The sequence below is a fragment of the Coturnix japonica genome, chromosome 1 (genome assembly GCF_001577835.2).
Source record: "Coturnix japonica isolate 7356 chromosome 1, Coturnix japonica 2.1, whole genome shotgun sequence".
In the NCBI taxonomy this organism is placed as follows: Eukaryota; Metazoa; Chordata; class Aves; order Galliformes; family Phasianidae; genus Coturnix; species Coturnix japonica.
The window spans coordinates 57,215,447-57,287,535 of NC_029516.1; the positions used below are offsets into that span (position 1 = coordinate 57,215,447).

Sequence of the window (72,089 nt, forward strand, 5' to 3'; positions counted from 1 at the left end):
CTAAACAAATTGTAGGTCAGCATGGATTAGGCTGCTTTGTTACCAATGATTAATACATTTACTTTCGCTTTAACATCTTCAGCAACAGCTGAATGTCAAAAAGATCCAGCAAGAGTTTGTTTAATCTCAACAAAAACTATACCCACATCTTCTCACAACTGCATTGTCAGCCTCAGCATAAAGAACTGGAACACAATAGGAGACAGTGACCATGGACCTGCATTGTTAACATGTATTTTCAGAGACACTATTCTAGTAATTCAATATTAGCACAATCAGATTCACAGTAACCTTCATTAGATCAGGACAAAAAGTTAAGCTTCAGATATTTTCCTAAGAGTCTGTATTCTGCTCCCATTTGCTCAGCAGTTCCACTGTATTTAGAAATAGTGTATGCAGTTTGACAGTTGTGGGAATATTTTCAGTATAACAATTACATTAAAAATTGACAATGATGTAAATATATGAATCAGAAAAAAATAAGGAAGTTATTGGACACGTCGGACTATTTCAAAAGTAAGGATCAGATAGCTCTCTTTAAAGCATCTTAGATGTTTCTAGACTCAGGGAAGCTTTCATAGAATCACAGAATGTCTTGGATTGAATGGGAATTCAAGGATCAACAAGTTCCAGTTCCCTTACCACAGGCTAGATCTACCACAGTACTAGATCAGGCAGCCGAGGGCCCCATCCAGCCTGGCCTTAGACACCACCAGAGATGGTGCATCCACAACCTCTTTAGGCAATGTTAGTTTCTTAAATTAGTATTGCAACTGCCCTGTCTTTGTAAGTCTATTGCTGTGATTTATACATATGGGGCTGTTGTTCCATCTTATCTTTTCACATAAAGTTCAAAATTTGTGCCATCAATTTCAAAGTAATTTGACTTTTTTTTTTTCTCTCACCTGCCATTGCTTGATGTCTCCCAGGCACCACCAGCACCTGGCCTCTATTCATCCACATCTCTGACTATGAGCACCATGGTTCTACCAAAAAGAATCAGTGTAGGAAGTGACATCCAAGCCTGAACCATCAGATCACAACCTTTCCTTCATCAAAACACTCCTGACCACCATCACCTTGTAGAGCTGCTTCTCACATCAAGTTCTACGGGGAAATTGCTCCCACAAAAACTGCTAGCACAATAAGTTTTTGAAAGTAGTTGACATGCCTGACAGGTGAGTAATATTTCCAGTTGCTATTTATACCAAATCTTTAAGAGTTGTCACCAATTGTAATTGCATGGTAACCTGAATGTTTGTGTCAGTAGGGTCTTCATCAGTTTTCCTTCCAATGACAGAAAAATAAATTCCTACCCAGTGAAATTTTAGAAATTTTTTGATTGATTTGGAAATTGCAAGAATATGCACACATATGTCTTTATGCAGTATCTCATAGGTTTCACCCAAATTTCCCCAATGTAGCATGTCTATAAACACACTATCTTATCTGTATAAGTATATTGCCATAGTTAAATTCAGCAAAAGTGTGTACATAAATTCACTCAATAATGGGGGGAAAAAAAACAGTAATTGCATTATTAATTAGCCAAGAGCATATAGGCCCTAAAATCAAGCAATAAAACCTTCAAAAACAGGTGAAAAACACAGGCAGTGTTCATTCAGCAAGCCGTGAGTTGTGCAATTAAGACAAACTGAGAGATCAGAGGTGGAAAAAAAAAACAAACAATATACGCCTGAGCTAAGATCAGATAGGAAAAAGAACTAGAAAATTGGGACAAACCAGAAGTTTATTAAGGGAACTGGTAGCACTTACTGTCCTATATACAAGCTGATCCATTTTAATGAGAATGTAAACATAGTATACAAAAGTTAAGAAGGCTTTAAGGAAACAGTCTTCAGCTTACTTGTACCATCCCAAGTCTTAGAGGCAATTGCCCAGTAAAACAAAGGTCCCAGCTCTCTGGCTTGGATTCAGTTTTACTCAAATCTGTCAGAAGGCATTGCTACAAATAAGTCTAAAGAAAGGCAAAGAGGTTTTTATCAGATTCCAATTATTAGTATGTTTATAAGCATAAGTCATCAATCCCTTATTTTACCACAATTGTCTTGATTTTCCATGTTATTCTAAGAAAAGTTATATGAAAAAATATTCTAATAATTAAAAGGTCCTTTAAGAGACTTTTTGCTGGTGATGTGTTTTTTTTTAAAAAAAAAAAAAAACTGGTAAAGAAAATTGTATCACAATAATAATAATAATTTTAACAATAATAATAATTTTAAAATAACTATCACCTAGATATTTTCTCTGCCAATTTTTTGCATGCTAGCAAGAATTACTCTAACAAAGGTGATGGCCACTGTGCATATTTAGCCCAGGCTGCCTCATGCCCCAGCAAATTTCCTACCTTCCACCCAGTGCCTACCCCAAAGGAAAGTCCAGCTGTGTGTTGCCTTCATGGTTCCATGAGCACTTATCTCCCCAGCCAGTGCAAAAGCAAACAGGGCTGTACAAGCCACTTCCAGGCAATCTGCCTCAGTCTGCAGTGAGGGGCATTTCCTCAGCTCTTTGGAAAGCTGATTACAGAAGGTATCCCTGCTGGCTTCCATTGCTTGGCATGAATTTCAGCCTTCACTCTTGCCTTCTCCAAAGAGATGGATGCTGAGGTGCCTGCAAATATTGGCGCTGGTCTCTGTCTTGCAGAAATGCACAATCCAGTGTTTGGGACACAGTAACCCAATAACTAGGCTACAGGTAGATGTTGGATGGATAAACTCTAAGTTGTAGCCCAAATTCAGATGTAAATCTAAGACAAAATGTGACAGTCACATTTTCCAAATGAAAACAAGCTGCTCCTATGCAGTATTATTTTACCTTTAAAGAAACTGTTAGTGACAAAAAGCATATTTACCTCTCCACAACACAATTCATTGAGAACAGATACCTAAATTAAATTGACAACTCTGAAAAAAAAATTCTTAAAAAAATTAAATATATATGTATATTTAAATATATATATATATATATGCTATGTGCAGAAACAGCAACAAATGCCATCATCTGCAAAATAAACTGTACATTTCAGAGGAATAAAGTGGTAATCTGCATTGTGGTCCTCTGCTGGGACACCTTAGAAAAGCTGGTGTTCAGATAATAGTTGACTGATTGATCTTAATTCAAAGAAAACTTCCCAAAGAATAAAAAGGGTATAAAGACCTGTAAAGTTTGAGATAATATGAGCAGTGTGTTTGCTGAACTGCACACACATACCTCCTTGCTCCACAGCAAATCAAGGAAGAACAGGTTAATTTAAATCACCTTTAGCAGAGCCTATTCATTCTGCTTCCCAGATTTTGATGGGCTAAAATCTAGCACCTGTTCACCTTCTGTATCTACTCTGAGTAGCATCATCTGCTCTGCATGTGATCCTTCCACGTCCTGTGGAAGAAGTAGGAGGAATATAAAAAATTTGTGATGGAAGTACCTTTGAATGCTGCAGTGATGGAAGTTACACTGTTGTAGCTGTGAGACTTCTATGGTTTAGGATTTCCTTTGTCACTGCTTAATGTAATTAACTCCTTGAGAATATTATTTGTCAACTGCAGCCCATAAATAATTGTGGTTGGGTTGGCCCAATTACAGAACATGAGCAGACCTTTCATAAATAAAATACCCCTGATGTCTTCACACTAATTGTTTTGTAACTCTAGCATCGCTTGTCCAGGAGTAGCTGTGCTAAAACACTGTAAATCAGTTTAGCACTTCCATTCACACACTGACAGACTCTGTGACAAACGGGATCACATTTCTTATCCAGACAGCCCCTGCTAAGCAATCAGCTGGAATAGAGTAATTTGAACAGGTTCACATTAAAAAATATATGATGTTACCCAGAGGAAGCGCTCATGCTCCTGCTTCTGTCCCCATTCCTACAGCAGTGAATTCATCTGTTAAGCAGCCAAATGTTCCTCCTGCAGCCAAATTCATTACAAAACTTCAGCAAAGCAAAAGAAAAACTATACAACTGACAAAAACAATGGCTTTTTCTACCCTTGAAGAGGACAGTTTAACAGCTGACAAGCCTTGGTGCAGCCTCCAGGTCTTCAAACACAACCACCAACCAAAAGCAGAGTGTCTCCAGGTGCATATGGGGTATCAGAGTTCTTTATCCACAACTCTCTTTCCTGCTTTCATCTAAGGGAAAAGCAGGTGGTTGATATTTGGAACAACAAATGAAGAAACTGCAATCTGTTTTGGAAAAACAGAGGTGGGCAAAACTTGTCTCAAACACAGAGTTATTCTGCTTTTAATGCCAGGGAGCAATAAGGTAAGGTGTACGTATAGAAAGAATATCAGTACTTTATTAGGATAAAACACACCAATCTGCTGCCTGCATTAGGAAAGGAAGCTGTGTTGGATGGACAGTGATATTACAAAGTGATGTAATAACTATAACATCAAATTCTCTTTGTTTAATAACCTTATAGAGTTAACTTTTATTTACTGTTATAGCAAAAAGAACATCCCCCTGCTTGAAAGATGAGAAGTTGAATTTCCTCAGTAAGGTAATCTTCTTAGTACAAAAATAGGATATTGGTTGAAAGGAAAATACATCTTTTCATGAGGGGCTTTAAGAGAGTCACCTTATTACCTAGAGGAATTCCCAAATCTGGCAAAGCCATTTATGTCTCTTCTCTCTTCTCCAAGGGAAAGAAAAGCAGGCAGCAAGGAGCACTTTGAAGACTAAACCTTACCTGCTTCTCCTTCCTACTTACCTGGTAACTAGTAAAGCAAACAGCAGTCATTAACTAAAGAAGATTCAGATAATTTTATTCCCAAATGCTTTTTGCAGTATGTTTCAAGAATAGATAAAGCATTCCTGTGAGTATGAGGAAATTTTATTCCAGTAGGCTGCAAACAAAAGAGCAATGAAAAGTAATTTACCTTCTGTGTCACACTGAATCTTTTAGTTATCTCCTGCTAAAGAAGGGATGCTCAAAGCTATGTTAGACCCAGTATCATCTTACTGTAAAGAACAAAATCTGTGATGCTGATATTAGTATGGTGAAGTGAGACACATAGTGCACAAATACTGCTTCCTTCCTGGTGTTTACAAGACTGGGCTATGCAGTTACACTGCACTACATGTGAGGACACTCAGTCTGAAGATTCAGCTACGCAGGTTGCTCTGGCCAGCAACTAGTTGACAAGCAGCTGCACTGGAAACGATCTGTAAAGTCTTATTCAGCTAAATTGCTGAGCACTAAAGGGAGCATGAGTTAGCTGGAGAATATTTTGACCACCAGAGGGCTCCTACATTTTTTTCCTTAATTAAATAAAAGCAGTAAGCAATGGGTGGCCTCGTTTACAGTCATTAAAAGAATAATGTGTAGCTAGCAATGTATTTGATCAATTTCATCCTTATTTTTATGTGAATAACTGTGGACAGACTGTGAATGTATTCAATCTATAAATTACTCAAAGCTAGTCATAAATGCTTTCATCAAATATTTCTAGATTTGCAAATACTTAAAATATAGTCATTCCAGTTGAATATCTTTCTCACAATCTGCATTGTCATTTCAACTATTAGTGCATCAAAGCCAACCTACATTTTTAAATGTGTATTCATTTGTATGAACCATTTCCTTTGCATATCATTTGCTAAATAGTATGAATGGTTAGATAAAAGGTCACTGAAGACAAAGTATAAACTTGTGGTGATTTCTGTCTCTTCTGGATGAGGTTAAGCCTGCAGTTGCTCGCTCATTTTGGAGGTGTATCACTGAGAAACATCACAAAGCTTCACCTCACCCAAAAAAGTAGCTAAGACTTGCCATTTCTGTATCCCAACATACAACTGAAATGACGTTTTCAGGGTTCACTTGAGCTTTCAAAACTGATTTGCAGGTCTGTTTGGGACAGGAAGTCAACACCCTCTCAGATCTTTGCAGAAGACAAGCAAGTAGCTGTTTTCAGAGTCCAAATCAAACATGTGGTCCTCACATCAGTGATTCTCACCTTATCTGTCCATGATGGTCAGACCAAGTCATAAACTCTTCTCAGCCTGTTTAACAATAACAGGTTACTTGTCACATTCGATAGAGTTCTGATGAATTAGAGGATCCCAGCCTATTTACAGTTTAACGAGGTCTCTTCTTGTTTCAGTTCTTCAGTGCCTGAAACTTCTTACAGATTTTTTTTTACTCAACGTTCACACCTTTGAGTGGAAGTTACCGTAGCTCTAGAAACCCATCATTTTCCTGACCCAGCAGATAAACACTTTTAGGCCCTCTGGGATCTACTCAGACATATATATTCCTCCTGTCTTATCTGGGTTCATGCTACTGTAGTAACAGCAGAGATGTTTTGCTGATATCTCAAAAGTGGACTATCAATCATTTTTTCCTAATTCCCTTTCAAATATAATTTCCTTTGTAAGATCATTCTGGTTTTACCTGTACTTGCAAGCTCCACTCATGACAAAGAATTTTGGCAAGCATTTTCCTGTTGAACATGGTATGACTAGCATAATTTGTATGACAGAGCCAAACTAAACATCAGGTTGACAAAAAATCTCTTACTACAGTTTAACAACTACTTTATGTGCTTTTGATGCGAGATAAATGTTTCACGCCATTCTCAGGAAGCCAAAGGAATTAAACCTCTTGAGTTCTCCAGCTTCCAGCAAAACAGTAGAACAGTAAATATTTTCCTAAATTATAGGTCCATGATAAAATACCATATCCAGAAAAGAATTCATCCATTTCCACTCAAAATCCATGATATTTATCAGAACTTTCAAATTACATCTACTCAAGAAAAGGCCATTACCTTAATCCTCTTTCCCACTTGTTAGTTGACTCATCTGCAATATTAGCAACAGAACACTGTCTGCTCCAAAGCTGAGCCCCATTGCTCTTCAGTGTGTAGAAAACTGAAATCTGTATGAAAAAAACAGATTAACAGTAGTAAGGAGCCGGTGGCCCTTTTCCCTTTTGAAGCACAGAAAATTATTCTTACCATATATTCAGATTTAAGCACAAGGAAAAAGTGTGGATGTTATTACAGTGAGAAGTCTTGAAGTAGAAACAGTCAGCCTTTATTTCACAGAATCACAGAATGACCCAGGTTGGAAGGGACCTCAAGGATCATGTAGTTCCAACCCCCCTGCCTGGCAGGGCCACCAAACATACACCTTTACTAGATCAGGTTGCCCAGAGCCCTGTCCAACCTGGACAGGGATGGTTTGACTTTCTAGTACTCATCTAGGCTTATCTTTTCTCCTCTAGCAAATTACCCCTAGGTTGCTTCCCCTCACCTAGTTTTCCCTGATTTTTTCAACTCCCAGATGTTGTAATCTCCTTTGTGGGGTTTTTAATGACATTTGAAACACAATTTGAAAAGAACTGGCTTAAAACAGGGTGAGCTTTCCTCACAGAAAGCTGAGTGTTGATTGATGCATTTCATGTTAAAAGGGTGCATTCTGCTAGAATGATCATGCCTGGCTCATTTTTAGGGTTTGTTTTTTTTTTCCTCCTTAGGAAGAAACAGTAATCCTTATCCCAAAATGAAGGTCACCTGAGAGGAGATGAGCAAATATCATACAAAACAATTCTGCACTCTTTAACTGCCACCAGACTGCCTTGATTTGGTTCCCTCATTCATCCCAACTCTATTAGAATGTTGAAATCCATTTCCTTCCAGTCTGAATCCAGTTTCAGGTGAGATGTAGCCAATCTCATTCCTTCACCTCATCTGGGCACTGAGGGCAAGGCCTCATGGGACAGACTACCGATGGTTGAAGTGTTGCATGGGAAGGCTCTGCCAGCACACTTGGGGTACTCCTGGCATCTCATGGAAGCCTAAAGTTCCTCTTCTGAAGGAAAAGCTGTACAGTAGCATGATTTCTTCTACAGCTCCTATCTCTTGAGGCTGATTTCTCAAGTCTTGGTGTTTGCCACCTAGATAACCTAGCTAAACCCAACCTCCACATTCATTCCTGTAAGAAAAATATAATTCCAAAATAAGAAGAATAAGCATCCAGTTCAGGTATGTTACCAGCTTTGAAGCTCATTCGTCAAGTCTGATACAGATCTGGTGGTCTTTGGATAAATTATGATTCCTCACAGAAATCACAAAAACAGTAGTTCTCATCTGTGTGTCACTGATGCCTAAATTAAGAAGTCTGATAATAGAGACCACTCATTATTGTTCTCCACTGGATATTATGGCCAGGACTTGCCAGTATCTAAAGCAAGTGCAATAGAAATACTCAATTATAACGTTTCCCATTCTAGCCAAAATTTGGCAAAAAAACAATTACTTTCCCAAGTAATACTTGCTGGGTTCTGTTTCAGCCTCTTATATCTGGTACGCTGCACAGACTGTATCTGCTTATACACCTTGCAGAGCCACAACTCCTCTGTAACTTCTCTGTATAACAGGTATGCCCCAACCAATGTAAGACTGCTTTTAGCACCACTGAGCTTTACTCAAAGATCCTCACACCAATGGTGCTCAGCACATGAGCTGACACCACACAAACATCTGTAGTGACAGCAGGCCCAGGATGCTGTTTCTTAGATTCAAAAAGTGCACACAGCTGTGGCTCACATGTCAAGATAATTGCTGGAAGAACTGAGCCTATAACCCCTCCTCAGCCATTTCTCATCCTGTCTCACCCCATCTTCTCAGTTTATCCCTTGTATGTAAAACACGCTCTTATTTCACTCTTTTAATTGCGCTAGCAGAGGTTTAGCCCTGAATTACATGCAGTTAAGAAAGCTTCCCACCATCGTGAAAAAGAAGCCCTTCATGTTTTGTATCTTTAATGCAGCCAATTTGCAGGGTCCTTTAAGAGCAGCTGCTAGTTTTATGTGTCAAATGACCACAAAACAAAAGAGAGCGTGGCAGTGCCTTGTGGGTTCTGCTGACACAGCACACCATTTCAATTGAAAACAAGAACTAGAAGGAGCAGTTTGAGAAACCTGACACTAGCTGTTACCTTTAGAAATCACATCCCCAAAATGAAGACTAGCCTACATATTACATATATATTTTTAAATGCATGTTAGATGTTGTTGGAGACAAAGGTGATTGGCATGTCCTTCTGAAGAAATGTCTGTTACAAAAGAAAAGCGAGCAGAGAAGGTGCCATTTCTCTATCACCATAGTAAACCCCTAATGCACTGTAAACAGAGCAGGTCATGCAGTAAAACGTGAAGAAGCTCTTCTTTAATCATCTGAATAGAAATTTAATATCTTTGCATCTGCTAAGTAAGGCAACTTGCCCAAGCAACCAGATACACAGAGCCTTATGTGTTTATTCTGCCTTTGTTGCTATTGAATGAAGCTCCTATGTCACAAGCATTAAGGCTGGTATTTACTAAGCAGTTGCACATGAGGGCATATTAAAAAAAATTAGGACACCCAAACATGTAAGGAAACCTAGGAAATCAAAGAAAATATTCATATATACAGCATGACTATGGAAGAAACAAAACAAAACAAAAAGGAGCATTTCTGGTAGTTTTGCTGTTTTAAATGTTGAGGTCCAACAGCTATGAACCCAGGTCAATCCAATTGTACACTGTGCAGAGGAGCTGAGCATCAGTAGCTCAGATCTTAGTCATGCTGTGAGGACTGGAGAATATTGGAGATGACATGTTGCTACCACACATTGCCCATCATAACTGAGCTGCAGCAGTGCTAGAGCAAGAGGAGAAAAATAAACTCTTACCATCCAGGAGACCTATGAACTTTGGTAGGACAGTTTAAACATTATATCAATATTACCTGTCAGCTTCCAGGAGCCCTGGCTCTTTTTAAGGGGCAATTGCAAGGTAAGAGCAATGCCACAAGACTAGTGTGTTTCAGTTTTCACCCTCTTTTCTGCACACCTGACAGGAAGGGTGGCTGCTGTCAAACAGTAAGGTCACATGAACGTAGCAAAATTCACCTTCTCAGTCTGGGAGCATGAAAATCAATTGACTATTCAAAACTGAGTAGCAACAAAAAAACCCATATTCAATATCTCTGCAGCAAAGACCACCATTCTACTACAGCAGGAAAATCTTCCAGCAGCCTTTCAACACAGCTGTTTACACCATAGAAAGCACTACTATGTGTGAAAGTCTTTCAAGAATCCTGCCAAATATTGCATTACCCTCTCCTAATCCTGGGGATAAATGCAGAGTCACACCTGCAGGTCACAGAATCATAGAATCTCAGAATATCCCAAACTGGAAGAAACCCACAAGGTCCATCAAGTCCAAATCCTGGCTCCAGACAAGACCACTCAAAATTCAAACCATGTTCCTGAAAGTGTTTTGAGAGCTTCTTGAACTCCAGGAGCAGAGTGATCATGGATCACTGCCCTGGAGATCCTGTCCCAGTACTCAACCACCCTCTTAGAGAAGAACCTTTTTCTACTACCCAACCTGAGCCTCTCCTGCCATTCCCTGAGATTCTTTAGGAGGTAGCAAATATTTCTAATGATCAATAGCCTGTGACAAATAAGAAATCACTTTGTGTGATACCTGCAGAATTAGTTTTGCAGAGAACTAGCAAATCTTACCTTTGAATAGGCAGAAAACAAACAAGGACTGAAGCTGAAGACTGGGTTATGAACAAATGTAAATTCATAACTAGAATATTAGTATAACAACTATTTCAGAGGAGACCGACACCAGATTATGCCTCTGGATCTAACAGTTCTTTCAGATGGTATTTCAGTAGGCATACGTGAAGTTCTGAGCTAAAATCTTCCATAATGTGAGCTTTAAATAAACAGCTCACCTAAAAATACTTTGTTGTCCTGATGATAATCCCTCTGTGCCTTCAAAAGTTTTACACATAACTTGAGTTCTGATGAGATAAAGAGAGGGGTCTTTCTCTAACCTTATGGCATTTGCCTGTAGTGCAGATTTCCTAGTTCAAACTCCTTATTTGAGGTGGGCATCTGAAAGAAACACTTCGTCTATTAATGATTTGAGCAGATCTACACAGGATCTCCTCCCTGAGCAATGTTCCTGCACTGTCCCATGTAGCTATGGCTTCTACCCTGTTCCACACATCTCTCTTCTTCTGCCAAATGTTTCCTTCTTTGCATCTGTTTATAGTGAGATATTTAAAAGACTCATAAACGTCTATTTTTGTACCACTTGTCTATGTATACACATATTTTTGTCACTCTTTGCTTAATTGCTCCATTCTCACTGAACATTTGTACCTTTTCCGCATTTCTTTTTTCCTATTAAACTGGCAGTTCTCAAGCAGGAAATGCCCTTTTTCTTTCTCTTAATCTGTTTTTAATACAACTCGTAACATGGTGGCTTGTTGGTATAGGTTATTACAATAATCACAGATAACACAGTATTCCTTGGTGCAACAGAACTTGGCTTTATTGATCACCTTGCCACCATAAGCAGCTGAACTGTTCTAACACTATAAAAAATACTTTAAATCCAACACAAAAAGCTGACTGGTGCCCTTGTGTTTCCATACCACTGGCTAATGCTTCAACTTACAGACTCACCTCCCATTGCAGCAAGCATCCAGCATCCTACTTCCTAGCAGTTAAGCACTTTGCCTCCAGCGAGGCTTGTAAAATGCAAATTCCATGGTAAAACACATGAACTTCCTTCTCATATTTGTGAATAAGATTTTATATATTCTTTTCATGAGCATTTCCAACTATTGTGCTAATCCTCTCACTTACAGATAAAGCCTTTATTTAGTTTCTTCTGTATTTCTGCGTTAAGGCTATTAGCTGTTCCTCAGAAAGCCTTTAAATATACACATGCATACACAAAATAGGTGGGTGTGAATGCAATACCCAGCCACATGTGTATGTAACAGATGTATATTCATTATATAGAGCAAATGCAAACAAATATATAGTTTTGATCACTTCTTTCACTTTGCTTGCCAGTAAGGAATTACTGAGACATAGTAGCCTCATGACTTAAAAGATGAGACCATGGTGTTGCTATTTTTACACTTCTGAGGAGAGTGCAGGTGTTTCAAAGCATTTATGAAATTGCTTGATTGACTCTTATATAGAAGTCTATTGACAACACTTTGAACCTCTGCAGCTAGGCTGTAAAAGATTTGATTATAGTAACAATACTAACCGTCATGAATGTCATAAATCTTAAGAGAAAGGACACATATGTCACATATAATGCATGAAAAAGTTGTCCTTTTATCATGGATAACTTACCATTGTGTAGATACTCTGCTGATCAGCTACTGCATTATTTGAATAAGTATCTGATGTCTTGTTTTCTTTCAAGGAGGCAGGTGCAGGACGAAGTAGGAAGCCTGCCAAGAAAGATGATAAATTGCCACTCGGTGCTGGGGACCAGTGCTTAACATCAGTGCAATACTGCCAGGAATTAAAGCAGTAAAGTAATAAGAAACTAGGAAGAAAATAACTTCTCATTCTCAGTAAAAAGACTGAGTCCATTTTCTCTATCCATTATAATTTTAGTTCATCTAAGACAAAGCATTCTCATTGTATCATTGCACACAGTTTTAAATAGCCTTAGAAAACAGCCTATGACTTACAAGCCATGAATCTTTAAACTAATGATATCAGTTGCTTTTCTGATAGGGAAGTAATCCTGAAGCTAACAAATCACACAGAAAAATAATTGCAAAGATTAGTCTTCAGCCTTCAAAATCCATATAAATATTTGGCAAGGGTTACTTCCCGATTTCTGATCTATTCAGTAACAGTGCAGTTGAAAGTGACAGGGAGCTCAAAATCTCCCAAGTTCCCTTATTTCCTCATTTAGCCCCTTCTGCACTGAGTTTGATCAGATATATATTAGTTTGGAAAAAAATAAAAAATAAAATAAATAAATCATGTGATTTACATTAATTTGTATGAGAAATAGAACAAACCTTGTAGCAACTTTACATTTGGGTGCCTACACATAAGCAATGTAGGTTGCTCTGAAAGAAATGTCTCCTATTTATTTCCGCAGAAATTATGATGGATAAAAGAGCACAATAACACTATTTGAAGAAAATTTTCTCAGCTACAAAATGCTATTTTTCCATATAGTCATCATCATTATCTAGACACTTTCATCAGCAGTGAACAAGAGTCTGCATACCATACTTGTAGTAATCTGCACCAGTGGAAGTGACGCACTGCTTCAGAGTTGCTATGACAGCATAATTACTAGGAAAATGTTGCCCACACAGTCCATCTTTCATTGGCCCAAACAGATGGAAGTCAGAAGACACCAAATACAGACTATGCAGTGGGTGTGGTAGGACAGTTCAGCCAAAGTTGGCATATGCTCCACAATCTTCAAACTGGTATAGGACTTGGCATGATAGTGTTGAAAAAGAAAGGCTGTCTTCTTTTTGGGCCTGACTCTGCAACTTTAAGACTTCAGCTTATTCAGTGTTGCAATGTAGCAGTCAGAGTTTGTCTGGATTGCAGGAAATCCAGAAGGATCATCCCTTTTCTGTCCCAAAGACAGTGCACATCACTTACTGAGGGCTGCATCTGGAACTTTTTTCTTCACTGGGGAATTCCCAAGTTGCCACTCCATGGACTGCTGTTTTGACTGTCTCATAGTGGTGACACCACATCTCATCACTGGTAATGATATGATCCAGGAAACCATCACCTTCAGCCTTGTACTGGTTCAGTAGGTCCTGACAAACTTGCATATGGTGTTATTTCTGTTTATTATTTCTGGGACCAACTCAAATCATACTTCGTAATAGTCCAGCACTGCCACCCTCATTTCCAATGCACTGAAGCCAAAATTCAGCTCCTTACACAGTTCATTGGTCACAATTCACCAATTCTCACAGATGAGCTGATCAAGACACTCTTCATTTCATGATGTGACTTCTGTGCATGACTTTCCAGAACATGTATTGTCTTTCACATCACTGACATCACTGCTGAAACACACCAACCACTGCTTCAGTTTGGTCTCCAGTAACATTGAGCAAATGTTGATGAATGTTAATAGCTGCCATTTTTTTTTCCACACAGAGCAATTCGGGGACGCACCTTTGCTTCTTATGCACTTCCAAGTTAGATACTAATCTGCCAGACTGCCTCTCTGCTGCCATCTGTCACACAGCAACAAAATGTGGCAGAATATCTGTGGGAAGGTTCAGCGTCTACTGCCATACTATCAACATCTACCTCTGACTTCATAGGTCAAGACCATAAAATAGAAGGCAATATTATTGGAGTCAAGACTTTAAATGCAGGACAAAACACAGATTCATCAAGAATTTTGTCATTCATATTGACCAAAAGTCAAGAAAATACTTCAGGAAAGCTGAATTCCTAGTTTGACATTAGAAATATGTTCATGCAGTCATCAAATCATCATCATTCTAAGGCCAAGTTACACACATACACATTCCCTGTTTTCCTATGACATCAAATAAACACAAAACAAATATATATCTCGCTTCTTAGTGCACACAATGCATATGGGGGGAAAACATACGTAAGCTTCCCAATTTTGAGGACCTTGAAATCTTTGTCTTCAGAGGCAGTCAAGACCATGCTCTAGCCAAAACTTCAGGCAGGGATGTTGTGCTGGCATTGTGCTCTGCTAGGAACAGGGATGCTTCTTGCAGTCTGAAGTATCCCATCTGCTTTGGTCTGTTTTTTTTCTGAGTGGCCAGATTATAGGTATTCTAAAAGATCAGTCTCTTTACAACACAGTTTCTGAGTTGACAACTTTGTGCTCTTTGCTGACTGCATTTTGGGGAGCCTTTCTGCACAGCCTTTGGAATAATCCCTTTTGTATTTGATTTGGGCAGTGGTGCAGGATCAGATCTATGCATATAACCAGAGATCTGCCTCTGGCAGTGAAAAAGGCCTCAGCATTCTGCACGCCATGCAACACTTTTCCATGTCATTCAAGAACAAAACTAGTCCTGCTCAAGTGTAGATTTGTGCCAAAGGACTTCTTAGAGAATGATCTGTTCCTAGACTAGTTTCCACTTTATGAGTCCTGTAATTATCATTCTACTTGTTTGGCAACCAGCAAAATCTGCTCATGACATATGAGGACCAATTCTAGCCCCAGACCACCATCACTGTTTGATCTTCTTTCTCTCTCCACCTCTTTCCGCTCCTCATTCTTTTCTTAAGTTGAAGAACACAGCAGATCTTGCTAGAGCCTGTCCTCTTCCTTCTTACAGCCCCCTTTAGATACTAAAAGGCCACTCTCAGGCCTCCCTGGTGCCTTCCCTTCTCCAGGATGAACAGCCCCAGCTCTACTAGCCTGTCCTTGCATGGGATGTGTTCCATCCCTGGGACCATTTGTGGCCCCACTCTGGATGCACTCCAAGTCCATGCCTCTCCTATACTAAGGACTCCACACCTGGACACAGTACACCAGGTGAGCACTCACCAACACAGAGGAGCAAAATCACCTCACTTGCTCTGCTGGCCACATTTCTTTCAATGCAGCCCAGGACACGGTTGGCTTTCTGGGCTGTGAGGACATGCTGCTGGCTTATGTGCAGCTTGCCACCCACTAGTCTTTTTCACAGAGCTGTGTTCAATGAACATCTCATATCAGTTATTCACAGTTGTGTACATAACCAAAGCACAGATTTTAGTTTGGCCCAGGAAAAAAAATGGCGTTAGTTACAATGTAAATTTCTGGAAGGAGAAAAAGGTATTAGCAATGATTCACAGATTTTGCTGTGAATAAATTTTGAAGCTGTATCACAGATATTCTGGTTTCTTAAGACAGAAAGAAAGGAAATATGCCGCAAAATTATTTTACAGCAAAACAGGAGTTAAAGAGTGTGTGTGGGGTCCAGATTCTCCAGCACCTTTCTGCATTTATAGTCATGTAGTTTATGCAAAGTGCATTTATTGTGCTTGCCTTCCAGCACTGCATCGTGTTGACTCAAAGCAGATAACAGTAAAGTAAGAGAGTCCTATAATTGTTTAAGTTTCACTGTTTATTTCATGGATAGCTTTTTTATATAAGGAAAACAATTGATGCATTCCTCTTTCAACATAGTACTGAGATTACCCTGTGATCCTTTTTTTCTAGGGTCAACACCAGCAAATGTATTCTAGCCAAAGTTATGTTCCAGGATCAGTTGATCTGGGCTACCAGTCACTAAAGTGAATAATATTATCAATATAAATTGCTGTTAAAGAGAAGTAACTTAATGTCTCTCATTTACCTATAATTTACCCTACTAGTCACCCTTTAGACTACAAGCAGGAAGATGAAACCCTTGCCAAGTGACTGACTTCATTTCTCAGTCAAGGAAGAAGAAAAAAGAAATCCTGACTCAGCAACATATGCATGAATTAATCTTGGTGAGATAAAGTACCTACTGCTTATTCATTGATTTTCTATACCATATTCAAGTCTAAGAAACTTGAAAAGAAAGCAACAGGCAGCATGCAGTGTTCTTCTGACTTACAATAAGTTATGCTGATATTTCCCAAGGAATCAGCATCACAAAATTTGTTGTCCAGCATCATGATGATGCTGATGCTGTTTCCTGTTCCTTAACTGAGGCCTCCAGAGTTGGTTCAAAGCACTGCTCTTACTGAAGACTCATTAGTGGTACTTTTCCTGCCTTATATGTCTGAAACAGTTCCTGAATGTCCACCAGAGAAAAAAAAATTTAGGTTTCTCATTTGCTGTCACTCTAATAAGGTCTATTATTCTGCCAGACGGGTGAAGAGATTCCCATGAGAAAGTATGTGTTTAGTGTAGCTTTCCTGTTAAAAGCGTGATCCAAATTTTTGCCAAATTGAGGAAAAAGTCCCAGCTGATTTTAATCAGCTTCTCATCAATGGATTCCTATCAGATTCTTCCATGCTTAGCGTTTCAATAGCAATGGGACATCAGGTGGCAGGTACAACTTTACTTAGTGCTCAGGAGCCAGATTATCTGGAGAGTGGGCCTACCTCTTCTTATGGCAGGAAGATACAGCTTGGCCTCAACCAGGCTTGGAGCCTACAAGTAGCTTGTTCATTCGCTCACAGGATTAACGTGGGAATTAACTCCCATATGAGCAGCATTATGTTATCTAATTTGCATAGTCTCCCCATTCTCACAACACGATACCAATGCTGACAGTGGGAGTCTATGCTTTTGGAACAGGAGGTCCAGCTCTCTATCTCCAGTGACAACCATGAAGTCTATACAGCAAGGGCAAGCAGAACACTTGACAACCATGACGTTTGTACAGCTTGTGAATTGTTACAGTGGCCATATTTTGAAACATCAGCAGCCTGTGAGAACTCTTTGCATATTTTCCTACTAGACCTGATCAAAAGATAAACCATCTTTACTTTTTTAAAGAGAACCCTATAGAAATTTTAGATACTGATCAAGAAATAAATAACCAGCTCGCTGATGACCATAACAAGGACTCTGCCTTGCTTTCACTGGACTCCTGTGAAAAAGGCGTGGGTTCCCTTCAGCCTATTCAGCTATGAAATTTCTTCAAACAGTGAAAGAGAAACCATAAAACCAAATGTGATGCGCATCATCCCAAGAGTTCCCTTGGCAAAATTCTCCCAGCTTCAAAAGTACACTGTTTTGCAAGAGTCTGAAACAATTTAACATCAGTTCCATTTGGTTCTTCACAGAAAGACATCAAATCTCTTAAGATGAGATAATTCCTTGACAAATGCTAGGTGACTGCGTCACTGAATAGGCTTCTTAGTAAGACTGTCCAACAGTATTCATCATAAACTGTTTTCAGCTGTCTGATGTGTGTAACTACAAAAATGTGCTTTGAATTTTCCAGTGTTGAAAATATATTTTGTGACATAAGGAATTTCAGACATATACTGGTCAATACATGATAAATCTGCAACTGAAGACTATTGGTAGTGGTTGAGTATAGAGCATGGAGGGCAAAAACACTGTTTTCAGCTCAGAAGAAGAGATACTTAAAATTGAGAAATTTGGTATCTTGTTTGCATGACTGAATAACCAAAGAAAGAGTTGAAATACAAACTTGATTTACTTGAAAAAATAACTGGAGATACAGAAATAATCAGTGATGCAAAGAAACATGTTTACAATCAAATATAACACTCATTAGGACCCTTCTATGGCAGCAGGCAGCACTTGAAACAACACTTTAGCTAGATATCCCATTGATCTCACACGCTTAAGATCTGCAGTAGAACACTTTGCTGCTCTACAGCATCTGCTAGTGAAGAAATAAATACAGCCATTCAGTGTTGAGGGTATCATAATCACCAGTCAAAAGCTTCCATAAAATTCATCGTTTCAGAAGAGGCACTTTTTTTTTTTTTTTTTTTTTTTAACTGCAAGATTACCCACTAGATGCCATTATAGCATACAGAGTTTTTTTAATTGCTACATATCCTGAAACATTAGAGTGAGAAACTCTAAAGCATTCTGTGGAGCAGATGTCTGTGAAAATGCCTGAGTTGATATGTCCTTACCATTGTTTTGGAAATCAGGCTACCAGGTCACCCACCTTTCACTTACAGGGATTTAGCTGTGAGTCACCAGTTTTTAAAAATCTTGGTGTAAATATTTTAATTGCTTAAAAAATCAAATCAAGTTCAAATGTTCTGGAAGGATTCATACAGCAAAGCTTTCCAAGCCATCTTTCCCTATTAACAGTAACACTTACCATTGTGTTGTCCATTCGTCTGTTGGATGTGCAGCCTTTAAATCTCTCTTCATTGAGTTTATGCCATGTGGAGAAACTGAAAATAAATAAATAAATAAATGAAGAAAGGTCTTTAAATTTTTCAGAGTCGAACTGTCCTTCAGTAACACGGATGTCATTCATGTCACAATGAATGAGAGTCATACCCAAAAGAAGTGATGATTCTAAACGTAAAAGGAAAACATCAAAGGTAATAGAAAGTCCATTTAAGCCCCTAAACAGGCAGGCAGGCAGGCAAAGAAACAAAAAGAAGGATGCTATTATATGCATATCCCAAGATGTTCTCTACATGACCAGTTTTCTAACAGTAGTCATCCTTAACAGGGATAAAATAAAGCATTTTTTAATTTGTTTAACTTAGTGTTCTTGTCCTCTAAAACCAGTTTTGATTACTGCAACTTGTTTTAACATAGGCCAACGTGTAGGATAGCATAGTTAAATCTTTCTTTTGAAGTAACAGTCCTGAAACTGTCTTTTTTTCACATGAGCATAGCTTGTTGCAGCCAGAGATGAGACTATAACATGATTTTATTTGAAGTCATGCTTTTGAGTGTCTTTGATAGCTCTTTCTCTATTACCATTATCATTTCCTGAGTTATAACTGTCAGTTGCCACTATCAAAAGATTGGAGAAAGAGGTGTAAGTCATGGTCACTCCGCCTTCCCATCTGGGTTAGCTACATATATGCAAAGGGCCATTAAAAAAGTGAGAGAGGGAGAGAGAAAAGGAGGATGGAAGGCTTCACCACACTAAATGAAAAGCAAACAATATGCATATCAGCATCCTAAGGAGATGTACCACTCTGCTGGGAAAAACCAAGACAAAAGAATTATCTGACACAACAGTTCAAAGCATATTGCACCTGTCAAAACGTCTGTCATCTTCTATAGAAATGCACCATTCTAAAAGAAAAAAAGAGAGAAAGTCTAGCAAAGTCACTCAGAAACAACAGACCACTTTGTCTCCTTCCTTCCAGCCAACTCCTCCATCTGAAAGCCATTTAACTCAATGCTAAAGATTGCCTGGAAGGACCAGACAATAGGAAGGTCTCTTTCATTGTCAAGGACAGTTACACTTTGAAGATGATGCTCAAAAGGGGTTAAAATGGGTCAACAAGCAATTGTTGGTTCTATCCAAGGAAATGTGAACAGAACATTGTTAAAGTCACACACACACACAAAAAAAAAAAGACCTAAAAGAGCACATCTTTAAACTGGGGAAGTTGAGGGTGTGGGGGAGGAAAACACAAAATACTGATGTAATCTCATAGAGGAATGAAGATTAAAAAAAAAAAAACAGCAGTACAAATGGACAAATGGTGAACTCCAGCCTAAGTATGGCAGTGCTTAGAAACATGCATCCAAAATGCGGAACAGACAAGAGGGATACAAGAGGCTTACAAGCAAAGGTAAAAACAACAGAAACCTTGAGAGAGACAGATAGAATTTCCCCATAACTTTTTCATCTGTATACTTCCAACTTTTACTACTTTTCTGCAGAAATCACTGCATTTTGCTCAGCTAGAGGGAATGGATCCATTTCAGGTACTGAAATAAATTCTAATCATTTCTCATTACCAATAGTTTCAGAGGATGGACATGGAAAATTTCTAAAATACTTTGGCTTCCATACAGATTCTCTCTTCAGTACTTTTACAGCCCACAGAAACATCTCTGTGTGCATGTTCTCTTTGCATCTACATGAAAGTTACCATTAAAGGGAGCCTTTTAGATTTAATTAAAAATAAAAAATAAAAAAAAAAATTCCTTAGTAAATCTTCTGTGAAATAAAGGATACATCTAAAAGCACTTAAATATCTAAAACCATTTAATATTTTTATTATTAATCTAACTTCCCTATCCATCTTTTTTTCTTGTTTCTGATACTTAGAGTACTACATAAGAATTTAGGCACCAAGCCTCAAAAAGTCTCGGCAGAATTAGTCATGAATTTAAGCTAAGTTATTTGCATCTACATCTTTAGCAAAGGAACATTCCATTGTGAACTAATTCAGACAATAAAATAGCCTGAAATCTCGACTCTGCTGAATTTAGCAAGCTACCACTAACATCAGTAGGGGCAAGAAGTCAGTTCTCTTTCCACATTTATTCTAATAACTTCTAATTTTGGTCAGTGATAGTCTTGTATATGTTGTTTATTTGATAGCTTTTACTCTCTTGCTTTTCCAGTCTCCAGGCAAGGCAACAGTAAGAACAGAAAAACATCTTTGAAACAGTGGATGGGTTCTTACATTTTGGAAAACCCTTGAATCTAGAGCTGATTTTTCATGCAATTTCCTGTAGCTGGTAAGATATAGATCTGGCCTCTGATTTGGTGTCACTTCCATATCTCCCCAGGGATCACTGGACCAGCATTCAGTTGCTGAGAATATGGTGGTTTGTGGTGTTCTCTTTTGGTCACCATAAAATGGCGTTGCCCATCACAGAAGGAAGATCATGAATAAAGGAGATTATTTGAGGAAGTTCAAATTCACATTTAAACTTAGAATTGAGATTTGTAATGGGAGCCCATTTATTCACAACTAACATTTTTTTCCCAGAGGTAGCATTGGAAGCTTTTCCATTAGCAAGCCCTAGTCAGTTTTAAAGATACAAAAAAATTCCAATTTAATTGAATCATAGAATATCCTGAGTTGGAAGGGACTTACAAGGAAAATGAAATCCAACTTCCAGCTCTACACATTACCACCCAAAGATCAGACCATAATATTATCTGCTTTATTTCTTTACCTCAAACTTCTACACTGCATTCTAAAAATAACAAAAAACAAAGCCAACAAAAAATAAACTCCTAGAAATACCGATGTCTCAGTGCTTACCTTGCACTAAACATTTGTATGAATATGTGAACATTCCAATAGACTATCCTTATACTGAAATCCTTCACATCTGATTGTGAAATTGCTTTTTTCATGAAGTTTCTATGACTTCATACAAGTAATATCTGGTGATAACAACCAGCAGGAGGCACAATAGTACACTATTGGTGCCTCTTTCAGAATTAACTATTTTTAAACTTTTGTTGTGATTTTTAAGCTTTCTGTAAAACCAATCTTAAACTACAGTGGTCAAAAGAAGGATGAAATAATAATAAGGAAATTGCTGGTCTCCTGTGCAATTCATAGGTCTGCGACTAAACCAGCTTCAGAAGAAATGCCTTGTCAGAGGTCAAGTACAAAAATTCCTCCACCAGCAATATTTGGCAACTCAAACGATGTAACTATCCCGGTTTTCCTCCTCCATCCTTTCTCCTCTTCCATATTGCTTCTTCACTGCCCACAACACCACAGTACCCATCTGAATTCTCTTCAGGGGACAACTTCCACTCCATGGCTGTGTTTGAAGCACAGAGGAACCTTTATCCCCTTGCTAAACTCTGATGTTGGGTATGAGGGCAGGCTGCAGCAGCCAGGGGCAAAATAGAGACCATGGAATGGGGATGCTACACATGCAGAGCACATGAAACCTGTGCAGACTCTTAGCCAGTGGCATCTGAGGAAATCTAAGATTCCAAACACTAACACAGATATGGTGAACATGTGTAAATCCTGCGCACATGTGTAAATTCTTATTTTCAGAACCTAAGAATTCATCCTATTTTACATGAAAAAAACAACACCTTCCTCCTCACCAGCTTATAGTTCCAGCTATAAAATCTAGGCAAGGACACCTTTTCTTCTTTCTATTTACTCTCATGATCCACATGTATTTTTTCAAAGTAAGAAAAAGAAAATATTCCCTTTGCATCTATTCCTGTCGTCAGAAGTTGAGAAAAATATCAGTTGATATTTTAAAAAGAATTATCTTAACGATGACACCTGGAAGAAACACTTCAGCAATAACATGACCCCAGCTAAGAGACATGCATGAAAAAAGGTTCTGTGGTGATAAATGTGCACAGATATCATTAACAGCAAAAGTAAACAGCAATATACGGTGTCAAGTATCAAGAATTATCTTGACAAATGTAGTCAGATTTTGTCTTTTTTTTTCTTAATAAATTATAATTAGGATTTATTTTTTTCTGGTGATTGATATCATGTAGAGGATAATGGAAAAACACTGGGCCACATTTTCTGCTTGTGTGTTTCTGTGTAAGGCAGAGTTGCGCAGTGAATTTGTGTGTCTTTTTATATAAATCTTTGCCACAAGTAAAGCTTTTCACATATGCTTGTAAAATGTTAACACAGACAACAGTCCTCCAGCAATCCCCATTCTCCTAATCAACCTGTGCCCAAGAACAAGCTTTAATTTTAGTTTATTACTGTTCAGTTTCAGAAGACCCAATCCTCAAATCATTGGAAAGAGATGATTACACGTGACTTGGAAATATCATTATTCTCCATGAATAAAGAGTAGCAATAGATGAGAAGTTAAGAGTCCTACAAAATATAGGTGGAAGTTCACCAAAGCAAACTTTAATCTGTTTCAGGTAACAAACAGTTAAAAATTCTATTTGTTTATTAATGAGTAAAGAGCAAATGTGCTAAATTCACCTGACAATATACTTTAATCATTTAGCAAGATAGCACACAAGTGCATTGCAGATACACTTCTGAGCATGACAATTAAAAAAAGATCAAAATACTGCATTCAGATACCTGTCTCCAAAGCTTTCATAAGATGTCAGGGGATTTCCTCTCTAAAAAACTCCTGCTGATCACAGGAGTGTACACCTGACTAACAGAACACAATTCACTTACCGTCATTAGAAGATCAGATTTATCTTTGTCCTCTTTCAAGTGTCATAATCTAAATGATTGGCTAAATTCATATTCCAGGATCTTTTTGGAAAATGTGAACTTCTGCAGAAAAACCACTGTACCTTGATTTTCAAGTTTCTTTCAAGCACAGCACTGGTAGTGATTAGGAAAATTCTTTTATTCTAATATGTAAACAGTATTGTGAGACAGGACAGTGTTCTTTTAACTTTTCACAAGTAAGTTTTGTCCTTTGATATGCTGTTAACAGGAAACTGGAGTCCAAGCAACCTGAATCTGAATGCTCACACATTTCTACTTCTCTTGGCTCTACTGAAAAGGCTGAAGGTGCTTTGAGATGTTCATCAAACTTGAAAAAGCTGTGCAGATGGCACTGTTTCAAGGAGCAGAAGGAAAATCCTACTCTGACAAGAAGCTCCAAGGAGCCAGTTAATATTTGTTATTTGACCTGAATCTGGAGTCCTTCTCAGAAAAGCCTAATGATGAACAGGAGAGCCCAGGTGAAAAGCTTGTCTAAAAAACATCCTTTGGAAGAAAGCCAGTTATTTCACTTGATCCTCTACCAAACCCTTGGATTTTCTAGGGAAATTCCTTACAAGAAATTTCTTTCTATTCCCTAAAGAGAACTAAAAATCACATACCGTCTTCCCCCTTGCAGTCCCAAACAATGTCTCTCATATCTCAGGCCTAAGAGGCAGCCAGACTAGATGCACACAGCAAGGTCTTCCCAGCCAAGCCGTAGCAGTAGGGGTGTGGAAAGCATGCAGCCAAGAGCTAATGTAGACACCAGCTAAAGGTTGATGCTGTTCTGTCATAGTGCTGGAGGGAAGACTGGGACAATTGCCCAGGATGGGTTAGCTACATCACAGAAAGTACCACCATCATTACCTGTGCTTCTTCAGGGCTCTGCTGAAAAGCAATGTTAAGAGACACCAAAGAAAGACAAAGGCTCTCAAAGTCAGAGAAGTTTAAGGAGTCACTGCAAGAAGTGCAGGCAGGTAAAAGAGCACCTTTGAAGGACAGATGGCACACTTGCTGCTAAATGAATTGTTCAAAGATAAGTATTCTACAGTGATGAAGGCAGAAAAGAGGAGAGGAAGAGCAAGAACCAAGTGGCTTCTTGATTTCTTGAAAAATAAAGGAAGAACAAATTGCAGAAATATGCATAGCCAAAGGAATAATTAATACTGATCATCAAGAACACCCATCTCCAAAAATCATTTAATTTAGATTTAGGTTTTCATCACATTATCATCAACAACCGTTGCATTTTTTAATTTAAAATTTTCATGGGTTTTACACGCTAAGGAAGCATAGAAAAAATATCTCACCAGAATCAGTAAAGATTTCCCACAGGGATCCTATTTCATTTCAAGGAAAATACAGTGTAATGTGTGATCATGATCTTGGAAATATAATTTCATGTTTGCAGGTAAAAAGCAGTGAGTCGGAGTTCAAAGCAAATTCCAATCCACCAAATAACCTTCAAGTTTCTAATTACTGAACAAAACCTCACTTGTCATTCACACTAGGCCCCTGCACACTGCAGATGGACTGCTCTGCATCTGCTCTCTTTGCCACAGAGATATTTCTTTCAGCATTAACGGAAAGAGAGGTAGGAAGTCATACATCTTTCAAGACAAAAGAAAGATGGAAATGCAGAGGATGGTGAAGATGATTCTTCCAACAATAAAACAATTGCATTAGTGGATAGAAGGAAGAAAGTTGGTTCAACTCTGTAAAAGGTTCCCTGGTGAAGCTGTGGATGCCACCCATACCTCTGGAAGTGTTTAGGCTGGACAAGCCTTTGAGCAACCTGATCTAGTGAGAGGTGTCCCTGTTCATGGTAGGGGGCTGGAGCTAAATGATCTTTAAGGATCCCTTCCAACTCAAACCATTCAATGAGTCTATGATTTGTGAAAGAAATAAAAAACAAACTATGTCCTCTATGACATCCAAGAGATCGCTGTATTTCTTTAGACCATGTAAACCAAACCAACTGATCTTTTTGGTTGTCTCTTATAGTTACTGAATAGAAACAGAGAAAACACTAGCTGTTAGCAACTGAGCAAGCAAGCAGCAGACCAACACTTCATGCATGTGTAGACACAGGTCAGAGTTTCTTTCTTATAGTATGTCCACATTCAAAAACTACTATTGTACATATCCTACCAATGAATTATTTTTCTTTTTCAAGTCCTTCTCTTTGTATTTCAGTAGTCAAGGAAAGTTCTTAACACTTTTTCTTTCATGGCCCATTTTAATTTGGGGAGTATGGTTATTTATTTATTTTTTTTTCCTTTTTGGCAGGCACCTTGGGATTGTTCTTACTTAAATTCTAACTGAAAACCATTATTCCTGGTTAAAATCTTCTCCAGAGAGACCTTTTTTATTTCGGTTTCAGATTACAAGTCAAATTTGGAAGATGACAGCTACAAAATAAAATGTCTACTGAAAAAATTTCTGCTAAAATTCTTGTTTCCTGAATAGATTACACACACCTCTACTTGCAGACAGACTTCTTCCAGTGGTTTTTCCCTCATGCTAGGATACATCCCCTTTTCCTATGTGGACATCTAACACCGAGAGGCTCTGGCAGTCTCTCTCCAGGGGACACCAGGACAGCTGGAACTCCCCACTCTCATACCATTGTCACAGCTCAGCAGCCAAGAATGCTGCAACTGTGCACAAGGGTATTTCTTTTTTTGTCTGACATTGACTGAAATCGACACAGACATAAGTCCACTGTACTTTTGTCAGGAGTACGAGAAGCTCAGTTTACCAAGGCCTGTGCCCCAAAATGAGGCTTCATACTCTACAACCATACTGCAGTTTTATCCAGGCCTTCTCACATGACATCCCAACTAAGCACTTCCTACTGTATATCCCCTAATAGTTATCTCAGCTGAAGCCAGAAAAATTAAAGTGTCACTGTCACAGGTTATCTTTTAGCACTAAACTGAAATTAGATGACTAAAAACACCTAGAGCATAAATGGTAGTTTAATACAGATGGCATCCAAAAATTTTGGTGCCTAAGAGAATATAAATGTGCAGAATTCCTTTTTTTTTAACATTCTTCCCCAGAGCCCAATTAAAATAAGCAAAGTAAACTGCACAGAAATAAAAATACATCTTGCAAATAAGCTTCATTCTAGCTTGATCTGCACAGCAGAAATGGGAATATTATCCACAAATTAAGCTACAGATTAAGGACAGCTCAAGTTTATTGTTAATAGGTACTATATAAAATATAATGAATCACTGTGAGTCACCAATTGGAGTTTCTCTCAGAATAAATAGTCATTAAGGTCTAGATGAATAGATATTACAGCTAGAGGGGACTACTATAATCATTTTTGACCATCATTATCGTTGTTTTTCAGTGCATAAAGCAATTGTTAAAACCTTGCTCTAGACTTAATTTAATTATGAGTTACGCAACAAAACACAACAGAGGTTCACTGAAATAACATATAATTAAGTTGAGCATTTTGTTTTCCTTTTCTTCATTCCATCATCATTAAGATTCAGTCCTCCCGTACTTTGCAAAATTTTGTAGCATTTACAAAATCAAAGATCCAAGTGATATGGCCATTCAAGAAAAAGAAATGTTTATGTAAAGAAATGGGAATGTCTTCACAGAAAGGAAAGAGCTCCTATATCAAAATAAATTTAACAAAAAATTGTGAAGTGGCACGCGATATACCAGATTCCTATTGTGAGGCACAAATTCTTCACAACACTGGGAGACATCACAGAACAAAAATACTATTAGAACTGTTTCAAAAGGAACATTTTTGGCTAGGATAGAGACTTTTGACATTATTTATTAGGTTCAAAAATGCTTAACAAAGGCCTAACAATAGGCCTGTGGAAACCACTACATCTGAGGCACTTTCTGTTGTTATGTGCTGGCATTGATTTGAAGATGGCCAGCATTAGTAGAACAATTCCCTCACAGCAGTCAATGCAAGTGAGCATTCATACACACACAAGCAAAAGCCTGTGAATGAACCATATGGAAACAGGAAAAAAAAAAAAAAAAAAGTAAACATTTATTAACCTCTTTGTGGAAATGGGTGGAAGAACAGGGCAGCAGGGAAGGAGACGGTCATGCCAAATCTCTGTAAAATAAGGTGTTTGCCTGAGCATTTTTTCCACAGAATATGAAGAAGCCCAGAGAACGTCCCCAGCGCGCTGGAAACAAGTGATGCTGGGGCTGCCAGCGCCACAGACACCCTTCGCCACCCAGGCACAGTCCTTATGCTGCATGGGTTGGCACAGTTGGCTGCTGCCCCTATCCCTTTCCACCTGCATCAGCTTTGGCAGATGTGGAAAAAGTTGAGTTAATCTATGGAAAATAGATGTGAGGATTTGGCTCAGTAATTGAGCCAACATATAGAGGCCCACACCAAAAGAGCTAGAAAGTTTTGCATAACATGCTCCCTGCTTGTATACAAAGATACATTACACCATGGTGACTGGTGTAGACAAGTTTGGGAATGGCAGAAGAGGACACAGTTGTATCTGCAGGCAAGCATATTTTCCAGTTATTGCAGAGCCAATAAGTCACCACCATCCTCATTGGGATATACAGAAGTAGCAATCAGAAGCCCAGGATTTGATTTGCACCACACAAGCTCATCAGACAGGCCAGCTCATAGAATCACAGAATTTCTCAGGTTGGAAAAGATGATAATGATACAGCCTAATGATACTACCCTAACTAACAACCCACCGCTAAATCATGTCCCTGAGCACCACATCCATATGGTTTTTAAACACACTGAGGGATGGTGACTCAAGCACCTCCCTGGGGAGCCCATTCCAGTACTTAACAACCCTTTCTGTAAAGTTTTTCCTAATATCCAGCCTAAACTTACCCTGGAGCAACTTGAGGCCATTTCCCCTCCTCCCGTCACCTGTTACCAGGGAGAAGAGACCAACCCCTGTCTCGCTGTAAGCACCTTTCAGATATTTGAAGAGAGCAATAAGGTCTCCCATCAGCATCCTTTTCCTCCAGCCCCAGTTCCTTCAGTCACTCTCATTAAGCTGAGGATCAGGCACTGCTCAGCCACAGCAACATTTCACAATTGCAGTGTTTCGGGTAAAACATCATTCCTCTTCTACAATAAATTAACACAAAATTTCCTATAGAAAAAAACTTCAATTTCCTAGTGCAATCAATATTGAAATTGCTCTTTGAGTAAAGAATGCTGAGTGTTGTCCAACATCTGGTCAACCTGGGCATTGCCCCCCTTGAGGACCCCTGCTCTCACCAAGAAGGAGCAGACCCCTGAAGCCTTGCAAGTGCACCTAAAGCAGTATCTCCATCCACACCTGGGTCTGAGCAACTTGAGTTCTCTCTTTCCCTCAGTCCAGTGAGGAAGCATCCATGGGTGAGGGCAGCCTGGCAAAGCCACATTCAGGTTTGTGATGGCACAGCTGGTTTGTCCTCTCCTCTAAAATGGATTGAAGATGATGAAGAAAAAATTAAACTGTGAAGCATCCGAGTAGCAGTCACCAACACCTGCCATCCTTTTCCTCAGGGCGGCTTTCATGACACTGGTTGTCCTGACACAGGCACAGGACCTTGCTCTTGGTTTTGTTGAACTTCATGAGATTGGTATGGGTTTACCTCTCAAGCCTGTCCAGAAACCTCTGGGTGACATCTCTTCCATCTAGCATGTGAGCTACACCACACTGCTTGGTGTCATCTGCAAACTTGCTGAAGGTGCACTGTTCGTGTCACCTACAATGTTAAATAGCACCAGTCTCATCACATATCCCTGAGGAACACAACACATAACTGGTCTCCACCTGAGCCATAGAGACACTGAGCCATAGAATTACTGTTGTGTTTTTGTTGTCGTAGTTGTTTTGTTTGTTTGTTTGTTTTGCATTTGATGTAATACTTGGAAATCTAATTATTAAAATGTAGTTTCAATGACTTCGATTATTACAAACGTAACACAATGTCTTATGGCTCCTGCTGTACATAATACTTTGAGTTGAGTATTAAAGCTTTTAACATTTGAGAAATTGTTTACCGTCTGTACAAATTAGTTTGAAAGCATCAAGTTATTTTACTTTCAGTAGCCCAGAGGGCTTTGACCGCAAGCTGCATGTTGAAAATTTTGAAACCAGTAAGCATTTGTTATAACAGGAATAATCTAAATCAGAATCTGGAAATCAGTTTGAATGTAGATTGAAAGAATATGAATATTGGAAAGAGATCAAAGTTCTCAGCTTACGTTCAATTAATAAAGAATTCAATGCACGAGTCTTTCCAATGATCTCCTCCAGAAAACACTTCATTTTTTTTCTACTGCTTCTACTACAAACTATTGATAATAGTTCTTTTGCTGAACTTTGTTTCTGCCAGTCTCCTGGGATGTACATATCTGATTAATTAGATATTAAAATTAAGCTGTTACCTTGCTCCATCATGTCAGGTTTAAAATACTGCTCTTAATGAGACATCACATTTATTCCTAGCAATACTTACATATAAAAAGACTACAAATCAAAAAGAAAATTGTGTGTCACAGTCAAAGAAGTGCAGAAACAAAAATGAAAACAAAGAACTAGTTCTGAAGCACACGAGGGGTTAGGAGAAGGCCAGGAGCTCTGCTCAGGCTATTACTTCAGGACTGCTGTGGAAATGTATGTTTAAACTTTGCTATTGCTAGCAAGCACCTGGGAAGTGGTCAACAAACTAAATATGACAGCCCTATTCTTGTTCCAAAATGATGCAGTATGTAAAGAGAGAAAATAACCATCTATGCTTGATTAATTACGTTTGTAAGTATTGTTCAAGAACTATACAATATTTCTAAAGATTTCAATAGTTCAAAGATTGCCCTATGGCCGTCTGGCCAATACATCTTCTAGCACACACAATTTACAAGCATTTTTCTTCCCAATATGTTGTCTTCGTTTGGTGCGACATTGTTTGAGTGCGGGTCTATTTGGGTCAGAGTAGTTTTCTTCCCATCACAGCAGTGGTGCTGAGGACAGCACTTGGACCATACATCTTCCATGTCATTTCAGTCAAAGGCACATGATGCTTCCCGGTGTCCAATCAGGAAGGGTCCGGCACTGGACCAGGGGGGCATATTGGCAAACCAAGCTTTTTTAATGACAGCCATTGTTCAAGACAAACAAAAGCACCGTTCTGAATATTAACATGCGGCCTTGTGTAAAGGTCATCTGTATGGCACATTCATCATCGCCCCAAAACAGGGGGGCAAAACGCTTTAAAATTCTGTCAAAACTTGTTATTGTCAGAATACGCCTAGAAGCTGGCAACTGATGCAAGCATAGCAACCATTTGAGCGGTCATCCTCCTTCTCAGCAGCCTCTTTGCAAGAAGCTGAATACACAGCAGCAGCAGAGAAAGTGAACACAAGATAATAGATATATTCTTCCTAACTGCTAGTAGGGGGGCTACTTTAATTAGGCTACCCAATTAGAAAATTAATCTAATAATCTGTAATAATTAGGCTGAACAGCAGTTCTTCCTATAAGGTAGAGCTCCCACTTGCTTTCTCCCTCTTGCTCTGGCTAACTAGGAACAGGCAGTCAGTGACAACATTCTAGTTTGGAGGCTCAATTATTTGAAAAATCAGAATAAAAAGGATATACAGCACAGGAGGCTAAAATATTGAACAGACTTGTAACTAATGCCAGTGACGTTACCCCAATTAAATACCATTTGTATTCCTTATATCAGCAACTGCCTCTCAGGATATGACATTCACAGTCTGGCCCTTAGATGGCATGGAAGGGACAAAACCATTACAAACATTTCAGAAGTCCATGTAGTAAAATTAATAAATGACAGCAAGACTCCATTATCAGTGCTCATTCATTTAGTCAAATTAAATAGTTTGACTCCTTTGTTCACTGAACAAATACAGCCTTCCTAATCATCTTCTGCCCCACTAAACAGTTAGAAGCCAGGAAGATAGCATTTATTTATTTCTAACTTTGCTTCAGTCAGCTGTTCAACCGAACTGTACAAATACATATTTAAACCGAGAATCAGAATACAACACTTCTGTGTAGAATATTTTATTTTTAAATTGGGAAGAATGTTTACATAGCAACTCAGCATTGAAGGGGAAGGATGTGTCTTTCAGCACATTTTTCAGCTTTACCCTAACAGACCAGGAGGGATTCTTCAGCAGACACCAGGAATGACATGGATGGATTTCTACCAGCCTCGTGCCCTGCAAAACACTCTGCAGTACTTGCCCCTTGCACACTCTGAGAAAGGTGTGGGGTTGGACTGTTTCCTTGTAGAGTCATAACAGCCTTATTTGCTGTGGGTTCCTTGGCATCAAAGCTGGCAGATTAACAAAATGTCAGCAACCCAGTGAAAGCTAGTTTATTAAGTCTGTAACAGCTCTGGCCTAGCTACACTCTATCTGCAACACAATGGAAAGCACTGCAATGACAGAAAAGCAACAAGGTTCTAGGCTGCAGCAAGTGAGGATTTGCTCAAATGCAACAGCCATAGGTACACAAAGGAAAGAAGCTGCTTACCTTCAGAAGGCCTCAGTTACACAGGGATCTCAAACAAAATAGTCTTAACTCCACTGCTAACCTTTAAATGTGTCACTGAGGTGCACTGCATGCACCTCAACTCCCCTGGGTTGGCCCTGCCTTCCCACCAAGTGCTCAATCACTGGTTCAGGCTGTGACTTAGCGTTTCTGCTACAATATATTACACCTCCTATTCAGAAAGAAAACTAAGAAAAATACTAAATACCTTCAGTTCAGAGCTTGGAAGACAAATTAAACGGAACTTGAAGTTTTTGGTTCAGTCAGAGCAAGACCAAATTCAACAGCAAGCTTATACGTGCTCCTAATAATCACCTTGCAAAAATTTGGGTTTGATTGATTTCTTTTCTCAGCAAGAATTAGTGTATATTGGAGTGAAATTTGGACACCACGACAGCATAAGATTACTCTGAAAGACAATTTATCTCCATAATTACAATGTGAAGATAAGGATGACACCACATTTCCCAGGAAGACAAAACAGAATGGCAACAGTCAAAACAGAACAAAATAGGAAGTCAGTTCTTGAGGGATTTTCAGGAAATACTCCTACTAGCTCTGTGATAGGCATGGCTGGGAGATTCAGCTGCTGACTCTAAAGTTCTGACTCTCCCAAAACGTGCAAACATTTCTCTGTCTGCTTGGTTGGGCATACTGCTCTGCAGGCAGTCTGGTTCAGTCCCACTGTGCCTCAGAACTGGACACCAAAAATCGTGCCTGTATTCCTATATCCTGTCTGTTGCATGTGTGTTAAGCACTCTCATGGTCAGAGGGCTGGCTGCAGGATGGCATAAGGTACAGACAACATGCATCAGCAGATCTAGGCTTTAAATCTGATTCATCTGCTGTATTTCGGCTAAGTGTCTGAAAGTACTTCTCCTGCCTGACTGCTCACAGAAATTCAATTTTGAGTCTCTGTGCTAAATAGTAATATATCTGATTCATCCTTCTTCACTATTTAAAAAGAAACAAATTAAGATCAGTCAATCCAAATTTAGTTGAAGTTCTACCAGTGACATCCATATTCCATAGATAATGCTGGGGCAAAACCAGGGATCTGCAGGAGAAATACAAACCAACACTGGAAGTGAGGTTAACAGAGACTTTGGCTTGTTCCTGGCCATACAGACTATTTGTGACAGTGAGCTGTGGCACATGCCAGGCACAGCTGGCACATGTTGTTCTTTATCATTGCTCTTCTTGTCCCTCTGGTTGTCTTCTGGAAGAAAATGGACAGTTTGATCATTAACCTCTTTAATCACCTCTAGTGACAGATTGTCACAAGCTCCTTGGCACAGAATAATGATGGCATCTTTGTGTTTGCACAACACTGGGTTCCGAAGAGTCCCAGTGTTGGTTGGAGTCTCTACCATTACACAAATACAGAATAATCAAGTAGATATCACAGATAATAACCTACTGCTCACTTTATTGGCAAACAGCTGCCTGCCAGTCAGCATACACCCACAAAGTCCAGAGCATGGATTTGGTTTTCACTTATATCATATTAATGAACACCCAAAAGCAAATTTAAACAACCCACGCAATAATGTTTTCATGTGTTGGAACAGGAAAATTATTATTAGAATGACAGGGTGAGCTCTTGTATTGACTGCAAAACTGCACTCATTGGAAGGTGGAGGAAGCAACCCAACAATCATGCATGGGAATTAAATGTAGGCATAGCACACTTATTTGAGCCACAGAACTGATTACATGTTCACAGCTAGAATTAGTTTTGGCAGTGGGACCTTATTTGCCAAATTAGTGAGTGTTTGAGTTTGCGCAATGTTCTCAGAACAAAAATTAGATAGCAGTGTAAAACACGTTGACACATTCCAGACATCAAAACAAATGATTTCCTTTTTATAGCTTTTTCAGAGAAATCAATCTCTTCTAAACAAAAAACCCTTTTTAAAAAAAACAAAAACGAAAACAGAAACATATATATATATATATATATATATAAAAGTCTACTAATGTTCTCATTATTAACATGGAATAAATATTTTCTCCCTCCAAAAGCATTTGCCTAAACTTCTGCTTTTTTTCCGCAGTAGGTTTCATGCAGATGCCCTTAGTAAACAGTGGGATCCAGAAAGCATTGGGGAATGTGCAACCACATCATACAGCTCCATCAGTAAGCTTTAAACAGAAGTTTAATAGTGTCCGTACGCTTATGTGTCTTTTACACACGTAAGATTACAGGGGCGAGTCCCATAAATGTTCATGAGACCTAAGATAAGTGGAGAAAATACTTCCTTCTTGGCTAAACTGCAATGGACACAAACTGAATATTTTTATATGTAAAATCTGTAGGGCACAAATACTTGTATTCCAATCCTATTGTGTCAGATAAGTGCCACTATCCTTTCAGCCATGAGGTAGCTACCACCTCTGACTATATCCCCATTGCTCGTGCTTTTGTCACCTGCAATTCATTTGGCAAGTTTAGCTGCACACTAAATAAAATCAACCTACTGCAAGTATTTACTCTGTTTAATTGTGTGGATATATATAGAAAAGCTCATGTCTTTTCTGACATCCCTTACTTTTATCATAAAGCAATCTGCACTCCAGTTGCTTTGCTTATGTTTTTGCCAACTTCAAGCCAGGTTGAAGCATATTGCCAAAAGAACATACACTTGTAACTTGTTCTCATATCTGTAAAGAATTCATTGTACAATCTTAGCAAAAGGCTGAGAACATTATCGTAAGTGGAATAACATTACACACACTCTGGCAATAGAAGAAAGCCACAAGACCCGTTTACTATTGATCTTCCTGATCTTCTACCTGACAGATGATACAGAAAGCTGAGGCTGACACAGGCATCAAATGAAATATGTGCAGCATTGGCTAGATCAAATAACCAGCAAGGCATTTTGTGGCATTAGAATGAGCACAGGTTTATGAGGCCACAGTATGGATAGCATAGTAATAGGATTAACCTTATTTGTGTCACAAAAACCACTCCTTGTGCCAAGTCATTTCTAGCTCATCTGAAGCAACTTGCTTTAAACTCTGACTGCCCAGACACTGCTGCCTGGAATCCAAAAGTCTTCCAGGACTCCAAGCCAGACTATACTCCTTCCAGTATAGTCAGAAAACCACTGAACTCAGTCTTGTGCAAGGAAGGTACCTTCAAGGGAACACATTACCTGGAAAGTTGTGAAGCCCTCACCTATGGAGACTTTCACAAGACAGTGAGACAAATGAGAGGTTTCCAAAAACCATTGTTCTGTCCAACAATCAGGTTCATTTGTTACAGTCAGTTTTGTTATAAATTGTCTTCTGAGAAGAATTACGACAGTGAGGAGGTTTAGTCTTCACCCTAGTCTAATTAAAAGCAAATTAAATTGCTTTCTGGACACTAGAGTTTGTCCTGAGATTCTACACCAAAAAAGGTGTAGTACACTCCTTGTTTAATGTTCCACTTAAACCATCTGCTTGAGCTTAACTGCTGGAGGATGGAAACGTATTGTGTAAGTAAAACACACAGAAGTATAGAAAAAGAAATCCAGTCTCTTTTTTTTTCTTCTTTTCATTGTTCACAGCTCTGAAACTTGCTTATGCCAGACGGAAAATGACAGTGGGGTATTTCCCAAACTACACTGACTTAATGGCTCGCTTCATCAGGGTGGAGATGGTAGCAAAGCCAAAAGTTGTAAAAACATCCAGTAAACTTTTGTGATGATTCAGCAAAGAAGTCTGACGTAGTGGAAACAAAACTAGTTAAAGGAGCTTTTAAGAAGTTGTTCTTGGGAAAATCCCTATATTGTGATGGGAGATTTTTTAATACTCAGTATGTGAATGGATTTAGAAAAATATACACAGCACAGTTTTAAATACGCAACCTAACACTCAGAGGCACATGTAATCACTGCATATCCCTTGCTTAATCTCTCACTTAGGCCAATTCGGTTCATATAATCTACATAAGATGTGTATTAAACAAGGATGAGAGCAACGCGATTCAGCTGCTCTTAAAATAAGAGGCATTTTAGCCTAGCAACAGAACAAACAGCATATCCTATCCAAATGGATGAGAACATTAGATCAGGAAAGGACTGTACTATGATTTAAAAGGAGTGGATAAAGTACCAAACTCCAGGCTCCTGAGTCCAGCCAGAAATGGCTATTTTATCTTTACTAATCAGTTATGGCAATTTATAGAATTTTTTCCCAGACTGGTATTCACCATTTCCTTGGATGAATGTTATGAAAGATAGTAGGTCTCGAGAGAAAACAAAGATTTTTGTTATATCTGGGGCTTCAAAGTTCTTCTCTTGATGGTCTCATGAGGGAGAGTTAAACAAGCCCTGACATCAAATCCTACAATTTGTGAAGTGTTGACACTTAGGTCAAACTAACAATTAAATGACTTATTCCTACAACAAATCTTCATTCACAAAAAAGAACATTATGCTCATCTATCATCTTTTTTAAAAGCCTGAACTCTTTGGCAGCTATCAGAACTATCAAAGTACAGCAATGGATGAGTTTCCACATGCAAAGCTGTTGTATATCCCATCCCATCCATCATCCCCCACTATTTATTTATTTATTTATTTGGAACCTGAGCAGGTTCCATCTTCTAATATTCATCTTCTTCTGGACTTTTCACATGGGAAAAGAGACTATTTGTCATCACATTTTGCAGACATCCATGTTTACAAATTGCAATCACAAAAAATCCTTGCAAATCTTAATACAGTATCTGAGAGACTTTTTCCAGCCAGGTGAGGAGAGGATTCCTGGTTAGGTGCTTGGGGGCTGGAGTAGCCAAAAGACTAAAAAGCAGTGTTAGGAAAATCAAATCAATAGCTTTCCCACCCGTCTGACCCTAGAATTGCAATGAGACATGGAAATTTTGTACATCTGCTGGAGGACAACAGTCCTAATCTTCCCCTGGAGTCACTTTGTGCTAAAAAATAAAATAAACCTTCCTTTTAATGTGGACAGGGAAAGCACTGAGAAGGGATGAAGCATGCACTGACTGAGCAAAAGAGATAACATGCTCCAAGAAAGTCTCAGGAGCCCAGAAGTGTAGGTCCAGCATGACAGAACTAAGGGGAACGCAGCACATCTCCACAGTTTGCTTTCTCAGATTAGTAATAGGGAAAAAGTAGATGAGAAAACTCAAAGAAAATGCATTGGTTTATTTCTATTCTAGCATTGCCAGCAGTGTTACAAGCCTGTGAAAGCTACCACAGTCAGAGTTGGTAAAATGTATTACCCTGGTGACTTAGAGAAAAGTATCAAATATTTTTCTGTGGAAGATATGGGCACCTATGATGCAACGGTTTTGCAAAAAATATAGTGGTAGAAACCAGAGCCCCAGACACAGCCATGTACTCGCTAACACTGAACATCAGCCTGCAGAGAAGTCCCCGCCACCACCACCACTTCTGAAAGCAACAAGAAGGATGGAAAGAGGAGGTTGCATTAAGAGCTGATACAAGGACATTTCAGAACACGAGGTGTTCATCTAGTGACCTGTTCAGTGTCAAGATGCTGACTATGGCATACAGCTACAAAAATTGAAGTGTTTCCCATAAACTGCCCACAGGAACACCACAATGATAAGCCACATGCACCCCTTTAATTGTAAAAAGAAGTCCTAAAAATAGTCAATTTCTGCTATGCTAGAGACAAGCACTTCTTTCTGCTTTGGCTGTGAGGGGAAGGCTGGTACTGTATGTGTTTGGATGAAAACACAGCAGTAAGAAATATTTACTTAATGCAAATTTTGAATTAAGACCTCAAATGCCATAGTTTGTATTTTGTCTTTAGTTTTTCATGAGTTGGACCCAAATCACAAATGAATGGGTTCAGTGCAAATTTTCCTTCATGCAGAGCAACCTGATGCATGGTTACATTCTCATTTCACCTCCCCTCCTAATTACTGTGCCCAGCCCGACCAGCACCCAACACCTTTTCTGCTTGTCAACTTCTCCTCCCAGTTCTTGTGAGAAGAGACACAAGAGAATTCTGATCTGCCACAGTTTGCTGCAAGCAGTTTAAATTTAATTTGCAGATAGATCAGACTGATTCAATTTAATTTTGAATGATGCTAATACTCAGCAAATCTCAGCTTGGAAACTTCCGCAGCCTTCCCCACTCAGGCACTGTCAGGACGATATGAGATCCAGAAAGCATACAAGTTGCAAATGCAGCATGCTCAAATTAATCTTACCCTCCCTTACTAGGCTCCATTGGAAAAAACACTAACTCATTTCAGGTTTGAGTATTCTGAATCTAAAACAGCTCTTATCTTAACTTGCCTATGTGAGATTTACAAATGAGAAAAGAACAAATAAGGAGTAATTTAAATTTTAATTTAAAACCCCTTCATTTTCTTATCCCTTATCGAACTGCCAGCATTTTTCCTGCTAACAATGAGCTGAGTGTCATGGGCACCGCACAGCCCCCTACCACAAACCAAGTAATCTCTTTCATCTAAAACCCTGATCCTTTTAATAAACAAAATACGAAAAGGCAGTCAAAATTACGCTCTGGCTTTATGAAAGAAGCAGGGAAATCCTCAGAGCACAATCCCCTACTTGTTATTTTCATGGCCCACGTGACCCAAAGTCATTCTGAAGGATAAAAAGACAGAGGCTGCCACCAGATCTCTGCCATGATTTTTCCACAGTTCCCAGCCTTAGCCCATCTGTTATTCAGCGGCCACATGAATGGCATGTGTCAAGAGAGTCATCACTGTGCAAACTGCCCAAAGAAATCAACCAACCAACTTCCTTTTGCTTCCATGGCTTCAGCAATTGTTGCTGAGCCGGCCACCATATGGTGAATAATTAGTTTTTCGACCCCACTCCAGAAAAATGTCGCTCCATTGCCAGGCATTAGCAATATGTGTGTTAATGAACAGCAGATGATGAATGCCTATACATTAACAAAAGTTGAGATTTTCTGGCAGCAAGCTGCATTCAACACAAGAATCCAATGACTTGTAAGGCACCGAGTGACGGACAGCATCAAATCATGGCTGAAATGCACAATTCAAGCAAATTTCTCAAACACTACAACAACTTTGCAATAAACCATCGTGCTCTTCTCATCTCACCGCTCTCTTTTCTTAAAATGATGAATTGAACCCACATAAAGGATTGGCATCTCACAGCTCTCAGACAGACATCTTCTGTTCTCAGGCAACCGAGATGCATTGTGTACATAGGCGGGATGCAGGTTCCTCCACACTCTTCTGTCTGAGTGTTTGATGCATATGAATTTATACTGAATACCTGCAGTATGCAAACCCCTTGAGGAGTAAACCCCCAGACCTCTGAACAAACACTCACCTCCAAGGGCTGAGTCTGGTAAACACATCTGATGGTTCCACCAAATGGACTTAAAAGTTCATCAAAGACCTCCAAGCATATTTCATTCTTTTTTTTTTTTTTCTACTCCTCTAGTTAAAAATAGATCTTACCTGCGTTCCTCAACAGGACAAAGTAGCCCCATGTTATGCAGATATCCTGCTAACATAATGGAAAGCTGATGATTCTGGCTATAAATTTCTGACATAAATGAGGTCCCAAATGCACTCCAAATACGTTTTAAAATAAAAGCAACAATTTACAAACTGGTCTGTTAGTAATTAACTACAATTCTGGCAGATGCACAGTGTATAGTACAGAAATACACATTGTAGTATGCATCATGATTATAACACATTAAGCAACAGCTTCTCTTCAGAAGATGAGAGACAGTACAGGCAGCCAAGACACCTCAGTTTCCTTCATGGAAACTTCATTTCGGTAGTGAAAGATACAGAGGGAAAGGCACAGAGCAAATCCGTATCCTCGAGAAATGTTTTGATTTTGTACTAAGGGACTTGGTTTAGTGGAGAAATATTGGTGGTATGATGGATGATTTTGGAGATCTTTTTCAATCTTGCTGATTCTATGAATCTGCAGATCCAATCATGATCCTTGTCAAATCTTGCGATTCAACCTTTGGCAAGTAATTTAACTTCCCTGTCTCACATGGTCTATCTGGACCACAGGGGTCAATCAGAGAGCAAAGTTTAGCTGTGCACAGATCTGGACTCACTTTTTAGTTCCGACAAGCAGGCAGATGTTGAAACCTCTATCTGCATATACTACCTTACCATGTATTCAACCTGCCCAAAAGGCAGGCAGTTTTTTTGCAGGACAAACTCAAACTTCATACACAGGCGATATGCATAGATAGTGACAATGGATTGGGGTTTTCTCACATTCTTATGAAAAGATAGAAGTTGCAGATTTAGCTCCTTTTGGTGCAGTCCCAGGCAGTGACCATTCAGTTTAATTTGTGCAAGTATTGAATGGAGAAATAGCAATCTGATAGATGGATACTCCACTAAACCTTGTTGATCAAGCAGGACTCATAGTGCTTAATTAGAATAGTGGTATTGCCTATGGAAAAAAAAAACTAAAATAAAAATTGATTTCATCTGCCTAGATTAAGGCACATGTTAACTATATTTTTATATTTATTTTCTGCAGCAAGACTTATAAGGTTGAAGGAGAGAGGGCTGCAGAACTATAAAAGTGAATTAACTGATGTCTTAAGCTCCTTGGTAGCACTAGAAAATACATATTTTATACCTAGGTAGTTTCTTTCAGTGTACCTGTTGAGTGTTTCCTATTCAGTGACTTAGACCTTCTGGGAAACATATTTTAATTTTGATTAATGGGTAGTAATGATATACAAAGAACATGGACAAGAATGATGTCCACACAGAGTGCCAGGATTCAGGTATGAATCTTCAGTTCAGTTTTCAGGCCAGGCTTGAAACCAGCATTGATGACTTCAGGATACTGTTTCATGGCTCAGAAACTATCAGTTTAAAGCATTCCCATCCTCTGTGCTCATTTTCACTACTGCCTTCTAAGTCTTTCCAATACACTATCAGCTGTGCCTCGTCAGGGAAATATTCTGCATTGAAATGACTTTAAAAAGACAAAACAACTTAGAACTCCACCTCAGACAGTATTTAGCTGAAACATGAGGTGTGCTATGACAACATTCAAGAGAAAGATGAACTACCTAGACATGCCTAACAACAGCACATCTGGTCAAAGCCTTATACAAGTACTCTATTGTTTGCATTAATTGGATTTTTACCTATACAGTGAGAAAATATGTCAACAGTTATTCTTCAGTATTCCAAGTTCTGAGAGCTTGATATAGTATCTAAATAAATTTCCTCTTCTTTGTGATCAAATTGATATCATTTGCAATCAAGCCACTACATAATGCCATGTAAAATTACTTGTCTGATAAATAAATGTCCACCTCCCCAACTCTGGAGGCACTCAAGGCCAGGTTGGATGGGGCCCTGGGCAGCCTGAGCTGGTGGGTGGCAGCCCTGACCATGGCAGGGGGGCTGGAACTAGATGATCATTGACATCCCTTCCAACACAATCCATTCTGGGATTCTGTGACTCTAACTGACATGATTGCAATGATCTTTCCTAGCAAGGAGCTAAGAGCAGGCAGATGTAAGTAAGAGCACACAGCAATAAATATCCTAAATATCAGGAGCTGTTACAAATGTCGGCTGCATAACTACAAGGGCAAGGGAACAGTCATTTGAAAAGCGCCTCTTTTCAGTTACTACAGTGCAAATATAGCGATATTTTTCTAAATATCAGCCTTTGAAAACACTTTAGATGCTGCAACCATGAATCTTATCAACTTACACATCAACAGTAGGAAGAAAGAAATAAGTCAGAAATTTCATTGACAACTTTAAAATTGTATTGTCTTGAGACGGTGATTTTGGTAATACCTACAGAACTCCATTGTCCTTTAGAAAGATCAGACACATGAGATTATCAGGTAAAAAACTGCATGCCTGTAGAAGTGGAATCACTGCTCTGCTTTTCTCTTGAAGAATTTTTACTTTTGTTAATGTTAAAACATGTAGGAGGAACACATCTTGATTATAAAAGGCCAAGAAACTACATGGCAGAGATCTGAAAAATATAAGTATTATTTGTTAACTACATTTGAAATCAGTGTTAACACAATGAACGTGGCATATTCGGTGCTCTTTTATTGCAACTCTTCAGACAGAGCTAGCATTTAAATAAAGGGTGCCTAGGAAATCTGTGAATATAATCCTGTGAGATGAAGTGAAGAAAAAGGAACTAAATACTTCTACTATATTTATAGGATAAAAATAAAGAATAAAAATCAGACTAAAAAAAAATACCACAAGCCCAGAATAAAACACATAACTGAGTATTTATTGTGACCTCATATATTAAAATATTCCCACAATAACTGTTGGAGACACACACACACAAAAAAAAACCAAACACCAAAAAACAAGACAAAAAACACTGTTCAATCTAAAAAGTTCAACTATTTTCCCAAAAACCAATGGGATGGAATTAAGATATCTTTAAAACCTGCACTGAAAATCTGTGGAATATCTTTCTCAGCTAGACGGTGGAAAAAAGAAAAAAAAGAAAAAAGAAAAAAAAAACCAACACCTTCCATTTCAAAAAGAATACCTTTAAAAGTCATTATGTAGTTGAATGATCTTAAAAGGCTGCACAAAGGCAGCCAAGGAAAATTCCTGACATGCATTTTAATGGAACTGATGCAGTGGCATTTCTAGCAATGTTCAGGATAAGCAACAAGAATATATACCATTATTTTAGTTATTTGTAATTCCTTTATATATATTTAGGAATATTCTAGCAGTTAAAGAATGTATTGCTTTGAAAAGTGCAGATTTCCCTAAGTATTTGTCTTTAAAATACTGAAATATTTCACTAAAGAAGGGCTTTGAAGCAAAAGGGCTAATACCTTTGCCCAGATGAATCCAAATTTTGCCAAAGGGGGCTGTGCTGGCGACTTGCCAGGAGCTTTAAGGGCTGAGAGTAATTTGCATGAAATGGAGGAAATTGCAGCTGCCCTCAGACTTAGTATGGAGACACAGACAGCCCCAATTGAGACAGAGCATTGCACAATGGGATTTGTGAATACAAACATGCCACACTTCCTTATTTCAGATGAAAGTAGCTATTGGCAACAGAGTAAGTCCCTATGAAAGCTACTTAGATACCTTTACCCCCACCTTTCAGGTCCAATGACCTCATTTCAAATCCAGGTGGGGGCTGTCACTAGTCCACAGATAGAAACGAAAGTTGATTGCAGAAGACAACCACTTTCAGAAAAAGTGCTAGAGAATAGGATTAAATCCCATTCAGATACACTCCTGGAAGAGAATACAACTCAACACATTCTTAAAAGCACTTAAAAATTCCTGAATTGGGGCTTCAGAAAACCCAGTCATTTCTTGTTGTCACCATCAGGACCACAGGAATCACTGGAGATGGATACAGAATGCTTGCATGTCTGCTCTGAACAAGTCTCGAAAGATTGCATCAGGTTATTATTATTTGGATCACATGGACAGTGTTTCTCCCTCATCATATAGGATATCTTCTTATTTTCAAGATTTCAACAAGATTCCTGTTGTGTTTACGTAATTCTTCATTTTAATTAATTCAGTATTATTGATATGACCTCAAATAGAGGAAAGATATCTTGCATTATGTTTCACCATACTCCTCATTCTATGCAGTGGTTGGCTCTCAGACCATTGTGAGACGGTAAAACAAGTTAGTTTTACCCTACTGATGATGTGTCGTTGTGCAGTGGTTGGCTCTCAGAAATACAAAAACCTACTTAGCAACTAGTGCTGGAAGAAGTACACAGACATCTACATCACGAGAAGTTAAATGAACAAAGACAGTCTCAAATAAGTCTCAAAAGTAATAGTACATGAAACTTCAGCTCCGCCATTTCTTCAGAAGTTGTATCTGCTTCTTAAGCAATATGCAGTGACCTCCCCCAAAGTGCCAAATGGAGTTTCACTTGACTTTTTTTTTTTTCAGACACATGGTAATTCACCAGATTCTGTTGCGTATCTTTTCTGTAGCAAAGCGATTGTATAGTTGTTACAATTTAGTAACTAAACAGACACTCCACTCCTTCAGTCAAATTTACGTATAAATATATATTTACAGACACATCCTCATACATTTGTATATTTGTATATATGGTGTATATACCATATATTTGGTATATACATATATCAGCCTATATCCATGAGCTAAAGTGAGTGGACAAAAGCCAAAGGAAAGAGAAGGTGGGAGGACTTCCCGTTTGGACTGGGACAAAATAGAAGTAGCAATGCAATGAATATAGGATTAAGAGGTACGATGAAGAGAAAATACAAAAAGATACTAATGGAAAGAGAAGCAGATATTGGAGCAGAGAAAGGAAGAGGAAACTGAGTTAGAAGGGCTGTGGATATCTTACTGCAGAAGGAATAATTTCCAGTGAGGCTTCTGCCAGGCTGGGACTTCAGCATCTCACTGTTCCTTCCCTTTCTTAATCTTTCTCTTATGAATTACAGCTGCTGTCAGAAGGCAGAAACGCAGTGTCCCATATATTTTAAAAATCAGCAATTTTTTGTTATGCTTTGACAAACTCTACTTTGAAAGTTGCTTGCTGAACAAAAAAAGCAGGTTTAGCGTGCTTTGAAATTGTGTCAGTGATAATCAGATATAATCCTGTATTTCGAGAGCTGAAAGACTGCCTCATGTTGCCAAAGGGATTCAACTTCCTAAAAACATTAAAGAACTTTACTGTTAAAAAATACTGTGAGTCAAGGAATATGGCAAAACTTACTCAACATTTACCTTACATTTCTACAAGACAATTTGGAAGACTCATAGCCAGGGAGAGCATACTTCAAACTGTAAGATGTCACTCCTTTTCTTGCAGTGGGAAAAAATATGCTTCCCTTGATTTAGCAACAAGCATGTAGAATTATAGAGGCATAGGTTTGGGCTGGAAGGGACCTTTAAAATCACCTAGTTCCAACCCTCCTGCTACAGGTAGGGAAATATAGCAGATGTACAGACATAAGATATTATTTTTAAACTATTATTGAGGATTTCAATGCAGTTTTGAGAATGAATCCTCCGCATCTAAATAAGTTGCAGTACCCTGTGAGAAGTGGTTCCATATTGAAATTATTAAAATCCTTTTGAGAATTGATGAAGAAGTGAGAATAATTGCAGTCACAACATTTAGAAAGTGCAAAGTGACTTGTTAAAACCTCAGTGAAATGCAGAACAATTCAGAGAATCTGAATCTTTTTAGAGAGAGGCAGTGAAATAAAACACAGCCCTGCATTAAAAACACCAGTGTGAAAGTTTAGCAGTGCTGCTCTTGATGCTTGAAAAGTAAAATGAAGGTAGAAAACAGACCATTGAGATGCAAATTAAGCATGAAAATCAAGCTCTGACTTCACTCATGTTCAGATATAAAAAATTAAGATTTATTAACATGAAACATTACTTCCATTCACATGAGAACATTACTTGGAAGGGCAACAGTAGGCAGAAAACAGCACTGTATTGAAACTGATATTGCATATATCCACAGGTACACAGATACAAGAACTTCCTAAGCAATACAATGTCTAATTTTTTTAATATTTGCCTTGTGCATGAGAAAAACTATTCATTAATACCAAGTACAAATAGATATAGATATATACTAATTTTTTTTAAGTGAAAGATTCGTGTCTTTGTCTTTTAGACAAAGAAGATGTTGCATAGGCTGTAAGGAGATCATGAACATCTTCCAGAACTTCATGGAACACAGTTTTAATAGTATTCAAGAATAGGAACCATTTCGCTGAAGTTGGCACTCAAATATGTCTGGTTTCAACACTGATAATCTGCAGATACTTCAGAGGAACTTAAAGAATAGCATGTTTCTGGAAGCATTTTTTCCTAACCCACCAAGACAGTTATCTCATATCCAGAAACACATAAATGAACATCCTGTGTATGGTTTTATTCTATTTTATGTAACTGTAGGTGCATCTATTGAAAATCTTTGTCAAGAAACATAGGGACAGCACAAGGGGTAGTAGTTTTAAACCTAAGGGTATGTTTAGATTACATATAAGGAAATAATTATCCACATGAGGGCGGTGAGGCACTGGCACAGGCTGCCCAGAGAAGCTGTGAGTGCCTCATCCCTGGAGGTGTTCAAGACCAGGTTGGATGGGGTTTTAGGTAATGTGATCAAGAGGGAGGTGTCTCTGTCCTTGTAAGGAGAGTTGGAGCAAGGTGATCTTAAAGGTAGTTTCCAGTACAAACCATTCAGTGAGTTTCTGACAAGGCAGTCACATAGGGTCAACAGGGAGAAACATACCACTGCTTCTGAGGTTGGTATTAACACAGAGTGCAGGAATCACATGGGGGATCACTTAAGACATTCTCTTCTGTCTATAAAAAGAGTTTAAATAAATAAGTTAGTTTAAATTAATTGCCTTACATTTACATATCTGAAGTCTGTAAGAAAAATAGTGAAAAAACAAGACTGCAACTGTTCTGCTTTTCTTGTATTTTCTGTATTTTCTTGTGGAATTCAATTTTCTCCTCAAATCCACGTATCTTTGCTGACAGACCAACATACTTAGGTGATGAAGTGAGAAGGGATACCATAATTGTGTGCTCTACAGAGAACACAGGGTGTCCATATTCTCCAAGAGGATACTGCTTAGGAAAGGACATATAGTACAAAGTTCTCCACAGTCCCTCACTCTGGGCAGACTTCTATCTTTTCCTTACTTATCTTTCCTGTCACTTAATCCCTCTTTATTCTTGTGCAAGGGGCTCTCAATGGGAATTTTACTGAAGATTCTGCTTTGCAACCAGGATGCTTAGGATTTCTCCAGACTTACTTCTTGATCACAGGTCTACCTGTCATCCAGTTCTCTCCTTCCTGCTCATATTATCTATTCAGATAATTTGTGCTCCATAGAAAGTCTTACATTTGATTAGTGGGACCAAGTTGTCCTTTCAAAACCTGCTGCTGGAAGGCCCAACACTATGTATCAAACCTTTTCTTGAATGATTGGTGCATTTGCTCCTCTTCTTCCTATATCTTTTCCTGATCCCAGCTGGTATTCAATATTTAAGCCACAATTATATCCATCCCATGCACTAGAAATCATATGCCTACAAAATTTCTGAAGAAGGCCAAAAGCAACTGCAATTCTACAAATCATAGAGTAATAGAGAACATTCCAGATTGGAGGGAACTCACTAAGATGGATTCAAACTCCTGGCTCCACAGAGGACCACACAAAAGTCACCATAACAATAAAAAGTGACAGCTGATTTTGTTTCTGAGCCTTTGGAGTGCATTTTCAAGATCAGTTTTGCTAAGGAGCCACAAAGGTTTTCTAAAGATTATTTTTAAGGTCATATTTAGAAAAGGAAAGTTATCCTCCTCCTATAGTCAGTTGCTCCCAAATATATGCCAAGAATTTGCCCATAGTTCTTTTAAGAAGAGTGAAAAGAACATATTACTTTATTCTTTCACTTAAAGTAAATGGAATAGCCAGAGCAAACTTTTGATTTTAATGATCGCCTTAAAAAAAAAAGAAAATCCGTAGAATGTGGAACATAGATACACTTAAAATGCACAGATAATCTTCAGGTTAACTGCTCTGGATCAGCAGACAAAAGTTCTGTCGTGCATAATAAAAAGAAAAAAGGGGAAAAAGGCAAGCAAATAAACAAAAACAGAAATTCTAAAGATAATATATCTGAGACCAAGGAAATCACTTGGAAGGCTATGACAATAGCTTAAACTGACTGCCCTTTAAAGTTTGGGTATTGAGACCAACCTCAAGCTGCCTTTGTTGCTCTTTCTGTGATTGAGTATACAAACTACTAACTTCAGGCCATGAAACCAAAGAGAAATTCTGTAAGAATGTACTGTGGCAATAATATTGCCATTGTTTCCTTTAGCTACAGTGATTTGCCAAATGAGTATTAAAAAACTGAAAAAGGGGGAAAAAAATGCTTCACCACTTCTGTCAGACCACCCAAAACATGCCTTTGATATGCTTGAATAAATTATTTTGCCTTCTTTTTATGAACTAAGTTACTGGTAAACACTCAAAAACTGTGGAACATGTTTCCAGCTGGACACAGAAGTATGAAGTTAGAACCTGACATAGACTTCAGCTGAGGACCAAAAAAAAGTCTTTATTTAGGCCTCAGATCTTCAAGGAAGGCCTAGGTCTCCAAAACAATAAGCTCTGAATTTGCCTGATGAGAGGCAGAATGCTTCTTACTCCCTTATTGATAGGAAATGGGAAGAGAGCTGATATCACTTCTAAATGAACCTCTTTGTGATCACAGGAAGTCAAAGGTCATTTATTCTATTCCCTGCTCCAAGAAAAATCACCACAGGCATGGTGGGGATGGGCTGATGGTTACACTAGATGATCTTAGTAGTCTTTTTCAACCTTAATGATTCTATAAAAAACAAAATAAAGACACAAGAAGATTTATAGTGGACATTTAGGTTTGTATAGTTGGAATAATACAAGTATAGTTGTAAATAGATAGCCAGAGAATATCTAAGGAAAAGACTCACCAACTCTGAGGCCTTCAGTCAAGATGGATAATGTGGACACTCACCACCAGAACTTCACAAAAGAATAATCTCCAGAAAGACTACCAGTGGTGATCAGCCTTTAAATGGGTTCTAGGAGAGGTGGAGTCAAGCTCCACCCCTTCTGGGAGCACAGCTGAATTACCTTCACCTGTGCTCCCACAGCTGACTCATCACTTGCCTCAGATGGTTAATCAGAGGTTCAGGCTGTGATCAACAGTTTCCCTTACAAGATTACACCAGTCTGAGAAACAATGAGAAATATAAGAGGAATGTAAGGAATGAGAAAATATCCATCTTTTCACGAGTATAGAAACTCACTGCTTGAGAAAAAAATGACTTTGTTGGACTGATTTGCCGTATAACATATATTCTTTGTAACAGATCTATAACCATAGAGTAGATAATTTCATGTCTGGAAGGTCTAGGACTGAGAGTAGGAGCTCATACACATGTTAAGTCATTATAACAGGCATTGCAATGTAATTTGATAGGTTCAGTGTAACTCAGAGGTCATGAAATGTATAACTGCTGTGAGACTGAGCAAATAAAGGTCAAAACTTCTAATTATTGTGGGCAAATAATAAATATGGGATCAAATACAGGGTCTCCTTGAATGTGTATAATAGCTAGGTATACAAAGTCATGAGGAGAATACTTTAGAAAGACTTTACATTATTTTTGATTTGGACTCTTTTTTTTATTATTTGCATACGCAACTCTCTGTGGGATAAAAGTAAACATAACTGCATCAGAAATACTTCAAGCACATCCTATACCTTTGAAATCAACTCCATAGCGTCATCCAGTGACCCTAATGTGACCTCTCTGCAAGGTCTGAAGCTTCAGTTTTAGCTCTGCTAAACCCTGAGATCTCAGACCTTTAACCTATTTATAATGTAAGATTGATTGCTACTCATCCTACGTCCCGCACCAATGAAAAGAAGCGAGTGCCTACAGGGGAAGGGGTCAGCCTCACATTTACAAGCCAAAAAAAAAAGAATGGTTTTGGAAAGCAGATGTAAAAAATAGAGAGCTGGAATCAGTGAACAGAAAGATGAACAGTCAAATGCTGGACACTGGCAGCTTATCACATGGCCTCACAGAGCTAATGTTAGCATGATTTTTGCATGTGCATTTTAATGGAAGGAGAGAGTCCGTACCTCCCAAATCTCCCGCATACAAAAAGCAGCTAGTTAAGGATTTCTCTGAAGCCGGCCCCTGCTCTACTTTCCAGCCTGTCACCAAAATGATACACAAAAGTGTTTGCTCCACAAAAGAAGCTGGGTGAGAGCATTCCACATGTGCCGTTAGACTCTCCCTTTGCATAGAAACACAAGGAAAGAAAAAGGCACAGGTTTTAAACTGGGCGCATTTCAGGCAGAGGGGCACACTAGTACAGAGCTTAGGACACATACAAATCACAAGTGTGTTATCCATGGGGAAAAATTCAAGCAGCATCCCTTATACAGGGAGAGGTTTATAGAATTCCCAGTGCCTATGGCACTCTTATAAATGCTCCTTCTTTTGTTCCTGCAGGGCTCCAAAGAATAATAAAAGAAAATACAAAGCGGAGGAGGCACCACTGAGCGAGTGCAACAGTGTTTTATTAATCCATGTGATTAATCCAGCATGCTGAGGAAGATTCTTTACAAAATCAAAACGTTCATGTTTTTGATCCACATGGATTAAGGGAACACTGTGGCATTCGCTCAGTGGTGCCGCCTCTGCTTTGTGTTTTGGTTTTATTCTTTGGAGTGCAGCAGCAACAAAAGAGGGAGCATTTATATGAGTACAGCAGCATGGGGACTCGGGTAACCTCCCCTCCCTCCCTGAAGGATGCTTGGTGAATGTTTCTGAGGGCTACGTCTCTTGTTTGTGTCTGCAGCTTGCCCTCGAGAAACCAAACTACTGCCAGATAATAGAAGGCTGTTACTGCTGAATCCTGAATGCCAGTCATGCTGCTGAGTGGGCATGCTATAAATCAGACACGTACCTGTGTATAATAAGCAGACAAAAAAAAATAGGAACACTGGCTACATTCAAAATTTACGTTGGAGCAGAGGTACAAAACACAATGTAGTTCAGCAGATTTTTTTTGGCAGAGCAAAGGACTGTGACATCGTACATGGAACCTGACAAAAGCCTTAAGTTTATGCTTATGGTTAAAGCCAAAGTCAGACTTAACTGGTCTGCATTTAACTTTTGGCATGCTTAAATGTTTTGTTGTACAGAGCTTGAATTTTCACTTGTTTGCACTGAGAGTGATTGCCAGAGCAAGTTTCCTGGTAACAAAACCAGAGTCAGAAGCTAGAGGTCCAGCTTTTAGCCTGTCCAACAAAAATATAAGGTTCTGTTTGCAAGTGAACTGTTCCACATATATTCAGAGGACCATCTATTTGCTAAGCATCAAAGGGGAATCACAAAAAGTGAGTTACTCTGTTTAATATCATGATATGGCAGCCCATTTTCAGTGCCAGCATCTAAACTCTGTAACCAGCCTTGCTCAAAGCTACTGGTAGGCCCCTGTAAATTTTACCTAAAGGCTTTGATCAGCTCTCTTCATCCATTTGTCATTTACTTCTTAGCCACCTGTTAGACTTGGTTTCTCCCTGTTTTCTCCTCAGGATGTACTTTTCTTTAGGCAATTAGCTGACCTTTCTCTGTTTGGAACAAAGAAAATAAACTCATGCTATGAAATAGATTTCATGTCAAAAGGACAATTTTATTCATTCAGCACTAAATAATAACAAGTAAATGTCAGGCACATGTGACTACAAGAAAGGCTGCACCTTTGGGTGATACACAGTGAAAGGGAGGAAGGAACCTCAGGGCATTATCAGGACTCAGATGGTGAAGAGGAGCTGTAACAGATCAGCACTGAAGATCTGTAACCTCCTGCATTGCCTCTGTAGTCGAGCAGCACCATGAACCTCCTTTGTGTCTCACGGGCATGAGACCACCTGAACAAGTCACCCATCCCCAGGCTGTCAGCCCTACACCAATGCAGCTCTGCCCAGTAGACAGCAACTGAGAGACTCAGGGGGATGGAGCTCTTGAGGCCAGTGGAACTTCCCAAGATTTTAGCTGCCTGATCATTCTCCAAGCACAGACTTCAGATTTTTTTTTTCTAATTAACATTCCAAATTATCTTTCATTTCAGCTGGCATGGAAGTATTTTCTTTGGAGTGTTTGGTATGATGCCATGTTCTGGTTTTAGGAGAAAAACAATGTTGATAACACATCTATAATTATAGTTGCTGCTAAGCAGTGCCACACAGAGCCAAGGCCATTAACAGTGAAGGGCCCAGGAAGCAGGGAGGGAGCAGAATTAGAACACCTGACTAAAACTGGCAAAAAGGATATTCCATACTATAGGACATCATGCAGAAATAGTTGTGGAGAAGGTGGAAGTTTGCCTTGCTCTCTTCTGCTGCTTAGGGGCTAGCTGGGCATCAGCTGAAGGGGCTGGGGGTGGAGGGGTGAGCAATTTCTTGCACATCATTCGTTGCATACATTTATTTCTACATTTATCACACTCATTATCCTTTCCTTTTCTCTATCTCAGTAAATAGTTTCCTCTCAACCCACAAATTCTACATTGTTGGTTTTTTTTCAGTTTTCTCTGCTATCCCACTGGGAAGGGAAGTGGTGAGTGAACTACAGCATGGTGCTCAGCTTAAACCACAACACAAAATCAAGGGCTTTGGCAATAGGCAAATCCTGGACAGAGGCATAAATGTTGCTAGCCATCTAGTCACTGCTCCCAGAAAATACCAGAGCTTCTCAAGGAAACGGTCTAAATCTCTCCATGCCAGCCAAGTAAAGCTGTTTTCCTTGACACTATCCTCAGAAGAAGCATCAGTGTTGCCACTTAAACTATTAAAAACACTCTGTGTGAAGTATACAGAAAATAAGGGAAAATTAAACCTGCATCGTGAACATTTGAAAATGTGTCCTTAGTGCCTTCAACCACTGATAAGAGCACATCACTTAAAGAGCAGACATAAGAACTCAAGACTGTCTTTTCAAACACCTATTGATAAGCATCTGAGTCAGTTCCTAAATTTGAGCTTCTTATCAAGACACCTCATGATGAATCTTTGCACTCTCTTAGTAATAATTTGAGGTAAACTGTAGCCCTCAGTCTACTGGGAGAAACTTCCAAAGTACTTGGCATTTGGCCTCACACCAATCCTCTTTTGAAGCTGAAGAAAATGTCTTACTCCCCACTGAGCAAACATTTGACCCTGTACTACTGGGAAGGAACAAACTGGACCTTCTGCTTTTCAGAGTAAGCTAAAAGGTTACACAGACCCTCCTGCTGAGTCTTAACAACTCCAGGCAATATTCTTAAGTAGGTTCTGCATGCCGAGGTGTCGTCATGGCTCTTTCCAGGACACAGAATATCGCATTCATGGAAATCAGTATGACATGTTTCTAGTGCACTTCTAGACTATCTTGAAGAAGTAGGAAAAAAAAAACAAAACAAAATAAAACAAACAAAAAAACAACAAAAAAAACCAATACCAGAAAGAGAAATAACATTAAATGCTTTCTCACCCTGACAGCTGCCATATGGCAGGAGAGAAAGTCTAATACTCCACTCTGGAACAAATTATTTTGAAGATGGATCAATAAATGCACAATATTACCCAGAGGTAGAAAGATGAAGTCAAAATGTACGAGGCAATGAGGTTAGCATAGACTGTGGGGCAATCATCTTGGGGAAGCTACAACAGCAGCTTTCGTACTCTTGAGAACTCTTCAAGTTCTTAAGCTCAGCTCCAATTCTACCACCAACGGATGACCTGTTCTAGACTACTCAAAAAACTGAAGTAGAGAATTGAAATGTTTCTTCTTGACATTAAAAAAATAAATAAATAAAAATGTACTGATAAGCAAATTACAATCAACACTGTTGAAGACAAGGTTAGCAAGCCAGTGATGTAATAAGCAATATATGATGCCTTCAGGCTGCTAGTAACAAGCAAGAAAGAGGAATTCATGGCTATACTATATATTTTATTAATTTGTAATTGTTGAAATTTTAAAATTTACTATGAAGAGGCCATGTGGTCTGAGTCTGCTGAAGAGTTATGTCATAAGATAACGCTAACACATGAAAAATAAGAATAATTTTATTGTACAAGTGTAGTTATAACAAATAACTCCTCTCTAACAGAGAGCCCTGTTAGGCACTAAACAGAGAATAGTTTTCAGTACAGTGCATGTCTGTGTGCCAACACTACCAACACACATCTGAACTTCTTTTTGATATTCTATTTTCTCCTTCAAATAAGTAGATTGCAGCATATGCCATAGTTGTAACAGTGACAACCCCAACATCATAAGCTTCACTTGACTAAAAACACAGATATAACACCAAGAATTTTCAACATTTATTCTCCTGAGAGGGTGAAGGAGAATCCCCCAAGATGTAACAAGATGTAACTCCCTTTTGAGTTGGAGTTTGGTGCTGAGTCTAAGACTACACAAATTTCTTATAGGTAATACAAGTACAGAGCCAGGCAGCTAAGTTTCCTTCTTGTGATGTTTGCATTGTGTGAAGTGAAACATGAGTGAGATTCAACATGTCTCTGTACATGCCGTGTCAGACACCATCCTCCTACCCCACAGCACAGTGGAGGTGCAGGGAATACTTTCCAGCATCTTATATTGTCACCTTCGTATATGCAGATGAAGAGTTTCTAAAGAGAGAAAAATAAATAAATACATTTATGATTTTTTCTGTAGTTTGAATTTAGACAGGTGTTTCCATTCACCTTTACTTCTTGTTTTTCCTAATCATTTCCAAACAAGTGTCTTAATTTCTGGTATATAAGGTAGGCTTTCTAAGGTTAAGCAGGTAGAAACTGGGCAAGATAAGGCCAACAGGCTCCCAGAAACTACACAGCCATTAAATGGTACAGCATGATGACTATTTGGTATTTTACAGAATTAATTTTACACAGTGGATAGTAACTCTGTATTAACTTTGCACATCAAGCTTCCCATATCTGCCACAACTCTCACTGACTTCCTCCTCTGCAGCTTTGGATAAGTATTTATCACCTTGGCTTGTCTCCTGTGCGCTCCAACCCAATCCTTCATCTCCCCTTGCATTCACCTCTGTTGTTTAGCTGATCAGCTGTCAAGAAAGATATCAACAACTGGAATTCTTTGCCTATATTACACTCAGTATCTCTAAGGTATTTACCCTAGGCACTCAACCCCAATCTCCTGAATAAGCCAGCAAACACTGTGAAAAGCCAAGGGAGGAGGTTCTGGCAGCTGTTGAGGTAAGGATACTAGGATGTTAGTTGGTGAATGGGGCTCAGTGATCTTAAGAGCTGGGCTCAGAACTTGTGGTAACGCCATTCCAAGCTCCTCAGCACCATTTACTACAGATGGGAGTTCTTAGCATATAACATGTTCAAAACCATTTCCACTGTCTAGTTGCATGCAGACCACATCTTTCTCTCTGGATTTTCTAATACTTCAGTCCTGGCAAAGACAACATAAGAAAAGCGCGACAACACTGTGAAAAGTGGCAAGACAGTTTTTATAGGAACTCTTAAGCCTCCATTTTTTTATTAAACTATAAACAGCACTCGTGGTTTCTAACACATTTGAAAGCATTCCATGGGATCAGGAGCTTTCAAAGTACAGGTTTATGCTTCTCCACAAGCAAAACCTATAAACAGAAGTTGGAGTGTGGCATCATAAACAGTATCAGTCTAATAAGCAAAGGAAGAAGAGAGAAAAAAGAAAGCTGAACAATCAAATGAACAATAATTTCTACTCAGTGAGTACCTTTCAGGTTCACAAAATTGGCCAAAGGATTTCTTTGTTTCCCTATAGCCATATCTAGCATCTGTTTTCCTTGTTTATATTCCCTCCCACAATGAATTAAAAAATTACAGATGAAAGGTTTAGTGCAGGGAAAGCTAGCTTGAGAATTTATTGTAAGGGATTAAACTCTCTTTTCATAATGCAAAGTGAAATGAGGGGGAAAAATCAATGCAAAATGGAGATCTGAGCCTTTCCTGTAAAAATGTAATCTCAAAAAGTAAACCATTGTAACTGGGAAACTATGATGTCTGAGACTTCTTAATTGTATTATTCATTACAAACATTTCCTTGAGGGCAAAAGTTTATTTCCCTCAGTGGTGCATGGACCTGTATTTCAGCAATTCTTAGTACTGCATTCTGGATGCATTCTCTATCATCCCTTGTTATCATCCGGTGCCTGAAGGACTGTGCTGTGGCCAACAGAGATCTGAGAGCCTCCACTGATGGTAGCATGCTCACCTTTGCTGCTGGCGAATAGGCGTCACTTGTACCATTGCTGTTAAGCCTAACTGTTACTCATAAGAAATACTTATCACAAAGAAAACTAATGGAAGCATTTTTCACATGTAACTGTTCAGATGATTTCAGTTTAACTTTTGCACAGTAAATGAGCAGACAAGGATTTGGAGGGTTAAATGTGACTCGTAAAGAATGTGCCCTTTTCAATAACACAGCTCTTTTGATTAACTAAAAGCGAGGCCTTATATATTATACACAATCCTCTTTTTAAACAAGGCAAACTCCCTCACTACAAAGATACTAGAACAATAAATATTGATTTTCTTGGCTGATGGTACACCTCATGCCACACAACCCACTCAAGTATCTGCTTGTTACCACAAGCTATTCCTTTTGTCGGGGAATAAAGGAAAGTGGCATTATGTGCTATCAGTTGTAGATTGCAAATATTTAAAAGAAATAAATTTCTCAGAATGAAAGGTAGCCTCTTTTGATTGAGGGAAAACAAAAAACCACAACCACCACAACTATTTACTTTAGGCCTATGTCCACTCCTAACACCTGTACTTTTCAATTGTTAGCTTGCCAGGAACACTGTGGTTTTCTTACTGACTTTTTTTCTTAAATAGTGGTTTATTATGCACAAAATATCTATTTAAGATGTACAGTATTTTACTAGAACAGGAGGATGGCCCGAAAATCCTGAAGAGAATTCTAGCTATTAACACAGGGTTTGTACATATGCTTGTATATTAATAAGTATTATATATATGCTATGAAAAAAATGCATGTACTAAAGAAAAGATTAGGATTAATTTTGATATCTTACTATCATTTAGGTATTCCTACCCTTCTGTTCCTCTGGAAGATTTAAGGTTTTGTTTCCCTAAAAGAAAACCACAACAGTAAATAAGGATCAGGTTTGCAATTATATCAAAGTGGAGTAAGAGATGTCAAGTAGATAAAATATCTTTTCTAGTGATTTATGGAGAATAAAAGTTATAACTGCAATTTAGAAGCTTGAATTTAGTCTAAAAATAGGAGTTTCCTGTCCTGTAGCCACAAAAAACAAACAAACAAAAAACCCTACTAAAATTCTCCAGCCTTATATATAAAATGATGAAATGTTAATCTGTTGAGTGTTCAGAAAAAAGGAAAAAAAGAAGGGAAAAAAAAAAAAAAGATGTAAGCAAATACAGAGGAATAGGAAAAAAGGCAAATAAAACCTCAAATAATATGACATAGAAACTGGCAATTGCTAAAGGCATATTTAAAAAGTCTTATGCACAAAGAGTGAGGCTAGAGAACAATGTGCCATTGCCTGGCTTTACTATAGCATAGGGCTTCATTATGGGTATCCTCTTCTTTATTAATTGGATGAAAGAATCATAATTCAATTACTTAACGATTTATTACAAAATACTTTGCCCACACAAGATTTTTTTCAGCATGTAAACACCATACTATTAGACTATCTACTATTACAGGCCTAGCATTTCAGATTTCATTAGGAAATAAAGCCAGGTTTATTTGTAATAAAGTTAAGCCCTTCCAACTGCTGACCATGGAAACCAGATTTTGAAATAATTCAGATTTGTGTTTCTGTTCTTTCTAATTAAGGGTAATATCGGGAAGGACAGACAGTGGGTAGCATTGTTCAAGCACCATGGATTTAAGCAAGAAAATCTGATTATCAGCTCATGTCAGAAGCCAAGCGATAATGCAGCTTAGCATTCGTTTGGGCTTTTTCTTTAGCCAAAAGATAATTACTGTTCGTTAAGTCTTACGTAAGTGTATCTAATATCTATGGCCCTAAAAATTATGAATAGTAAAAGCACACAACAGGCAAAGAAGAGTTATTGTATTTATTATTTACTTGGGCTGCTCCATCATGCTAATTTCATTAGCCAGGAAAGTTAAACTTAATGTCAAACTATAATTTCTTAAAGGCCAAAAAGTTAAACATAACTCTCATGCAACTGATACCAGAAGTTACATTTTTATCTGAACACAAAAGCCTCATTAAGGAGACGCCGATCCCATCCTGCAGTCTCTCCTTAAACCAAACAAGCACTGAGGCCTTCCTGGCCACACACTCCCTCCCTGCTCAGCCCAGTAAGCATGCACATGTAGAAGCCCACTGAGGAAATGGCAAGGGGATGAATTTCTACTTAACATACTCCTTTGATAAGCTGAGAGGCAGCAGAGGATAGAAAGGCCCTGGGTTCTCTGACAGAAAGCAAGCAGCAGGGTTTATATTTAGCTGCACACATTGGGAGGCTCAGCTTCCTACACTTGCTTATAATGTAAACCAAAAGACAGACTTATCTGAAAGAGGATTCAGAGCAGGGACATGGCTAGCATGCTTGAATTTACCTCTCCCCCTGCCCATAAAGAGTCTCTTATCCAAGTAGCGTGCAGAAACAGAGAGGATATAAATACTTTTCCCTGGACAACAGCAGTTCTTCCCCTAAAACAACCCTCACTGAGCCCCAAAATGATTGCTGAGCCATGCTTGGGCACAAGCCCCGGGAGCCTGAGGATCCATCATTGCACCAGAGCAGCCCCAAGGCCTACACCACAGGGAAATAACTGCCCAGGGAACTAAGCTGCCCTTCATGATGCCATACTGCCAGCAACAAGCAATACTGTTCTTGTGCTCTCCTGCCGAGTTTCAGGAGATCAGCAGGTCTTCCCAGAACCTCAGGAGGTGCAGGAAGCACCAATCTGCTAGCCCCACACACCAGCCACCCAGTGAACTATGAGTAGGATCCATCCATTGGGTGAAGTATGTACTGCCTACCTGTATTTATCTGCAGATCCCTTCCTTAGCCCAATTAGAGGCTTCAAAAGAGATGGCATTTGCACAGTCACCTCTGCATGCAAATTCAGTACATGCCTTATGACAGCTGAAAGGGTTGGTTAGGAGTAAAAGTCAGAAGTAGAAAGAGAGCTAACTACTCGCAGAACAAATCTACCCAGCAAAACCATTTGACACCCATGTTAATAACTAACTCATACCTAGAGTTAGTAAAATACAACTAGGCTATATTGTTAAATTTAATTCCTTTTATTTTGCACAGGGACAGATGATGGGGAGAGAATCTGTGCCATGATGACCCTAACTGAAGAATCCTACAGCCACATCCTTAGTGGGCTTGCATGGAGATCGCTGGAAGTAAAAGAGGCTAATGGCAGAGCAGAATGACACCTTTCCCAGGTTGTCTATCATGCTAACTGATAAGACAGATGAGTCTCCACAAGAAATGATAATAGATGACAGATGGCTCTGGATGGGTTTTGTCCAAGGCATGATTTGATATCAACAGTCACATCTCCATGAAGTGGAAATCACTTCACTGTAAGCATTACCCTTGAAATTAAAAATAAATTTGCTTAATGGAAGCAAAGCTCAAGTAAGATGGAAGATTTATATTCCTTTTAAGCTAGTCAAGAACTTACTTGAAAAAGGCCATCAATGAGAAGCGGAAGAAAAATTCAGCTTATGCATCCCAGCAGGTGCAATAATTCTAAGAACTTTGTTAATGACATTTATCAGCAATTAGGAGATAAATAAATAGAGTGAAAGAAATATCAAGGTTACCCATAAAGTAAGTCACTTTAAAAAGACGTGCAAGACACACTGTGCAAGGAAAAGAAAATTATCAGGCAAAGAGAAACACAGGTGTAATGATGAAGCATCAATTTTTTGTTTGTTTGTTTGTTTGTTTTGTATGTGTACACTTTATGGCTGACAGGAATCGTGGTGACTTTCATCATAAGGTAGGGCATAGATTCAGCACCTTTAAAGCAAGTCGTAATGGCTATAGCACAACTGCTAATGCAAAATAAATAAATAAATAAATAAATCCACTCAGTCTGAGACAGTGTTTTGCTGATTCCTTCGGATATGATGGAGTCAGCTAAGCCTGATGTGGGACCGGTAGGATAGGCATCATCCCTGTGGCCACACTAACTCTCCTTATGGTCCTAGTAGCTATCTTCTAGCAATGATACCCTCCAGTGTGTGCTAGGAACTAGGAGGCATTCCACGGGTCCCCCAAGACCCAGATCATCCCATTGTGAGTAGCAATGTGATGGCCTCACCAAAGATCATCAGCCAGTTAAGAAAGCCTCACCTCAGGCACTTCCAGCATTCTTGTCACCATGCAACTTCCAGCACTGGTAAATGCTGAACATCTTGGCATGCAGATTAGTCATTTGGATCATATGGGTGGTCTCACCACTCTCAAAGACAACATTTGCATGAACCTAGTGACTCAGTGTTGGCAGGAATAGACTTCAGTGGAGAGGTCAGTACAAAAAGTCTGCCTTGGACTTTTTATCAGTCATTCCTTTGGACTTAAAAAATCGCACTTTGTTTTTCAGGATCAAGATATAATTTTCATTACCCCGAAACTTCAAAACATTTTACAGGTAATAGAGCCCATCTGAGGATATCAGATATCTTGCTATCTAAAATTGGAACATAACTCATTAACTTTACTATCTTCGTGTGATATACTATTATATAAAACCATACCCTTATTAATTGAAAAATGGTCACCCTGAAAATTGACTAAACATCTTTTTTCCTTCTCTTGCAAACACTTTCAGCTATATAGCAGCTCATTGTTTTCCCTCCTTGAATGGATGTCTTTAAAAAGCACAAATAAAGAGAATTAAATGCTGTGTCAAACTACTGGTACTGCATGTTTAAACACCTGCTTCCCTTCATCAGTCCTTCATAACATTGTTAAACGATAATTATACATGCTGATGAGTAACGAATCAAAATACTGTAATCTATCTTGAAAAGGGCTTTGCTAATATTACACATAAGGCATTAATGGGATATTTAGACTGTTCTTGTGAGAGAAAACATACCTTTGTACACAGAGAAAGAAAAACACCGGGAGAACTTAATGCATTTTTCTCTCAACAGCTGGCTTCAAACAAAGCATAGTTTGCTACTCCATTTGCATTTTATATATCAAAAAGGAGAGTTGTGGTTTTTTTTTTTCCTATGTATTGGTCTGAATATTGCAGTTAGTTTACAAATTGTCATCACTGTGTGGTGTGATGAGCACTGACACCCCCTGTGTCCTTGTCTCCTGGCACTGCCTTTACTTCCATGTGTGGTCCTTGAGGCAGCAGCCATGCCCCAGCCACATCCAAAGAGCAGCTCCCAAGAGCCGGATGGAAGAGAGCTGTTCCCACACTTCCACCCATCTGTTTATCTCATGGCCACAGTTTTTCCCCCCAAGACTGTCTGCAGAAAGAGAAACTCTTGACAGTCTGTGATAATAGGCGTTTGAGATGCTTAGTATCAGAAGAGTGAATGCTTGCAGGACTAGTTAGGACCCAATGTAATTTTGACACTTTCAGCACCTCTTCCTAATTTGCTTTTGGAGCACTTCTGAAGTCATTTTTAAAGCAGCGTACACATTCACACAGCATTCAGCAGAACTAGTGAAGTCTTTTCAAGCATTCTCCTCAGGGAATTTTCTCGCATCTAATGAGTTGAAGTCTAAGTGTAACTCTTTTTCAGTGAGTAAATAAACAGATTTTTTTTCCCACTTTAATCAGTTATTGATTTCCCAGACACTATTCAAAGTTTGACATTTTGTTACCTTATTTATATTTTTCCTGCTAACCAATGATCAGGCTTAGAATTTGGGACGCATCACGACAGTACTATTGCAAGACCAAAATGGAATTTGAAAAACAAATGGAAAAAAATGAAAGCATTTACCCCTTATTTTTGTTTCTGACTCATACCTTCTACTGTTCAATGGGTCAAGTATGGTTAATGATAAAAAGAACATAAGGTTTCTACTACTTCATCTCTCTGCAATAAATAACACTGTGGAAATTGGGGTGACATCAGTTAAGAATAGAATAATATTCCTCATGAAGGAGCAAATCCACCTCTGCCCTGAGCAAGATCCTGAGCATCACTAAACATCTACAGAATACCTGCAAAAAATACCCAGGAACTAAATGTAGAACTCTGATGGATGTGAATAATCTGCAGCACCTCTATTAACTCACAACTCTATTAACTTCTCATTAACCCTCTCAGTGTTTCAAAATTACTTCCCTCCCTCTTCATTAAGTCTCTCATAGTCTTAGTGACCTTCCTTTTACAGGGTTCCTCTTCAACCCACAGGTAGGAAATATTATTTCTGTCCAACTACCTAACACAGTGCTAAAAATGTGTGAGCCAATAGCAGGCCAACACCTGGCAAGGCTGGCTGTCTTTCAAATTGCATCTGAAATAAATGATGACCTCCAGTGCACCAACTATAAATGCAGCATCTCAGAGTACCTGCTTCTTAGGTGAATTTAAGTCACTTACACCCCGAGGGAAGATTACACAACTCTGCTGTTGCACATCTTGTTCCCTGCTGTCTATCCTTCTCACACCATATAATATATAACAGCCTCATACAATCCTAAACTGCAATTTTATATCATTTTATCTTTAGAGGTGTGATTTTCTCTTGAAAAGAAGCTTTCCACAGACAGCAAACAAACCACATGTGAACTCACAACTCAACCTGTATTCCAGCAACTTCCCATTGCCTTAACTGATGTATCTTAATCTGGTGTTATTACTTCACTATCTAGAAAGTAATCTAATGTAAACTAATGCCAAAATTGTCTGTTTTGTTATTAAATAATTTCTTTTACAGCTTTTGAGAGTGAAAGATAACTGGTAAACTGCTCGAGAAGCAAAATAGCATAGATACCTGAGATATGTTTTCCTCAAACATAACACATTCCTATTTAAAATAATAGCCCTTACATAAGTGATATATCCACAAAGGCAGAGACTAGATGGTCTTTGGTTCTTGTATACTGCCTCTTTCCTGAAGCTTTCCCATGACATTTACAGTGTCTCATAACAAAACAGAGACATCATAGTACAGTAGCATGTCCTAGCTCTGTTCATGCAACATGCAAGATAATTATCGTGCCAGTGTAATATTGCTATGAATCTTGATAGAATGCTATGCCACTTTTTACAAACATATGACCTAAAGAAAAAAGAAAGTTGCGTTCACTTATTTACTTATTAATTGCTGAATTTTATTATTCTTTATTTCACCAGCAGAAATTCCTGTGATCCCATTAAGTTGACAGAGAAGTGTAACAGGGAGAAACAGCACACAAATTCATTCTCACATCTGCTACCTGCAGTCATCAGTAAAACACCATGTAATAGAGAAAAAAATCAGTGCTGACTGCTTCCATATTTTGCATTTTGCAACACATACTGGTTGTAGGTCACTATATTAGAAGTACAATTCCTGATTCCCATGTATCATAATAACACCAGCAATATAGCAAAAGATTGGTCTACACTGCACAACATTACCTGCCTAAAAGCAGTGGCTAAGAGACTCAGAAATAAATTACGTTTTCTAACCAGCACAAATACACCAGTAAAGTATTTTATATGCACAGACCTACAGCAGCTATATAGTTCTTTGACAAAGCTGTCCTGAAGTTATCATTAAGGTTTGCAAGCAACCCATGTCCTTTTGCTGGCAGACCTCATGTCTCCACTAGGGGGTATTACCAGTATATCTATGTTGCCATAGACACACCAGAAATGCCTGCTGCTCCTCTTCTCCATCCAGCATCATAACTCATACCAAAACCATCAGGTTTTGCCCTTCAGGGCCCAGTGGACTCCCTTCAGTTCTGCAGTCAATCTGAATGACATTCCAAAGCTACTGCATTATGGAGAAATAAAGTGAGAGCCTGCGAATTCCTGCGCACCTTAACAAGCAAGACATCGTCTTGTTTTAGGTGCTGGAGTGATCCAGGACTTGGATTACCAGGGTATTCCCTAAAACCTCTGCACACGTGTTGTCTCTAGCAATGTTTTGCACATCTCAAAGCTATAAGAGTGTGAACTATACTTCTGAATGCACCAGCTGGAAGATAAGAAGAAAAGGCTGTGTCTTACTCTAAGAGTAATTTATTGTAGAGGAAAATGCAATGTGAGCAAACTGCCACAAACACTTGGATTACTTGGAACAGGCTTTCCTGGGAAGCTGTGGAGTCATCATTTCTAGAAGTGTTCAATAACCACATAGATGTGGCTCTGAGGGACGAAACTAGTGGGCACGGTGGGGATGTGCTAATGGTTGGAGTTTGTGATCTTAGTGGTTGTTTCCATCTTTCATAATTCTGTGATTCGATTTGCACAACAGAGGAAAGAAAGGCATGGTGGCAGAAAGGCAGGTGGAGATTATTCCTTGTGCTGGCCAAATAAAAGTTTGAGTCCACAAACAGTGATGCTGAAGAGCCATATACAGGCAAGTATTAATTACATTACTCCCTTGGCAGATCTTTATGACTCTTTATCCTTTCCTCTCCCACATGGATAGTCCTCTTTGTAACTATGAACTGAGGGCCAAGAACTGAGATGTACTACCTGCAACACTGCACAGAAAACACGGTGGCCATTCCCACCCCAAAAACCTTGCAGTATATTTATAGAATACAGGATGAGAGAAAGGTCTGTAGCTAAGTGAAAGAAACAACAAGGCCAAGAGGCAAGGAACTGCATGAGTACCAGGGAGGTAAGATTAACAGCAACATTTGCAAAAGATAGTGGGATAGCATCCTGTGTAACGTTTTATCAGCTGTTCCACCAGCTTTATCCCCTGACTGCATCTGTCCTGCAAACCTCCAGGCTGAAGACAAGCAGGTTACCTCATTTGGGTCTGTTATGACCAAAGAGGGAGAGGATAGATAATTGGCAATAGGGACTGTAGCCTTACTCCTGCCTCTTCTATCTACAGTGTTGGGAAATCTCATTGAAGAGCTTTCTGTGGCCAGCCTGATACCTCTGGGTTACACGCAGTTGAGCTGCAAGTTAGATCTGAACAATGTAAAAGCAAAAGGCTGGGTTCTGCTTTCCAGCTCACACAGACTAGAATAAAAATAGATAAATAAATAGCAGCCAAGAAATTGGCTTTTAATATTAGCACTGCTATCAATTACACCATTATTCACAGCCAGTAGAAAATAAGTATTAATTATCAGCAGCAAACCAATCTTGTCTTGGCACCAATAATATTGCTTCTAAGTGTAACAACCTTAGATATTTCCAGCCACATTAAGGTCACAGTTCTCATTTCCAGGGTAAAATACTGCTCTCTTAAATTTAGAAACATAAAATGTATTTGTTTAGATTAAAGCAAATCTGCTCAACTGGTGTGTAAAAAGAAAAAACCTATCATTATTATTATTTTAGATTAAGAGTAAACTGGATATAAAGCATGTTTATTCACTTTACTATTTCTTTATTCATAGAGTAAGAGAAAACAAAGTAGCTGCAAAGAACACAAGGTCTGGTAGCTCCTCTGCTATGTAGTAATTCTCTGTATTCACACATCAGGAGATAGCAAGCACTTCTGCACAAGCATGGCTGACATGGACACAGAGGGGAAACATGTAAATCATGCACACCCTTCAGTAGGAGGTAGAGCAGCAGGAGACTTCATACCAAACATCTCTTTCTTCAGATCCTTGCAGAGTTTTACACATCTTTCACAACTTTCACATCAGGGAAGGCCACAATGGAGAGACACATTAAGACATACAGTGTCACCACAGTCACCCCAACACAGACACAACAGCTGTGGGTGCAGTAGAAGCTGGAGTCACTGCTATGGTCATTGCAGGTGGAGGTTATCAGGCTATGCTGAAGCCAGCTTCTGCATAAACCTACTGTTTGTTATAACAGCAGTAGCAAATAAAGTGTGTATTCCTATTCAAAATACACTGGTGAATTGAAGCAAGTGCCGCTGTTCACCAACAGTTAGATAGAAAATATTTCTCAGTTCAATCATGCTAAACCACACGAGCGCTGCCACTTCTCACGGAACTGTTTTATAGGAGGTGAATATGTATGTAACTAAGATACAGCATGTTTTCTCCCATAGATAGGCCTAGGTCAGTTAAACCCTCTTCATGCTAGGAAAAAAGCACAGACAGCGTGTGGGGCCTGAGCTTGAAGAGCATAGTGGTCACCACTGAAGTCTTATTCCCCTAACCATTTGTTGTAAATAGGAAGGAAATTAGGACAATTAGAACAGTTAAAATGTAAATGACAGAAATAGCTGAAACCCTTTTCTTCCAGTTCCTTCTTGTTTAAACAAAAGCCTAACAAACCACAATCAGAGCAGACTGCAATGGATCCATGGCAACAAAAAGCCCTGGCCTATGGCTACCATCTTTCCCAGCACACTGACATTAATTTACTAGATACACATGCACACATTTCAGGAAAAATCACCAGGCTCAAGCTTCATTCATTGAAAAAAAAAGGGATCATTAGCAAATGAAATAATAAATATCACAGGTCAGCAATTTCCTTGATGAACTCATCTATTTATTTTTATTTGAAAGAGAAAGATGAGATTATTCTTGCAATTTTTGTGCTTTGTGCCTCTAGTGAAGGGAAAATTGCACCTATAAAGCTGATTTTGATTCTTACACAGCAGATGAATAATAAAATCAATGCTTTGACATATTCCTAAAATATTCCTCGTAGAATCATCTGAACAGCACATTAAATGCAAAAGGTGATGGTGCTAGCATTAGTTCTAAAAATTACACCAAGCAAGGCCTTATTTGTTGTTATTTTGTGATGGTTGATAATCCCTATGTATAAAAAAAAGGAATTATTTAATCTGTCAAAAGATCAAGAGCTATCCAGCAGTATGAGTATACCAGCCTCATCCTGATCAAAGCAGAAATTACCTACAAATAAATGAGAGATAAATTATCCATTAAAATAAAAAATTTAAAAAGCATCTGCAGCACTTACAGTGGGGATTTTGGATATGCTGCATTCTACTAATGTGGCAGTAATGCCTGTCAAAAATTAGTGAACTTTGTGGGTGGAAAAAGGGTTAAGGTGTTTCCTTTTGCATATTTTCTTGCTGACAGTTTGTAGGTCTGGCTCACCCAGTTAGAGGTGCTGTGTAATTCCATGAGTTCCCTGTGCTACATGCCAAACCCAACCCATTAGTCCAAGAACTTCAGTGTGCTCTGCTATCTCACCCTTCCCCAGTCCCAGCAACCTCCTCCAGCTACCAGTAATTCCGAAGTCTGCCTGTTGTCTAGGCTTTACAGCTAGCACCTTTTGCTGTTGGACATGTTTCTCCCCCTTGCAGCAAAATGGCAGGGTCAGAAATACAAGTCATCCCTATTCCTGCGCAGTATGTTCTCTGGTGAAGAGAATTTATTATAGTAAAGTGCCAAATAACCTTCCATAAATGGAGAAATTGTGACAGTTGAGCAATAGAGTGGAGTACACAAAACAACACTGAATGGAAGACAGTAGTTTTGAGACTATACTAACAGTACAGCAGTACACACCCTCTTCCCAAGAGATTACTCCATTCTTAGAGGTCAGTTATGCAATAAGAGTCAGACTACAATGTAGTCTTTTATTTGTATTTTGTTTTTGCAGGCTGAGCACATCACTTTCAGATAAGATTTCAAAATGAAATTTCAAAGAAATAACACTTCTAAGGAGAATTTCATGTAGCACAATAGAAATATTCTCTCAGGTTGAATTTTGCCCCATACAGGTTTTCAATCTGGCTGTAATCTGTCATATTCAGACGTTTTCAGTTGGCCTTCTCTGTTAAATGTGATGTTAGTCTACAGTTTCTGAAATGAAACACTCAACAGATAATTTCTCAGAAATTAAATCACTTAGGAATCAGCATTAAAACTAGACCGCTTGAACTGCAGTTTCCACTCCCCAAGTCAAATGGAAAGACAAAGCATGAGAAATCTCCAAGAAATATTGGCTGACTTCCTTGATCTGCCCAAAATAATCATATACACACAAATAAAATGAAATATCTAGGATGCATCTCACAAACTTATAGTACGTTAAAACACTGCATCAGAATTAATTGGTCACATTTCCCTTTTCAGGTCAAAACCAGGAACACAACATACATCTACCCTAATGCCAGCCACAAAGACTTGCATACAGATACCACAATGTTCTTCTGTGTTGCATCTAGTAATGATTTCAGTTGTCTTTGCCTAATGAGCGACCTCAGCACATGCTTACATTTTGGCACATTCACTGAAGTTCATTTGTGCAAATTACTGAGCAGACAGAGGAGACAGATGAAACCTGGGATGTCAGGAGGAATTATTCAGGGAAAAAAAAAAAGTACACAGCATATATTTTTTTCCTTCTTATGTGATTTATATCCAAGGGAATCATTCTGAACATAAATACTTGAGTGCTGCTGCTAGATGTCAAACAATATACATGACGCACACCTAGCTGTTATATAGATACAGGACTCTACTCCTGGCCATGGTTATTACCAGAATACTAGCATTAACTGGGAGAAGATAATGGTCTCTGGTGCATCAGTGTCACTTAAATGCTTTCACTGAGTAATAAATACAATTTGCTGACTTTCATTGCACATTTTATTATTTAGTGACTTTCACTGTACTTCTTATTTCATGTTGCAATTCGTTTGAAAGGAACATTATAAAGAGACAATTACATTTTAACTGTATTATGTTTCTTTGCTTTTTTATTGCCTGCAATGTCTGACAAACAGAAGCCCACACAGTCACTCGGGGGGCTCTTTTTCACACTGTTTATACTTACGGAAAATATGTTCTTTCTAGGTTTAGTTACCAATAAGGAGTAATTTCCTCATAACTGTGAAGAGCGATTGTGCTTGGAGTGTCCAGCAGGACTATGTTCATCTGTATTATTGTTCACTATGTCCATAAAGTCCCTTAAAGGTCTAATAAGGCAAAAAAGGAAGGCTGTTGATAGATATCAATACCAACAATACAAGGTATTTTTTTCCAGAGCCCTCAGAAGAGCTGCAGTTTCAACTCAAATGCTCTTAGGATCTTCAGGCTTTGATGTTGCCATGGCAGAAGTGATAGCAAACAAAGATGAGCCAATGTTTTATAAAACAAAATATGAAATATAGCCTAGTTATAATGGACATATAACTTCAAATAGACAAAGGTTTTTGGCAGGCAGAGCCTTATAAAGCAAGACGAGATATTATTCAGTGTTACTTATCTGTAAAATATCCATGAAAAGGCACTACATGTAAATGTAAATACAAGCTTGTATTAGGAAAATCTAGTTTATCAGGATTACTGAATTATTTTAAGGCAAAATATAACACTTCCTTAGAACACTTCACTATAGTTAACATCCAAGAATTTCATCAGCTATCAAAATGCAGCAACTCCTGTGGCGGGTAATACAAACCAGCCTAAGGAACACAAATTGATCAATGCAGGGTCTTGTGTCTACTGTGATAAATTCTAACTCATGGACGTACAGAACTATGTGCGACAGTACTAGCTTGTAAAATTTAGTTAATATTAAACTTAGCACCACTTTCCCTTTGCGTGCTCACCTGCCTTGAACTTTAGTGGCCTGTAAATTGGGTGGGTGGGTAAGAGGGTGGAATCTTTTAGACCTGCACCCCACATTCCCACAAAAAGAAATACACTATTCATTGGAATTCCTATGTCTCAGCAAGAGCAATATGTTCCCATGTACAGATATAAAGTTTGCATACTCAAATGTCTTATGATTGTAGAAAGGGATCTAGAATTGTTCTTTGTCATCCCAACCAGCCTAAAACAGTCTATATGAGTAGTCTACATTAGCAAACTGAGGATAAACTAGCGGTTACAGGTGTCTGTCAAATGTCTTTAGCATTCCACCCAAAGAGAAACCACCTGCAATATGGCTATAGGGTGTTGCAAAGGTTTGACCTAATCACATTTCAGTCGGTCTAACATACAGGTATGATTTCTTTGTAGATTAAAGAAGTATTGTAATCAACAAGAGAAAAAAAACATACTTGAAAGTAACAAGTAACACAGATATTCATTACTAGCCATTAACCTGATTTTCTAATGAATACAACATTAGGCATTCATTAACAATCATTTGTGTTTATGTGGAACAGTGGCTGTATAATGAAGGTTGATAAATGAATAGAAATGAAATGAGGGAATTTTGGACACTTGTAAAGCAATTAACTTGTTTGGCATTAATTACATATTGAAAAGCTAAATCAAGTACATTTGGAAAGCTACTAGGACAGAGACACAGACCAAGGGTAGATATAAAGACTAGATATAAAAGAAAAGCCTTATTTCTTTTAAATAAAGAAATATAGACAGAAGTATGGTATTAATGACAAACAAAGTCCAATTCAAGCAAAATGAAAGCAGATTGCAGACTGCATGTTAATAAAGAAAAAAAAAAAGTTAATGAAAACTGAAACAATTAAGTAAATAAAATAACCCCTCAAAGTAGACAATGAAGTGCAAACAGGTGGTGTACTAGAGGGTTAATGTTTTTGTTTCTTAAAGAAAGAGCTACACAAGTGCCCACACACTTGTATGTATGCTAATAAACAAAACCACCTAGCAAATTAGAGGCTAGAAATGAGGGAATATGGAAGCTCATTTTACAGTTACCAGGATGCATTCCCTCTAATGAGTTAGTAACCTGATCTTTCCAGGCAGTTTTGGCTGTGTCTCTTCTGCTCATTGTGGCCCCAGCCCTGCAAACAGATGCTTCCTCTGCCCTTCGCCTGCACAGAGATGCATTAACTCTGTGAAAAGCTATGCAGCCTCAGCAAACATTGTCTGCACGTCTCTTTCACAAGATCAGGGCATACAATATTAAAGATCAGGGCAAAAAATGGAAATAAAAGACTGAAGAGTAGATAGAAAAAAATCATAGAATCGTAGAACATTCCAAATTGGAACAGACCAGTTAAGATCATCAAGTCCAACTCCTGGCTTCCACATATAACCACCGAAAGACCACCCATAAGAGTGGTCTGATTTATCTTCTCAGTAGACAGAAATCATGTTTTGCTGGGATTTGCTAAGGAGGAAGGTGGTCTCCTACAGCAAAAGAAGAGGTATCCTGCGGAATATTTTATTCCTCTCCATGCTCTTTTCCCTCTCCTTGTTCCTGGTGTCAGCTGATGAGAGCTGTTTTGTTGGGATGTTGCTCCTACCAGCAGAGATCCAGACCTTCCTCCCTGCCCTAATCAGGGTGCTCCCAACACCCAACACATACCACTGAGAAAATCAAGGAATTTCCCTCTGCCTGTTGCTAGCACAGTAAGGTTTTAATTCTGTCTCATCAAAGATACAGATGCTTGCACACCTTTAATTAGATTAAATAAAAAGACCTAGGGGTCCTGATAGATGAGAAACTTAACATGAGCCAGCAGTGCGCTCTGGCAGCCCGGAAAGCAAATGGGATCCTGGGCTCCATCAGGAGAGGGGTGGTCAGCAGGGATAGGGAGGTGATCATCCCTCTCTACTCTGCTCTTGTGAGGCCCCATCTGGAGTACTGTGTCCAGGTGTGGAGCCCTCAGTACAAAAAAGATATGGAGTTTTTGGAAAGAGTCTAGAGAAGGGCCACGAAAATGATCAAGAGGTTGGAGAGCTCTCCTATGAGGACAGGCTGAGGGAGTTGGGTTTGTTCAGCCTAGAGAAGAGAAGGTTGCGGGGTGACCTCATTGCAGCCTTTCAGTACCTGAAGGGAACTTACTCCCAGGAGGGGAGTAAACTCTTCGAAAGGGCTGATAATAGCAGGACATGGGGAAATGGTTTTAAGTTGAAGGAGGGAAGATTTAGGTTGGATGTTAGGGGAAAGTTCTTTACTAGGAGAGTGGTTAGGCCCTGGAACAGGCTGCCCAGTGAGGTTGTGGATGCCCCGTCCTTGGAGGTGTTCAAGACCAGGTTGGACGGGGCCCTGGGCAACCTGATCTAGTAAAGGCGTATGTTTGGTGACCCTGCTAGGCAGGGGGGTTGGAACTACATGATCCTTGAGGTCCCTTCCAACCCGGGTAATTCTGTGATTCTGTGATTCTGTGATTAAGACAATTGACAAAAATGCTTCACATTTCAAAGAGATTCAGCAAACACAAGGTACAGAACCCAGATCCATTCCCAGGAATCATTACCAGGCTTTCTCTCAAGTCAGATGTGCTGCTGCTGATTCCACTTACAAAACACCAATATGATCAAACTAAAAAAAGCATACAGAAGATGACTTATATCCAGCTATTTCTGCAATTGAAAGAACTTAACTCATGACAGCACATACTTGACCTGACAAGTGCTATATAAATTCAACCACTGTTCTGGATATTGTAACCTGTACCACCAAACCTACTTATTCTCACCTGAGATGCAAGCAC

General features: G+C 38.8%; 1 long non-coding RNA gene across 1 annotated transcript; it reads right to left on the reverse strand.

The window, feature by feature from the left end:
* Positions 1 to 6,782: 6,782 nt before the first annotated feature.
* Positions 6,783 to 18,703, reverse strand: LOC116653411. The gene is made up of 3 exons (XR_004307196.1): positions 18,619 to 18,703; positions 12,188 to 12,288; positions 6,783 to 6,905 (listed from the first exon to the last, which is right to left on the reverse strand). It is a non-coding gene; the product is annotated as an uncharacterized LOC116653411 (long non-coding RNA).
* Positions 18,704 to 72,089: the final 53,386 nt, after the last annotated feature.